The sequence below is a fragment of the Xenopus tropicalis genome, chromosome 4, assembly GCF_000004195.4.
Source record: "Xenopus tropicalis strain Nigerian chromosome 4, UCB_Xtro_10.0, whole genome shotgun sequence".
Classification (NCBI taxonomy): domain Eukaryota; kingdom Metazoa; phylum Chordata; class Amphibia; order Anura; family Pipidae; genus Xenopus; species Xenopus tropicalis.
This window is the reverse complement of record NC_030680.2, coordinates 6813911-6874858: the sequence shown is the minus strand read 5'-3', so window position 1 is coordinate 6874858 and position 60948 is coordinate 6813911. Positions and strand designations below refer to the sequence as shown.

The following is a 60948-nucleotide window of genomic DNA, read 5'->3' as shown; positions in this document are numbered from 1 at the left end:
CAGTCACTCTCTTCTCTTCATCATTTTACTCACAGTACCCACGATAATGAACCATCAAGTCTTTACAACATTCTTTACTCGCAGGCTATACAACAATTTATAATAGACCCCCTTCTACTGAGATCCAGGCCTTGAATTCTTTTACCTGACCTCCATCATTAGAGTGCCCCATTTGTCTTCTATTTCCAAATGGCCTGTCTCTCCCTTCCCTTTGCTGAGATCCATCCCTCCCCTCCTTCCAGCTGAGCTTTGTCTTTTCCATCCTTTCAACTCTACTCATGAAGCCTTTTCCATCTACAGAGTTCAATATGTGACTTAACTTATAATTAGTTTTGTCCCCTCACATCAACGTACATTCACATTTCCCCTCGTTTCAGCTATGCTGTATCACTCCCTATCATCCCTACTCAATCTCTTCCTCTGAGCCCCTACCTTGTGCTAAAATAAACCCCTCTCGTTAGACAGTCCATCTAAGCAAAATGCTCATCAATGGTATACATGAAGTACAGCGCCATCTAGTGACTAGATACCATCAAACAAAGTCAATAAATACCTGATTGGATCCTATGGCGCCAATTCACTAAAATCACGGTTAGGAAAAAATTCGGAGTAACTGCGATAATTTCTGATGTTCTAAAATGTAACAAAAATGCTTTTATCGGTTGTACAAAAATATCGTAATTGCCTTCCGAAAATCACGAAATCTTCAGATCCGAACGTTTGTAAACAACACGAAGGCCTTTCTGGCTTTAAAACCTTCAATGCACGATTTTGGAAGCCTCCCATAGGACTCAATGGCACTTCGACAGATCCAACCTGGCAAAAAGAGAGCCACAATACCAAAGCTTGAATGAATTCCGAAATGGTCCTAGTCATTGCGAAAAGTTCGACTTTTTGTGGAAGTCAATGAAAGGCACGAAATAGTTGCGGAATTTTAACAAAATTATCATGGACTTTAGGAAATGTTCGATAAGTTAAGCTGGCCATACACGCACCGATAATATTGTACGAAACCTCGTTTCGTACAATATTCGGTGCGTGTATGGAAAGTCGGTGAGGCGATATCGGTCGAGTCGCTGATCGGGCGGGTTAGAAGATTTTGATTGGGCACCATTGAAGGCACCCGAGCAAAATCTATGTTCAGGGCTGAATCGGCAGAAGGAGGTAGAAATCCTATTGCTTCTACCTCCATATCTGACGATTCAGCCCTGAATGTCAGTGGAGGGTTGGAAAGATCTTTCGAGGGTCCGATGGTCGCACAAAAGATCGAAAATCACCACGTGTGTAGCCAGCTTTAGAAAAAATACGATTTTATCTCATAAATACTTAACCCAGACCTCTTTTTCTTCAGCACCAAAATGGAGCTCAACTCTAAATTTTTCACTCTTGAGTAATCAGTCCAAATTATTTAATTTATTTATTAAATATAATATTGCATTACAGTTGTTTTGGGTTCTTTTTGTGTCTGGAAGGGTAAAAAGTGAAGGTGAAACAGTAGGCATGATTTGGGTGTAATTAGATATGGCCTGGTTATGAATGGGCATTTTGGCCAAAAAATATCATGTGAGCAACCCTGCTCCAGGAAACCAGCCACAGATGTAGCTCGGTTATATTTACTGGCCACCACCTTGGTGACTACTGAGTAGGTATGAAGCTTATTGGGCCTATGAAGCTAAATTGACCACCCCCCCAATTATTATGTTATCAGGGCTCATACACCAATCAGTAGGATTTCAGCAGGACTCAGACAAATTCATGCTCCTGTCCGAACCAAATCCCAATCTCTTTTCCTTTTCCTGATTTACAAATCCAAAATAATGGATTTGGTGCATCCCTAGCCACCACTGAACCAGACTTGGCTGCACCATAAAACTAAACGTAAAACCAAACCCACAAGGTAATTTGATCAACACTGTAGTAAATTATAGAGAAACTGTGGAAAATAACGAGAAAAAAAAAAACATTCTCAGCCAAACACATTTTTCTTACAAAAATATTCGAAGAAAAGTTTTTACTCAAATTCTCGCCTAAACACTAGTAAATTAGTGGCAGGGTTGCCAGTTTTTTTCCTGTCAGGTTTCCAAAGTACAAACCCACCGGGGTAGTTTTTGGGGCCTTGTAGTTTGTAGTCTGGAAACTAGCCAAAGTTTTTCCCCCCTAGTGTGCCTGTTCCACTGCATGCTGGGTAATGTAGTTTGTATCTAACAATTAGCCTACAGCTAGGATTAATATAAAACTACAATACCCAGCATGCAATTGGGCAGTATAGACAGGGGCTTTATTTTGTATTCCTATTTGCTCTTTCAGGCTCAACCTGTCTGCCTTACAACCAGCTCCCTGCTCTATAGGGTATGTGGTACTTCTTTAGTGACTTCCCAGCTGGACTGGGCACAGAGGGAATTATCAGCCATCCCAGTAACTGAAGAGGGGGCACAGGGCATGGGAAGTGATTACACACTTTAAAAAGGCAGGTTTTCCCATGTATACTGGTTTTAGAACTGACTTGGCTAATTTGGACACAAGTTAGTTCTAATCACCTGTATGGGATGGAAAGGGAAAAGCTACAGGGCCACCTATACCCCTCACACAGAAGGCTAGCTGGGGTAATGGGCAAGTTCCTGTCACAACAAGTTGTACTACAGACTGTCACACTGCAAGACGTCCGGCCAGCTCTCGCGAGATTTGCAATTTGCGAAGCGGGAAGTCCCGCGAGATTAGCGCAGTGTGAGGGGCCGGAGCGGCAGTTCTCGCGAGAGTTGGATAATACTCGGAACTGGGGAGGAGGCCGAGGTACGGGAGCTGCTGGCCCCATGGTGCTGTGAGGCCGAGTGCAGGTAAGGATGGTTCGTGGTCTAATGATCGGAACTAGCGGGGAAATGGGATGAGAAGTGGCGGAATGTTGGGGGTGGCATGGCGGCTCCGGGTTGTGTCAGTGAGGGGAGACGGGGAGAGATGACAGGGCTATTACGCTGGGTTGGGGGGCAGAACTGTGCGATGTTGTGTCTGTGCGGCAGGGCTTGGGCAGCTGCTGGGGTAGGGCGGTGTTTGAGGGGTACACAGGGATGGGGGTGCTGGGTGTCACACAGGGGCGGTTGTTGTGTGAGGAGGTAGCAATTATATCTGTGTGTGAGGGGACTGTATCTGGGCCTGTGTGTGAGGGGACTGTATCTGGGCCTGTGTGTGAGGGGACTGTATCTGGGCCTGTGTGTGAGGGGACTGTATCTGGGCCTGTGTGTGAGGGGACTGTATCTGGGCCTGTGTGTGAGGGGACTGTATCTGGGCCTGTGTGTGAGGGGACTGTATCTGGGCCTGTGTGTGAGGGGACTGTATCTGGGCCTGTGTGTGAGGGGACTGTATCTGGGCCTGTGTGTGAGGGGACTGTATCTGGGCCTGTGTGTGAGGGGACTGTATCTGGGCCTGTGTGTGAGGGGACTGTATCTGGGCCTGTGTGTGAGGGGACTGTATCTGGGCCTGTGTGTGAGGGGACTGTATCTGGGCCTGTGTGTGACTGTATCTGGGCCTGTGTGTGAGGGGACTGTATCTGGGGAGAGGGGGCAGGACTAGGGGTGCTGTGTGAGGAAAACTAGTTCAGTGGGGACTATATGAGGCAGTGTGTGGGTAACAGTACTACTGGGGGGGCAGGGCTAGGGGTGCGCGGGTAACAGTACTACTGGGGGGCAGGGCTAGGGGTGCGCGGGTAACAGTACTACTGGGGGGGGCAGGGCTAGGGGTGCGCGGGTAACAGTACTACTGGGGGGGGCAGGGCTAGGGGTGCGCGGGTAACAGTACTACTGGGGGGGCAGGGCTAGGGGTGCGCGGGTAACAGTACTACTGGGGGGGCAGGGCTAGGGGTGCGCGGGTAAGTACTACTCTAGGGGTGCGCGGGTAACAGTACTACTGGGGGGCAGGGCTAGGGGTGCGCGGGTAACAGTACTACTGGGGGGCAGGGCTAGGGGTGCGCGGGTAACAGTACTACTGGGGGGGCAGGGCTAGGGGTGCGCGGGTAACAGTAACTACTGGGGGGGCAGGGCTAGGGGTGCGCGGGTAACAGTACTACTGGGGGGCAGGGCTAGGGGTGCGCGGGTAACAGTACTACTGGGGGGCAGGGCTAGGGGTGCGCGGGTAACAGTACTACTGGGGGGCAGGGCTAGGGGTGCGCGGGTAACAGTACTACTGGGGGGCAGGGCTAGGGGTGCGCGGGTAACGGTACTACTGGGGGGCAGGGCTAGGGGTGCGCGGGTAACAGTACTACTGGGGGGCAGGGCTAGGGGTGCGCGGGTAACAGTACTACTGGGGGGCAGGGCTAGGGGTTCTCTGTGCCAGGAACATGACTGGGCATATTGCTGTAAGGGGTGTGATTAGAACTGTCAGAGACAGACTTATGGGCAATTGTGTAAAGTTGTAGAACTAAAAAAGAGAGTTTTTGTGTGTCTGTAATATTCCAATATCCATTGTCTGCAATACTCACTATATTATCTTCTGTGAATTATGTCTGTGCCGGAGGTGCCATGGGTTCCTGGTTCCTTTTTATTTTACTCCTTACTTGCTTCAGCCAGGGATGAATATTTCATATATAAGTGAAGTATTATTTTGTACTTAACACCCAAAATATGTTTCTGTGAGTCGCAGCTGGAAGTTTGTGGTGTTTATAACACAATTGGAGGAAGTAGGTACTAAACCTTTAGTACTTAATGGATATTACTGGTCTATGCAGCATTTCAGTTGCACCGTAATATTTCTATGATATTAGAATTATTACCTTTCTTGTTCTTTAACTCTTTGTAATCACTAATCCCTGAAATCCAAAAGCAGATTGTGTGGTTTTTATTTTTATATTGCTTGTATGTCACTACTGTTCATGGGACATTCTGACTTCCTAACTGTTGCCCGGTTGCTATGGTAGTTAAATGAGAAGTAACACTTAATTTCTGGGCCTGGTTGGGATTAGAAAATACTTATTTAGATGCTCCTGTTGTACCCAAGGATGTCCCTAAAGTCCCAGCATGCCTTTCTTTCTCATTACTGGCAGGCCAATTACATTCTTCCGTCAAGGTCAGTTTTTATTTAAACACCATAAAAAAGGCTTTAACAGTCTGTTTGGCATTTTTTAGGCATTTAAGGAAATGTTAAGAACTCAAACAGTGGCATCAGGAAGAGGAAAATATGGGGGCTATTGTTTCGCTTGAACGACTTTTACTGAAAGAGGCATTTTTATTGTTATGTTTCACTGGAAAGGTCAGCACTTTTGTGCCACCCACTGGGAAAACAGGAATTTATGCCTATTTGTGCTAGGCCGGAGCCATGTTTTTTAAAGGGGACCTGTCACCCTAAGAAATAATTCCAAATCTTTGTGTGTCATGTTAGTAGAGCAAAATAAACTTTACTTACACTTTATGAATTATTGAATTTTTCTCCTTCAGTCTTAGAATTTACAGTCAAAGCCAGCAGGCCAGCGCCATTTTGAGTACACTTATTAAGGCAAAGCTTTGTTTCACCCAAAATCTTATGCATTTGCCATCTAGGAAGTGCTGAATGGGAAGTTGAAGTAATTGTAATTAAAAATTGGAGCTGTCAATCATATATTGCCTGCCCCGCCTCTATGCCGGAGGCATAGAGGCGGGGCAGGCAATATATGATTGACAGCTCCGATTTTTAAATGCATACAGGTATATGACCCGTTATCCAGAAAGCTCAGGACCAAGGGTATTTCGGATAAGGGGTCTTTCCGTAATTTGGATCTCCATACCTTAAGTCTATTGAAAAATCAATAAAACATTAATTGAACCCAATAGGATCCAATAAGGGGTAATTATATCTTAGTTGGGATCAAGTACAGGTACTGTTTTATTATTACAGAGAAAAGGGAATCATTTAACCATTAAATAAACCCAATAGGGCTGTTTTGCCCCAATAAAGGGTAATTATATCTTAGTTGGGATCAAGTACAGGTACTGTTTTATTATTACAGAGAAAAGGGAATCATTTAACCATTAAATAAACCCAATAGGGCTGTTCTGCCCCAATAAGGGGTAATTATATCTTAGTTGGGATCAAGTACAGGTACTGTTTTATTATTACAGAGAAAAGGGAATCATTTAACCATGAAATAAACCCAATAGGGCTGTTCTGCCCCCAATAAGGGGTAATTATATCTTAGTTGGGATCAAGTACAGGTACTGTTTTATTATTACAGAGAAAAGGGAATCATTTAACCATTAAATAAACCCAATAGGGCTGTTCTGCCCCCAATAAGGGGTAATTATATCTTAGTTGGGATCAAGTACAGGTACTGTTTTATTATTACAGAGAAAAGGGAATCATTTAACCATGAAATAAACCCAATAGGGTTGTTCTGCCCCCAATAAGGGGTAATTATATCTTAGTTGGGATCAAGTACAGGTACTGTTTTATTATTACAGAGAAAAGGGAATCATTTAACCATGAAATAAACCCAATAGGGTTGTTCTGCCCCCAATAAGGGGTAATTATATCTTAGTTGGGATCAAGTACAGGTACTGTTTTATTATTACAGAGAAAAGGGAATCATTTAACCATGAAATAAACCCAATAGGGCTATTCTGCCCCCAATAAGGAGTAATTATATCTTAGTTGGGATCAAGTACAGGTACTGTTTTATTACTACAGAGAAAATGGAAATCAGTTTTAAAATTTGGAATTATTTGATTAAAATGGAGTCTATGGGAGACAGGCTTTCCGTAATTCAGTACTTTCTGCATAACGGGTTTCCGGTTAAGGGATCCCATACCTGTACTACCAAATGGAATACATTAATGGTCATTTCTACACTATGCACAGTTTTACCCTTACTAATCTGGTCACTAGTGGGTCATTAGGGTCTGTGGATGAGATCAAGGCTGCTTCTACTGCCCCCTGTGCAGAATAACCTTGGCCCATTTGTTTACAGCACATCTGCCCTACTGGGTAATATGGTATAATGCACTGAGCACCCCTGGTATACATATTTTATATATAAAATGTTCCATAGCTGCAGTCTGTATTAACTCCTTATCAACCTCTTGCTCCGGTTATAAACACACAGAGGGATGGGCAGACATTAGAGGCAGCTAATTAGGTTTCTGTTTCAAAAATATCTCCGTATTGTGTTAAGCTATATATGAAAAAAAATATATATTGATTTTTTATTCTGTTCCAAAAGGCTATTATGGCTTATTCCTTATCTGTTACCCTGGGGAGCTATAAGCACATCCAGAGCAGGTAAGGTCAGAAGCTGATTACTGAGATGTCTGCGTTGTTTCTAATTCTCTAAAGGATCCGTCTCAGCCAGGTTCAGACTGGTGTCTGTGCCATAAAGTAAGCTGGAAAGTGTTGTGACCTACATGCGGTGCCAAGGGATGCCAAGTCAAAGAAATGTTGCTTTTGATTTAAGGTGGCCATACACAGCTACCTTAATAACCTAGGGCCAAACAATCAAATTATCCTCTTGTCGCCCACCTAAGGTGAACATAACAAGAGATTATCCACTCATTAGGCCATATTAAGACCAGGGTTTTTCACTTCATGGTAATTGAGGAAAGGCATCCTTTTTAGTCTCTGCTCAATAAGTACAGGTATAGGACCCATTATCCAGAATGCTCGGGACTTGGGGTTTTCCGGATAAGGGATCTTTCCGTCAGATCTCCTACCGTAAGTCTACTAAAATTATTTAAACAGTAATTAAACCCAATAGGTTTGTTTTGCCTCCAATAAGGGGTAATTATTTCTTAGTTGGGATCAAGTACAGGTACTGTTTTATTATTACAGAGAAAAGGGAATCATTTAACCATTAAATAAACCCAATAGGGCTGTTCTGCCCCAATAAGGGGTAATTATATCTTAGTTGGGATCAAGTACAGGTACTGTTTTATTATTACAGAGAAAAGGGAATCATTTAACCATGAAATAAACCCAATAGGGCTGTTCTGCCCCCAATAAGGGGTAATTATATCTTAGTTGGGATCAAGTACAGGTACTGTTTTATTATTACAGAGAAAAAGGGATTACATAATTCTGAACTTTCTGAATAATGGGTTTCCGGATAAGGGGTCCGATACCTGTACACACTAGCTAGTAATGAAAAGGTAGATAAGACAACAGTACAGGTATCGGACCCCTTATCCGGAAACCCGTTATCCAGAAAGCTCCGAATTACGGAAAGCCCGTCTCCCATAGACTCCATTATAAGCAAATAATTCAGAATTTTAAAACTGATTTCCTTTTTTTTATGTAGAAATAAAACAGTACCTGTAATTGATCCCAACTAAGATATAAATAATCTTTATTGGATGCAAAACAATCCTATTGGGTTTAATTAATGTTTTATTAATTTTTTAGTAAACTTAAGGTATGGAGATCCAAATTATGGAAAGACCCCTTATCCGGAATACCCTTGGTCCCGAGCATTCTGGATAATGGGTCCTATACCTGTACCTTTATTTAAATGGATATAATGGCAGCTATGGGAATTTGTACATTCTCCCCATGCTTATGTAGGTTTCCTCCCACATTCCAAAAAGGTTAATTGATAATTAAAAGAGGTTAATAGATAATAGGGAAATACCTGCCGGGTGATTTTAATTTCCACCCTAAAATTAACTCTTCTTTTAATGTAGATTGTTACAACTCCTTTTTGTTTTGCAAATCTTCTGCCTGTAGTTCAGCTAGCTATTGCAATAAATATCTCACAGGCAACCTTATGGTGTCCAGGGATACTGAATTTAGCACTCAAATTATACTTTAATCATCAGTTTGGAAGAAGGCAGAAAAGTAAGGCAAATAATTCATATACCCAGAGGCCTTTCCATTTGGCAGTGTTGCAAACAATAGAAACACTGTTGTGTTACAGGACAATAACAGGGCTAACAGGCAGTTGCACGTCTGCCAGCAAATAAATCACCATGGGAGTAAATTATTTTTTTAATGCAAAAATATTATACAGGTATCGGATCACTTATCCGGAAACCCGTTATCTAGAAAGCTCTGAATTACGGAAAGCCCGTCTCCCATAGACTCCATTATAAGCAAATAATTCTAATTTTAAAAAATTTAATGGTTAAATGATTCCCTTTTCTCTGTTATAATAAAACAGTACCTGTACTTGATCCCAACTAAGATATAATTACCCCTTATTGGGGCAGAACAGCCCTATTGGGTTTATTTCATGGTTAAATGATTCCCTTTTCTCTGTAATAATAAAACAGTACCTGTACTTGATCCCAACTAAGATATAATTACCCCTTATTGGGGGCAGAACAGCCCTATTGGGTTTATTTCATGGTTAAATGATTCCCTTTTCTCTGTAATAATAAAACAGTATCTGTACTTGATCCCAACTAAGATATAATTACCCCTTATTGGGGGCAGAACAGCCCTATTGGGTTTATTTCATGGTTAAATGATTCCCTTTTCTCTGTAATAATAAAACAGTACATGTACTTGATCCCAACTAAGATATAATTACCCCTTATTGGGGCAGAACAGCCCTATTGGGTTTATTTAATGGTTAAATGATTCCCTTTTCTCTGTAATAATAAAACAGTACCTGTACTTGATCCCAACTAAGATATAAATAATCCTTATTGGATGCAAAACAATCCTATTGGGTTTAATTTATGTTTTATTGATTTTTTTAGTAGAATTAAGGTATGGAGATCCAAATTACGGAACACCTTTGGTCCCGAGCATTCTGGATAACAGGTCCTACCTTCAACATTATCCAGCCATAGAAAGCTGCTGTGTGTAATATTGTATCACTCCCAACAGCTGTTGTGTATTTGTTATATAACTGCACCTCCTGTTCAGTAGTTGAAGGGCTTTAGTTGATGGAAATGATCTGTACCTCAAGGAGATTCTGGATGCAGTCCACGACGATTAAAAATAGATATTTTTTACATCTGTATATTTTTCTTTGTACACTTCCTGACATTATTTTACTCTATGGTTATGGTCAACCTCACTTGGCATGCTTGAGTCCGTCCCGTGTTTACACCCTCGCTAGACCGGTTGTTAAATGAATCGCTTCCCTCGTCCGACTTGTAATTGCAGTTCCACCGCTATTTCCTAAACAGGAGTTTCCATTTTTTGGTGCTTACATTTGCATGATGCATTGTATCTGTGATACTAAGGAATTTTAATTACATCCGACTGGGGAATTAAAGCTCGGTTGAACATATCTGCTTATTTAGTATTCACGAGGCAGCTTTATAATGTCTCTCATGGGACAAGCCATGGCAACCTACATGTTTGTCTCTCTAGCCAGCATATTACTGTTCATAAAGAGACGTGTCACATTTTATAGACACAATTAAACCCAAGACTTGTGCATTTTAAAGGTCCTGGGTTCTGTTCCTGCTTAGTACAGCTATCAGCAAACAAAGGGATACTGTCATGCTGTTTATGGGGTACTTTTTATTTCTAAAGGACATTGTTACACAGCAAATAATTCCCTCTGCCATTTAACATTATTAACATTTATTCTTGAACCAACAAATGTATTTGTAGCTGTAATATTGGTGTGTAGGCGCCATCTCAGTGCATCGTGCCTGAGTCTGAGCTTTCAGCCAGCGCTACACATTAGAACTGCTTTCAGCTAACCTATTGTTTCTCCTACTCCCATGTAACTGGAGGAGTCCCAAGCCGGACTTGGATTTCTTACTATTGAGTGCTATTCTGATACCTACTGGGAGCTGCTATCTTGCTCCCTTCCCATTGTTCTGCTGATCGGCTGCTGGGGGGGGGATATCACTCCAACTTGCAGCGCAGCAGTAAAGTGTGCCTGAGTCTGAGCTTTCAGCCAGCGCTACACATTAGAACTGCTTTCAGCTAACCTATTGTTTCTCCTGCTCCCATGTAACTGGAGGGGTCCCAAGCTGGACTTGGATTTCTTACTATTTAGTGCTATTCTGATACCTACTGGGAGCTGCTATCTTGCTCCCTTCCCATTGTTCTGCTGATTGGCTGCTCGGGGTGAGGGGGGGGGGATATCACTCCAACTTGCAGCGCAGCAGTAAAGTGTGCCTGAGTCTGAGCTTTCAGCCAGCGCTACACATTAGAACTGCTTTCTGCTAACCTATTGTTTCTCCTACTCCCAAGTAACTGGAGGAGTCCCAAGCCGGACTTGGATTTCTTACTATTGAGTGCTATTCTGATAACAATGTGAGATGATAGGAACATACTTGGGAATATTTTAGGATTTAGAAGGGAAATGTCAAGAATTACCATAACGCCTTATCCACTTATGTTAAGCAATCTGTAGATAGATCTACATGTTTGGGTATTTTATAATGTAGATTAATAGGAGCTGGAACCAATGAAAGCCTACCTTCTATTTAAAAGCATGCAACAACTGTTTTTTATTTCTCTTTCTATGCAAATTGTATACTTATTGCAGTACAATTTACTAATTCCTGCTTCATTCACTTCTTTTAATCCAATGCTTTTGTTTTTCTGTGTTTTCATAGCTGGCTGTTGGTCATACTTTTTCTTTAAATCCCTCCAAACACCGCTATAGAAGTCTGCTAGGTAACCAGTGTTCTACAGCAGAGGTGCAGATTATTTCATGAAAATATTTCTGTTTGGTTCAGGTGGGTTCAGTAAGAGACTATAATTAATTTCAGTGTGAAAGGTCATGTTGTCAAATAGTCATATTTGTATGGCATTAAAGGAACAGTCACACCAAAAAGTAAAAGTGTTCAGAATATAATGTACAGGTATCGGACCCCTTATCCGGAAACCCGTTATCCAGAAAGCTCCGAATTACGGAAAGCCTGTCTCCCATAGACTCCATTTTAATCAAATAATTCAGAATTTTAAAACTGATTTCCTTTTTCTATGTGGAAATAAAACTGTACCTTGTAATTGATCCCAACTAAGATATAAATAATCCTTATTGGATGCAAAACAATCCTATTGGGGTTAATTAATGTTTTATTGATTTTTTAGTAGACTTAAGGTATTGAGATCCAAATTACGGAAAGATCCCTTATCCGGAATACCCTTGGTCCCAAGCATTCTGGATAATGGGTCCTATACCTGTACTGCGGCCCTGCACTGGTACAACTGGCGTTTTTACCCCATAAATTGATATAAACTAAGGTGCTGTGTAGCTATGGGGGCAGCCATTCAAAGGAAAAAAGGCAGATAGCAGATAACAGCGAAAACACCATTGTATTCTGCAGAGTAGGGAATCCACTTTTTTCGCCTTGCAAGGAAATGTGTATGCATCCCATCGGTGGTTTACATTCTTGCGGGTGGGATGGCATTTAAAGGAGATTAGTCACCCGCAATAGCGAAGATTTATTGCAGACGACTAATCTCCACGTGTGCCACTGGCCTTAAGGAGGAAGACACACAGAGCTACTAGTAGCAGCTACTAACTGCTGATCAGTTACGAATATTTGTCTCTACGTTTGTTTTACCAGAGGCTATTCTCCGTATTGTCTATGGCAGGGGATTTTCTGGCGTTTAGTAGCCGTGAAAAAGTAGCTGCTACTATGTAGCTTAGTGTGTCTTCGTAGCTTTCAAATGGGGGTCACTGACCCCGGCAGCCAAAAAACATGTTCATTGTTATTGTTAATTTTTGTAATTTTCCTTTCTATTGAAGTCCCAATAAACCCAATAGGACTGTTCTGCCCCAATAAGGGGTAATTATATCTTAGTTGGGATCAAGTACAGGTACTGTTTTATTATTACAGAGAAAAGGGGAATCATTTAACCATTAAATAAACCCAATAGGGCTGTTCTGCCCCAATAAGGGGTAATTATATCTTAGTTGGGATCAAGTACAGGTACTGTTTTATTATTACAGAGAAAAGGGAATCATTTAACCATGAAATAAACCCAATAGGGCTGTTCTGCCCCAATAAGGGGTAATTATATCTTAGTTGGGATCAAGTACAGGTACTGTTTTATTATTACAGAGAAAAGGGAATCATTTAACCATTAAATAAACCCAATAGGGCTGTTCTGCCCCCAATAAGGGGTAATTATATCTTAGTTGGGATCAAGTACAGGTACTGTTTTATTATTACAGAGAAAAGGGAATCATTTAACCATTAAATAAACCCAATAGGGCTGTTCTGCCCCCAATAAGAGGTAATTATATCTTAGTTGGGATCAAGTACAGGTACTGTTTTATTATTACAGAGAAAAGGGAATCATTTAACCATTAAATAAACCCAATAGGGCTGTTCTGCCCCCAATAAGGGGTAATTATATCTTAGTTGGGATCAAGTACAGGTACTGTTTTATTATTACAGAGAAAAGGGAATCATTTAACCATGAAATAAACCCAATAGGGCTGTTCTGCCCCCAATAAGGGGTAATTATATCTTAGTTGGGATCAAGTACAGGTACTGTTTTATTATTACAGAGAAAAGGGAATCATTTAACCATTAAATAAACCCAATAGGGCTGTTCTGCCCCAATAAGGGGTAATTATATCTTAGTTGGGATCAAGTACAGGTACTGTTTTATTACTACAGAGAAAACGGAAATATTTTTCCAAAATTTGAATTATTTGATTAAAGTGCAGTCCTTTTTATAATTCGGTGCTTTCTTGATTATGGGTTTCCGGATAACGAATATGACCTTTCACATTACAGAAATATTAGGGCCAAATTCCTGTTCGTTAACGTTCCATAGGGGCCACACACCCTGCAGTACAACACTGGGTAACTAGTTTTTTTTTTTTGTTTTCACTTTCACGGTACATTTGCCCTTCATTCTGCATGGCATTCTCTTTTATTTGTTCTGATCAATACTGCTATGTTATGTGGGTCATGTGTGCTTTCAGAGGATAGTGTGAGCAATCTGGGAGTGGCATGGCAGGACGGCCCCATCCTTATGACAGTAACTCCAGCGATCCAGAGAACTGGGATCGGAAATTGTATAATAGACCCCGTAAGCTCTATAAGCATTCAAGGTAGGTACTGTGCCAGCGTTGCACCTCTCTCCTTGTCAACCTCAGCACTTCCATTTCACCTGAAATATTTATGTTGAGTGCTTGCCCCATGTTTACGGGCGTAGTGGTGCCGTAATGTAAAGCTTTTCTTTTTTGTACCTGTTTATTTCCTTGTGTGATGTGCCTGCATGGCTTCACTAATGCTCTGCAAGTAATTGTCATTTCATATATGCCTTCATCCTTTGGGGAAAAATGTCTCCTGTGTGCATTTTTTTTTTTTTATATTGAAAAAGCAGTGTTATGTGCTCAGGGCTGTCCTTAGCGATGGCGGGGACACTATTTATGAATGGAGCAAATCCAAGCTGTTGTGTTTCTGATAACTACAGGTATTGGACCCCTTATCCAGAAACCCATTATACAGAAAGTTCTGAATTACAGAAAGGCCATCTCCCATAGGCTCCATTTTAATCAATAATAAACAGAACCTGTACTTGATTCCAACTAAGATATAATTACCCCTTATTGGGGGCAGAACAGCCCTATTGGGTTTTTTAATGGTTAAATGATTCCCTTTTCTCTGTAATAATAAAACAGTACCTGTACTTGATCCCAACTAAGATATAATTACCCCTTATTGGGGGCAGAACAGCCCTATTGGGTTTATTTAATGGTTAAATGATTCCCTTTTCTCTGTAATAATAAAACAGTACCTGTACTTGATCCCAACTAAGATATAATTACCCCTTATTGGGGCAGAACAGCCCTATTGGGTTTATTTAATGGTTAAATGATTCCCTTTTCTCTGTAATAATAAAACAGTACCTGTACTTGATCCCAACTAAGATATAATTACCCCTTATTGGGGCAAAACAGCCCTATTGGGTTTATAAAACAGTAATTAAACCCAATAGGATTATTTTGCATCCAGTAAGGATTAATTATATCTCAATTGGGATTAAATACATGGTACTGTTTTATTTTTACAGAGAAAAAGGAAATACATTTTTAAAATCTGAATTATTTGATTAAAATGGAGTCTATGGGAGACAGGCTTACCGTAATTCGGAGCTTCCTGGATATTGGGTTTCCGTATAAGGGATCCCTAAACTGTAATAGTCTAAAAATATATATACGTTGCCAAAAAAGCTGCCCCTTTAGATCTAGTTGGCAGCTTATTGGCCTGTCTGAAAATGGACCAGATATCTATCTGGCATGTTTAAAGGGATAGTTCACCTTAAATTAACTTATGATGCAGGAATTGATATTTTGAGACTATTTGCAATTGGTCTTTGTTTTGTTATTTTTGATGGTTATTGGTCAGCAGGTCTCCATTTGGTATTTTAGCAGCTATCTAGTTGCTAAGGTCTTGTTTACCCTAGCAACCAGGCAGTGGTTGAAACAAGAGATGGGAATATGAATAGTGGAGGGCCTTCGCAGAAGGAAAAGTTATAAAATAATAATAAAACTGGAGCCTCACAGAGCAATCGTTTCTGGCTACTGGGGTCAGCGACCCCCATTTGAAAGCTGGAAAGAGTCAGAAGATAAATGCAAATAATTAATAAACTATAAAACAACAATAAACAATGGAAACCAATTGCAAAGTTTCTAGGAATAGGGGATTCTATAACATACTAAAAGTTAACGGTGAACCTACCCCTTTAAAAGTCCTGTTGAGTGACCATGTCGGCACATTGGGGGTCTCCCTAGGCGCCCATTATCTCTTATTCACTAGATTTACCAACTAGCCATATTCCCAGTATGAAGTAGGTGTATAACTGGGCAGCTGTATAAGCCGTCCCCATGGATATTACGCGAAAAGAGCTCTATATATAATTTTAGCACAGAAGCAAAAAAGATCAATAATAATCCATTACACACTTTAACACCAAACTAATTCCCTAATTACAGATGTAAAATATTTAACACCCAATCTAATGTGTGGGATTTATGTACTTCTCTTTGACCGATGGGATGTGAAAGTGGTAGGGAATGTACCGGCTCTATGGCGCGCCTGTTGCAAAGATTGATTTGTGCTCGGTACAACGGCCTCTATGATTCCAGATTGGATTAAATATTCATTTATGATCCCGGTTTCGCCAGCGACTGATCTAATGGAGTTCTGCATTATTAATTCAGTGGGTTTAACATCGGCGGCATAAATATCACAGGAGGCCAACGGCGTCTTTGCCGTGAAGCAGAAATGGCCTGTTTTTATATAGCGCTATATATGTTCCAAAAGATCCCCCTCCTCGTCTGCAATAAAGTAAGGTACGGGTGCATTTATGTAAACAGTAAATACATTTGTATATAAAGGTATGGGACCTGTTATCCAGAATGCTCGGGACCTAGGGTTTTCTGGATAATTTAACCATGAAATAAACCCAATAGGGCTGTTCTGCCCCAATAAGGGGTAATTATATCTTAGTTGGGATCAAGTACAGGTACTGTTTTATTATTACAGAGAAAAGGGAATCATTTAACCATGAAATAAACCCAATAGGGCTGTTCTGCCCCAATAAGGGGTAATTATATCTTAGTTGGGATCAAGTACAGGTACTGTTTTATTATTACAGAGAAAAGGGAATCATTTAACCATTAAATAAACCCAATAGGGCTCTTCTGCCCCCAACAAGGGGTAATTATATCTTAGTTGGGATCAAATACAGGTACTGTTTTATTATTACAGAGAAAAAGAACATTTTTAAAAATTTTAATTATTTTCTTATAATGGAGTCTATGGGAGATGGCCTTTCCGCAATTCAGAACTTACTGGATAATGGTTTTCCGGATAAGGGATCCCATACCTGTGTTTTGCTTCAGTCCAGGCCCCCTGATTTGCCCTAAAGGGCAAGAAATGAAACATTGCACAGTAGAAAATTATTGCTGAGGATATGTGAGCTTAATAGAGATATTGCTCGGAGCAACATACATTTTAAAGATACTGTTACAAGTAAGGGGGCTTAGACAGGATAAGCACAGTCACAACAAGAGGTCCCCCCACCTTTCATGATCTACTTTATACAGTGTAAATTGTTCTGACAACCAGATGGATTAAAGGAATCAAAGTGGTGCACTAATGCTGGCCTTACAGGGGCAGATTTAAGCTGCCGAGCCGTCAGCTTCTCAGCCCGCGTGTGGAGCTTTCCCAACTACCTCCTTGGCCCGAAACTCAGACAGATACCGGGCGGGTTTGAAAAATCCCATCAGGCAAAGACTGCTTTGTTGTGGTAACATAGTAACATAGTAAGTTAGGTTGAAAAAAGACACACGTCCATCACGTTCAACCATAATGTCTATATATAACCTGCCTAACTGCTAGTTGATCCAGAGGAAGGCAGAAAACTTCCCCTCTCCTGACAGGCCTGTGTAGGTCTCTGTTAGGATGCAGATCAGCCCAATTTGACGTTCTATATAGAGGGACAAAATGGGTAAAGCTCTGCTTGTGTAAACCCCCTTTTTTTTTTATTTTTAATCTGAGAAACACCGGAAGCCAAATTTGGAACCTCCACATAGACCTGTAAGCCACTGACTTGTGTTAAGGGGGTTGTTCAGCGCAAAATTAAATTTAGTATGTTGTAGAGAGTGCTATTCTGGAACAACTTGCATTGAATTTTGTAGCTTTTTATGCACCAACTCTCCAGTTTGGAATTGTAGCGGTTATATGGTTGCTAGGGGCCAAATTACTCTAGCAACTGAGCAGTGGCTGAAATGAGAAGCTAGAATATGAATAGGAGTGGGTGTGATTAGAAAGATAAGTAATAAAAAGTAACCGTAACAATGACACAGAAATAGTTGCTGCCGGGGACAGTGACCCCTATTTAAAAGCTGGAAAGCAAATAATTCAAAAAGGATAAAAAATGAAGATCAGTATAAACGTTGCTCAGGACTGGCCATTCTATAACATACTAAAAGCTGAACTACCCCTTTAAATAACTTATAAAAACACAAATAATATAAAAATGAAGACCAGTCACAAATTGTCTTATACTAAAAGATAATAAAAAGGTGAACAACCCCTTTAAAGGGGGGGGGGGTCACCTTTAAGTTAACTTTTAGTATTTTATAGACTGGCCAATTCTAAGCAACTTTTCAGTTAGTCTTTATTATTTATTGTTCTTCTGACTCTTTGCAGCTTCCAAATGCGGGTCACTGACCCCGGCAGCCAAACCCTATTGCTCTATGAGGCTCCAGTTTTATTGTTATTGTTACTTTTATACCTTATTATTCAACTTAAGCCCTCTTCTGTTCATATACCAGTCTCACATTCTGGTCGCTAAGGTCATTTGGTTCCTAGCAACTAGATAGCTGCCGCAACTACAAACTGGAGAGTTGCCGAACACAAACAACTACGACACATAATAAAAAATGAAGACCAATTGCAGATTGGTTACGTTACTAACATAAACCCGGCAGAGTCGGGCCCACGTAGCACTGATTAACTCATCTCTGCACAGTGGGAGTCATCTTATAACTCAGTCTGGAATCTCTCGAACAGTCCCCACGAGACATTAGACAGCAGGAGATAACAGAGCCGGTTGGAGGATGAAGGATCTGTCTGGGAAAGTGCCCACGTGGTTTCTAAAATTGCCTGAAATATGATTTACCCCAGCAGGTTTTCTCTCAATTGATTTCAATCCGAAGGCAAACAGCTTCCCATGAAGCAGCTGGCAGCGCCCCCCCCCCCTCCCTCCCTTATCTCCATATCCTGCCTACCACTCCGGGATGTCCAATAGCTTCTCTCTGATAGGGGCCGATAGCACAAAGGAGAGGCGGCGGGGCTGCCGACGTCAGGCAAAAGCCCGTCTGAGTCAGTGATTGTGTGAAAATCATTTGGATTAATATCTGGGAGGTGGTGTCTGAATCGCTGCCATTGAAGCACGAGGGGCAGAGGACAATGTGGGATTTTTTGATTTTTCCTTTCCCTTTACTACTGCTGCAGTAGCGCTCCATTAACATGATCGGAATAGGAGATATGGTGAAGTTTGCAAGGAATGCCCTGGCATCCTGAGCTGTCTTTCAAAGAGTCTTTGTTACACAGGACTTATTTCCTTTGTGCATTTATACCCAAGCTGTTCCCATGCCTGGCCGCTGCTTGGGTAAGGTTAGTATCCTACGAATAAGGGCTCTGGCACACGGGGAGATTAATCGCCCGCGACAAGGGAGATTTGTCGCGGGCGACTAATCTCCCCGTGTGCCAGAGCCCTAACTGTGCAAGCTGACACACGGAGCTACTTAGTTGCAGCTACTTTCATTGTCAAGGGCTAGAGGGATGATAATATAGTGCTGTTATCCATTGTTTTGCTTTACTGTGTTTTAATTCAAGCAGTGTTTACTGAATACAATATCAGGCACCTTATTCCCTCCTTACTTTGTGTGGAGATTTTTTATAAATAGTTATTAACCTGTGCCTTTTTCCAGCTTGAATGGGGCTACACAGCAGGGTATTTATATAAACTATAGTAGGGTTTCTGTAGCAAACACCCCAGCTGTACCAGTGCAGGAATGGCTGCCCCCGGGGCTACACAGCGGGGTATTTATATAAACTATAGTAGGGTTTCTGTAGCAAACACCCCAGCTGTACCGGTGCAGGAATGGCTGCCCCCGGGGCTACACAGCGGGGTATTTATATAAACTATAGTAGGGTTTCTGTAGCAAACACCCCAGCTGTACCAGTGCAGGAATGGCTGCCCCCGGGGCTACACAGCGGGGTATTTATATAAACTATAGTAGGGTTTCTGTAGCAAACACCCCAGCTGTACCAGTGCAGGAATGGCTGCCCCCGGGGCTACACAGCGGGGTATTTATATAAACTATAGTAGGGTTTCTGTAGCAAACACCCCAGCTGTACCGGTGCAGGAATGGCTGCCCCCGGGGCTACACAGCGGGGTATTTATATAAACTATAGTAGGGTTTCTGTAGCAAACACCCCAGCTGTACCAGTGCAGGAATGGCTGTCCCCGGGGCTACACAGCAGGGTATTTATATAAACTATAGTAGGGTTTCTGTAGCAAACACCCCAGCTGTAACAGTGCAGGAACGGCTGCCCCCGGGGCTACACAGCGGGGTATTTATATAAACTATAGTAGGGTTTCTGTAGCAAACACCCCAGCTTTACCAGTGCGGGAACGGCTGCCCCCGGGGCTACACAGCAGGGTATTTATATAAACTATAGTAGGGTTTCTGTAGCAAACACCCCAGCTGTACCAGTGCAGGAATGGCTGCCCCCGGGGCTACACAGTGGGGTATTTATATAAACTATAGTAGGGTTTCTGTAGCAAACACCCCAGCTGTACCAGTGCGGGAACGGCTGCCCCCGGGGCTACACAGCAGGGTATTTATATAAACTATAGTAGGGTTTCTGTAGCAAACACACCAGGTGTTACTGTTCCTTTAAGATTGTCACTGTTTGTATGGCTTGAACTGGGTTGACATTCATATTTTTGTATCATGAAGTTTCCCTTCTTTCTCCGTTACAGTACTCCATCACGAGGTGCTAGAGTAGGAGTAAGTAGCGCCAGAATGAGTCTCCATGGTGCCAACGGTGGACACGAGCGTTCGCGAGACAGACGCCGCTCTAGCGACAGGTCCAGGGATTCGTCACACGAAAGAGGAGAGAGTCAGCTCACTCCCTGTATCCGGAATGTAACATCACCCACAAGACAACATCAGAGCGGTAAGCTAATACAGAACCAGGCAAGAGATGTCATGGGGACTGAAGGCAATAAGGCTCAGTAACTAACCGTAATCCATAGCAACCTGATGATGAAATAATGATGCTGATGTGAGTTACTGTACTGTTAATAATTTACCAACATAGGTGCAAATATGGTAAGTCTTTAACATTGGGCTACTCAAATGTATGTCTGCCTGAGACGAGTTCATTAGAAATTCAGATGAACCAGCCCTTTGTTTTGTTTTGTTTGAATATGCTCATTTATTAGTCCAGATAAAATCGAATATTACAGTGTTTGGCTTCTGTCAATATATAACCGACCAGTACAGAACTATTTTATCCAGATAACCGTTACTGCTCCCTTGTGCATCGGGCAAAACTCTAGTTGGGATGATGTTCCTCGACTACATGCAGAAATGTGTTTTTCCTAATGGGGAATAACTGTTACCTCGTTGCTGAATGATTCCTAACAACCACGGTTATTGCTATATTGCACCTTTTCACATTGTTTCCTTATATTTGATCTCTGTTGAATACAAAGGCAAATGTCTGCCTCTTTTCAAGTGATAACCAGTCTGTTTCCTTTGTATTTGATCTTGAATACAAAGTCAAATGATCGGCGTTGATTCTCATTGTTTTGTAACTGAAACTTTCAGGGGCAATTCAGGTTATATGCCTAGTCGAGCAATAGACACAAGCAGTGTTCTGTAAGGGCAGAGATCGTCCAACCTTTTATACACGTGACCCTCATTCAAATGGAAAATTTTCAGAGAGCTCCAATGGGGTTTTTGATAGCCCCTATGTTTACCGGAAAGCTATTTCGGAGGAGTTACTTGCCCATGATAGCAGAGATCTATTGCGTGCGAATAACTCGGTTCATGGGTTCTTACCCTAAGGGCCATGGCAGACGGGGAGATTTGTCGCTGTGCTACAAATCTCCCTTGTCGCGGGCGACTAATCTCCCCGAAATGCCATCCCACCAGCGGGAATGTAAATTGCCGGTGGGATGGCATATGCGGCACCTTGATCACCCAAGTTGCCTCTCGAGACAACTTCTCCGATTTCGGCAAATCGCCAGGTAATGCCATCCCACCGGTGATTTACATTCTCGCTGGTGGGATGCCATTACGGGGAGATTAGTTGCGGGCGACTAATCTCCCCGTCTGCCGTGGCCCTAAAGGTGAAGACTCACAGAGCTACTAGTAGCAACTACATGTCAGGACTACTAAGAGCTTTGGCACATGGGGAGATTAGTCGCCCACGACAAATCTCCCTTGTTGCGGGCGACTTATTTCCCCGATATGACATTCCACCGGTGAACATGTAAATCGCCAGTGGGATGGTATACACGGCGGCGCGATCGCCGAAGTTGCCTCTCAAGGCAACTTTGGGGATTTCCGCAAATCGCGCTGCCGCGTATGCCACAGGCGATTTACATGTTCGCCGGTGGGATGTCATATCGGGGAGATTAGTCGCCCGCAACAAGGGAGATTTGTCGCGACAACTAATCTGTCTAACTAAACTAATCTGTCTCTACGTGTGTTTTAGCAGAGGCAATTCTCAGTATTGGCTATGCCAGCAAATTTTCTGGTGTTTAGTAGCCGTGACAAGTAGCTGCTACTAAGTAGCTCCGTGTGTCTTCATCCTAAGAATAATGGTAAAATTGTTGATTTTCCACTTTTTACATTTATAACACAGTAGCATGAAAGTAAATCAACAGAACACAGGGAAGGTGCAGTGTATTTAATATGTCTGTGCATAAATATCGTATCATGACATCATGTTACTGCTGATTCAAAATAGTTTTATTAACCCATTATGAACCTGGATTAGTATTACCCATGTTATTTTGGCAATGCGTATGGTGTTTGGTGTAGCTGAAAGGATAGTGTCAGTCCTCAGGAATTCATTTCAACACACATATAGATTGTAAGCTCTACGGGGCAGGGACCTCCATCCTCTTGTGTCTTTGACTCTTATCTTATTGCAACTGTAACTGTATCTTGTATTTATTGTTGTACTTTGTATTTATCTATTATCTTATTAACCCCCTGTTTGTATTAATGTATTCTACTGAACAGCGCTGCGTACATAAGTAGCACTTTATAAATAAAGATATACATACATACATACATACATACATACATACATACATACATACAAAGTGTAGAGGAGCCACAACTTCTCTTGACTTTGCTTTTCCAATCATAGCAGAACAGTAGTAAGGCATATTATGCCCCATAGAGCTTACAGTCTCAAAGTATCATAGTATCTATCTGTTCAATGGGGCCAAATTGGTCAGCTAGAGTGCAGGTTCTGTCTGTTTATGGGACAGCAGTAAGTGTTAATTCTCCGGAATAATGATTTTTTTTTATAAACGGGTGGCACGTTCCTCAAAATGGACTCTTACCCAGAGATCACTGCTGCTTACTAGATACACACTAAATTTGGCTTGTTTGAATAGCTGCCTACTGGATTATTTCTTGGAAGTTTCTATCCACCCTACCCAAAACTCTCTTCCTAGTGATTTGAAGTTGTAATAAGCTGTAATATGGTTTGATGTACAGGAATGGAGCCCTGTTATCCGGAAACTCGTTATCCAAAAAGTTCTAAATTATGGAAAGGCCATCTCCCATACACTCAATTTTAATCATATAATTCACATTTTTTTTTTTTTAGTATTTCCTTTTTCCCTGTAATATTAAAACAGTACTTTGTACTTGATCCCAACTAAGATATAATTACCCCTTATTGGGGCAGAACAGCCCTATTGGGTTTATTTAATGGTTAAATGATTCCCTTTTCTCTGTAATAATAAAACAGTACCTGTACTTGATCCCAACTAAGATATAATTACCCCTTATTGGGGGCAGAACAGCCCTATTGGGTTTATTTAATGGTTAAATGATTCCCTTTTCTCTGTAATAATAAAACAGTACCTGTACTTGATCCCAACTAAGATATAATGACCCCTTATTGGGGCAGAACAGTCCTATTGTGTTTAATTACTGTTTAAATCATTTTTTTAGTAGATTTAAGGTAGGGGATCCAAATTACGGAAAGACCCCAGGTCCCGAGCATTCTGGATAATGGGTCCCATACCTGTACTTGATTACAACTACATATAATGAATCCTTATTGGACGTAATACAATCCTATAGGGAAAGACCCCTTATCCGGAAAATCCCAGTTCCCGAGGCCGTCTGGATAACAGGTCCCATACCTGTAAATGCTTGTTCCCCTTACACCAGACTGAATTTTTCCAGCCCTTGGAAAGCTGCCATTAACAGAGCAGTGTCATCCAAAAATGAAATTACATCTATTTAATTTTAATACTAGTATTTCTACTTCACTTGTCCTTTTGCCGTATTTTACTTTGCCTTCAGTGAATGCTGCAGATATGAGAGATATAATTCACTGTAACATGGGGTTTATTTATCTATTGTCATCGCATTTTCATGTGATAATTACATCGGACAAGTAAGCAATAGGAGCCAGGGCACCTGAGAATGCAGCTTAAATAAATAGAGAATTTCCCTCATACCCAGCAGCAACTTCAGCCCCCTCGCTTCTTCATTACCTGCCTGCCCGTGACTCACCAGGCAATATTTAGAAATGTATTATAGTCAGAGATTAAAGGGCAAGCAACATCTACTTTAATGAGAAAAGAAATGCTGTAAAGCTCTGCCGGCTGATTATAGCTTATTATCGGCCATTTCAGGCATAAGTCTTATTAGAATCTATTAAACAAACAGAAATAAGAAATTTTCTATCTGCAGTTTCCCCAACCTGCGAATCACAAAAGACTGTAAAAACACTGTACATTTATTCTATGTCAATGTGCGTGTGTATATATATGTGTGTGTGTTCTCCCTAATCAGCCAATCATAACTTCTGGCATTGGCCTTGACCCTTAATTAACCAGATAAGTCAATTTAATATCAGTGATGTGATGGGGCGAAAGATTTGAAAAGCATAATATCATCCAGCCTTCTTAACCCAGTTCATAAATGAACCAAAAGTATATAAAAGATTTTATATATATATATATATATATATATATATATATATATATATATATATATATATATATATATATATATATATATATATATATATATATATATATATATAGGATGGCACACCGCTACATGACATACCTCGGGTGCTCGGTAAAGGGTTCCAATAGTATAAAAAAGACCAGCAACTCCGGGATTTCTTGTGAAAAATCAAAACATATATTCAAAGTAGCATAAACAGCCGACGTAACGTTTCGGTCCCCATCACCCTGAGAAAGGTGCCGATGGGGACCGAAACGTTACGTCGGCTGTTTATGCTACGACTCGACGATTGGCCAGGTTAAAAGATTTTGATCGGGCGCCATTGAAGGAGGTAGAATTTCTATTGTTTCTACCTCCATATGTGACAATTCAGCCCTGAACGTCAGTCAATGGTCGCACAAAACATCGAAAATTGCTACGTGTATGGCCACCTTGAGGGCTCTGGCACACGGGGAGATTAGTCGCCCGCGACAAAACTCCCTGTTCGCGGGCGACTAATCTCCCCAGATTGCCATCCCACCGCCGAAAATGTAAATCGCCGGTGGGATGGCACACGCTGAAATCGCGCAAGTTGCCTCGAGAGGAAACTTGCGTGATTTCACTGAAATCGTGCCGCCGCATATGCCATCCCACTGGCGTTTTACATTTTCGCTGGTGGGATGGCATTTAGGGGAGATTAGTCGCCCGAGACACAGGAGATTTGTCACGGGCGACTAATCTCCCCGTGTGCCAGAGCCCTAAGGCTGAAGACACATTGGGCTACTAGTAGCAGCTACCTGGCTACTAAACTCCAGAAAATCCCCTGCCATAGACAATACTGAGAATTGCCTCTGCTAAAACACACGTAGAGACAATTATCTGTAAATGATCAGCACTGTCTTTTTTAGTAGCCACAACAAATAGCTGCTACTAGTAGCCCCGTGTGTCTTCATTCTAAGGGTGAAGACACTTGGAGCTACTTAGTAGCAGCTTCTTGTCACGGCTACTAAATGCCAGAAAATCCCCTGCCATAAACAATAGTGAGAATTGCCTCTGCTAAAACACACACAGAGACAATTATCCATAAATGATCAGCATTGTCTGTTTTAGTAGCCACAACAAGTAGCTGCTACTAGTGGCTCTGGGTGTCTTCACCCTTATGGTGCACACAGAAATTTGTGCCGATACAGTGAATTTATTGGGTGGGAGGATAAGGCTCTATCTCTGTATTTAGATGTTGTTTATATTGGTATGGGATCTTTTTGTCTGGAAACATAAGCAAACCAATCCTTTTGTTTTTTAAATGTCTAAATATTTGTTACAACTGTGCTCCAAAATGATGGGAAGGTTCCTTATAAGCAACACCCCAGCATTCCAGATAATAGATCCCATTCCTGTTAACCACGTTTCACTTTCTTGTGTACAGTATTAAGTATAATTCTTCCGGGAATAAGTTCAAATGTGCGGTATTGAATTCAATTATGTTACTGCTGTTAGCACTTTGCACCTTCAAATTCCCGGCAAAGCGTCTGCTTGAGGCATTCACTGGTTTCTCTAATTCACTTTGCAGCACCGGAAATTGAAACAAACCCTTGATTCTCTTTTGTAGATCGAGAGAAGGAATACAGTTCATCCCGGCCAAGCAGTCCCCGCCCACAGAAAACTTCCCCGAATGGTTCCAGTAGTAGCAGGAACAGTAGCCAGTCCAGTTCAGATGGCATTTGTAAGGCGGCTGGGGAGATGGTATTTGTGTACGAGAATGTGAAAGAAGGAGCTCGGAGTTTGCGCACGTCTGAACGGGTCACACTAATAGTGGACAATACCAGATTTGTTGTAGATCCATCTATATTCACTGCGCAGCCAAACACAATGTTGGGCAGGTTTGTCCTTATTCTTTATTTTATTTGGCTTCCTTCTCTTTAAGATACTGACACATATCCATGACGTTATTGCCAGACTACTGGGAAAACCGTGAGGCGAAAGGTGGCCATACACAAGCAGGTTTCGGCTGCCAATTTTGGTCCTTCAGATCGATTCGGCAGCTTATCTGCCTGTGTATGGGCACCCCCGACAGGCCTACTCAACTAAAATTGGCCAGACAGGTTTGATTTTCCGTCGGTTTGGGGACCACATCAGCTCATTTGTTTGGTCCTTGACGGTTCCTGCTGTTGTAAATCCAATTAGCCCGATATCACCCACCCCTTAGGTGGGCACTTTGGGAAGGTCCGAGCGGATCTTACCATGTATGGCCACCTTAACTTCATTTAAAGATTTCATGGGGCAGACCTGTCATAGTGTGAGAGCTCATCACAGAAAAATGTACTCACTCTATTTATTCCTAAGGGCAGTGCTGTCCAACTGGCGACCCCCCTCTGTGTGGCCCCCCACCTGTCTGGCTGCTTTGATGGCTTACTCTTGTGTAAGCTTTAAATGGTATCAGTACTGTGATTAACTTCCCCCCCTGCATGGTTCTCACCTCAGATTCAGGCTGTAATCCTCCTGTATTGTTTAAATATGTAATCCCCTGTGTTTTTCACACCTTTTAGTTTCTGCATTGTTCACCCCCTGCAGTGTTCACACCTCAGGCTCAGGCTGTAATCACCCCCATTGTTCCCCTGTTCACACCTCAGGAGCAGTAGAAACCCACAAATAATCCCTGCACACTACAAAAAGAACATATACTGAGGTGGTACTGCAATTAAAAAGTTTTTTTAATATATAGTTATTGTGCAGACTGTAGGAGCAGTGCCATCATTGTGTCACTGTAGGCTGCCTGTGTGTGCCATACACACAGGCATCATAGGGCAAGCAGAGTATGGCACACACAGGCAGGGTCGGGAAGGCAGAGTATGGCACACACAGGCAGGGTAGGGAAGGCAGAGTATGGCACACACAGGCAGGGTAGGGAAGGCAGAGTATGGCACACACAGGCAGGGTAGGGAAGGCAGAGTATGGCACACACAGGCAGAGTATGGCACACAGGCAGGGTAGGGAAGGCAGAGTATGGCACACACAGGCAGAGTATAGCACACACAGGCCAAGTATGGCACAAACCAGCCAAGAATGGCAAACACAGTGAAAGTATGGCACACTCAGGCAGGGTAGGGAAGGCAGAGTATGGCACACACAGGCAGGGTAGGGAAGGCAGAGTATGGCACACACAGGCAGAGTATGGCACACACAGGCAGGGTAGGGAAGGCAGAGAATGGCACACACAGGCAGAGTATGGCACACACAGGCAGAGTATGGCATAAACCAGCCAAGAATGGCAAACACAGTGAAAGTATGGCACACGCAGGCAGGGTAGGGAAGGCAGAGTATGGAACACACAGGCAGGGTAGGGCAGGCAGAGTATGGCACACACAGGCCAAGTATGGCACAAACCAGCCAAGTATGGCACACAGGCAGGCAGAGTATGGCAGGTTTTTGCTGTTCTACAACCATTAATATGGGTATGGTCATGTGATAACATGGGTGTGGTTTCAAGTTTGTGCGGTTTCAAAAAGGGGAGTGGTCAAAACTGGCTTCCATTATCGGCCCTCCACCACGCAGGTCGAAAAAATTCCGGCCCTCGGTACAACAGAAGTTGGACAGCACTGCCTAAGGGTATTAATGAATAGGTGAAAGTTAGAGTTCACCATCTGATGAATACTCTTCTAAAAACCACATAGGAATGGAGAGTGAGTGAATATTTCTGTGGTGAGCTTGAATGGGCAACACCGAAGGACCTCCCCGATCAACATCTGATGTCGATTGGGCAGGTTCGATTTCTCTGTCTGGTCTGGGTCTGCATCGGCTCGTTGATGTGGCCCCCAATCCAACGGCGCCCACACCCGCCATTTTAATTTAATCTTTTGGTTTTGGGGCTAAAAGATAGAATAAGCCCAATATCGTCCACCCATAGCTGGGCATATCGGGAGAAGATCCACTCGCTTGGCAACCTCACCCAAGGAACGGATCTTACAGCGTATGGCCACGTTACACAGGGCATTTTGTCCTGTTACCTACAGTTATGTGGGCACATGGCAGCATATTTGGGCAGCAGTTAATGTTTGCCCATGCCTCTGCCCAAAACAAGCACTTTCCAAGGACATAATCAATCTTCCTGATGGCCTTGATATTTTCAGTGGCCTTTCATTCTTACAAAGATTAATAAATGAATTTACAGGTCAGAAGGGAGTGGAGTATTGCTGTTCTGCAAAATAAAATTCCAGGCTCAGCGTTATTTTCAGTCAAGGGATCCAGTCAAGTTCTTATTTGTGCTTGAAATCAATGCATTTCATAGAAAAAAATGCATAGACTGTCTTGTAAAAAGGATATGGTGGCTTTCTCCCTGGTTTTTACATCCCAGTGGTTGGGTCAAAAACCTGCAGTCAGTGTATCCTGAATGCTAACACTTGTTGGTTACTCTGAAAGCACTGTGTTTTATATAACACTCGCCTGAATCAGATCTGTGTATCATCATACAGATGAGTGGTTATAATGCATTACACTTCTTGGTTAAGTCTGCTAACCATAGCTAACTACCTATGTAGAGACAATTGTCTCTCACAGAGTGGTCCATGTGGATTCCTCATCCACGGACTACATACTACATACCACCTCCATGGTGCTTGTTTGATGGGATTTTCCTCCCAGCCCTATCAATATCTGACCCGATATACACTAATTTGGGCTCAGACAATTAGGCTGCCGACATAATCAGGAGTGGCCAAGTTGATAACCTAAACTTACCCAAGATCTCTGCAAAGTTGTTAAAAATAAGCCACAGTGACTTACAATTCTCCTTCATCATGCTTTATTGGCACGCAAGCAAATTACAGTATTAGTGAGCTGCCTTGCAGCGGGGTTTGTGCCTGTTCTGTCACCTAGAATTATTGACCACTGAATGAAAAGGGCATCCGTGCGTAGCTGTGATTGGTCTCCGAATGTGGCCCCCCTAATGATTACCTTGCAGTGTCGCCGAGCATACTTTATAGCCAAGTCACTGAAGGAAGAATAAAAAGCTGCGATAGCTGTGGGGGCTGCTTTATTTCCTTCTCATTTGCACTGAATCTTATAATGGTTTTGTCACACAGGATGTTTGGATCAGGCAGAGAACATAATTTCACACGTCCCAATGACAAGGGGGAATACGAGGTGGCAGAAGGAATCAGTTCCACAGTGTTTCGGGCAATTTTGGTGAGCATTTGTGTGTGCTGTTTTTGTCCTGTGAGCAGATCAACAGAGTATGTTTAACTGCAGGGATTTCTATATTCAGAACATTCTGACACTGATAGGGTTCCATTGATTGGTTAGTCGGAGCTGTTTAGTTGTAATAATCTTTTACAGTGGTCTTAGGGAGAACATATGCCAAATTTCTTATTATTACAGAAAGGGAATACATGGGATATTACTTGAACATTCAGATACATAAAATGAATTAACTTGAGTTTAGGAAGGGAATGTTCGATGGCTAGAGCGTGGCAGATGTTGGAGGAAATTAAAAAAATAAATTTCCTGCAGATTTGGTGGTGGTTAATCCAGTAAATAAACTCATCGTGTGTGGGAGCAGGACAAAGCAATTTTAAGAACTAAATAAAGCATCTCATTGTCTAGCTAGATGAACGGGAATTATAAATATATATAAATATAATACACAAGATGAATATCCTGTACGTTATGCCCTTATAAACAATGCTCAGAGATGTCCTGAGTTAGTTGGTGCTCAGTGATATCATAATATCTCTCTATTTTACAATAGGAGTACATTATACTATATACATACTATTCCACTTATCATGGAGCTATTTTTATTTCCACAATAATACCATAGTCCCTTCAAAAATACTGCGTTATACACTACTAATAGATCAGAAGCATGTCGCGGAACATTAAAATCACCCACCGTAAAATGCATTAAACCCAGCATAACAGCAGCTATTAATGTCATCTCTGCCCTTAAATCTCTGATGCTGTCGAGCAGCCTTGTGCGTAGCTGAGTCACTCGCTGCATGCTTTCTACGTAACGTATTGCGAGCAGATCTGCAGCGGTGACTAATGTATCGATCAATACTCCCAGGGCGCAGTTAGAGAGAGAAAAAAGCAAAAGCGTTCACTTTTGCCCCATTGGACATATTTGCCATAAGCTGTCCTTCAGATATGATTGCAGTTTATGGCAACTATCGAACAAATCTTTAATTCCGTTTCCAAGAAAACGGAACTAGCAGTGTACCAGGAATTGCACCCCTGTCTCTTTTAGCTTCAGCAGTCATTAGTATTGACATTATAATTCCCATACACAGGCAGTTTTAAGCTGCTTATTCAGGTTCTTCAGGCTAAATTGGCACCTTATCTGCCCCTGTATGGGCTCCTCTGATGGGCCTACCCTACTAATATCTGGCCAGTTGGGCAGTTTTGACTTTACCGTCCGATCGAGAACCATATTGTTGATGCGCTTCTCGCTCCAATGGCTTGTAGTCCCATCCTTGTAATTCAATCGTTTTGCCCTAAGAATTGAATTAGTGACCAAATTATCCCGATATCGCCCACCTTAGGTAGGAATATCAGGAGAAAGATCTGCTCATTTGGCAACCTCACCAACCAAGTATTGGCCACCATTATCCATGGACCAGTACTGAATGGGCTCATGTGTTCTTCATTTAGTTTAGCCAAGTAGAGTCTTATAGACCAATGAACTTCTGGAAAGTAGTGAACCTTTTTAGTAAGTTTTTAATTTGCTCATGGATGTAACAAAGGCAGTTTAGAAACCTCGTTTTCAGTCAAGGTTTCTGATTGGTCTCTGGTCTGTGAAGTGTTTGCATAGATGGTTGATATATAATCCATTATAGACGTCGGTTACCTCCATATTCTCACCCTCAAGACGCAGTGTCATTGTCTGTCTTAAATTCTGCTGGGCGCGTTGTTACCTCAAATTCATTTTTATTTGTATTTTTTATAATTTTTTATAAGGATTACTACAAGACTGGAATAATCCGTTGCCCTGATGGAATATCAATTCCTGAGCTAAGGGAGGCTTGTGACTATCTGTGTATCTCATTTGACTATAGCACTATCAAATGCAGAGACCTCAGTAAGTATGACGGCGGGAGATCCCTTTCCCAAAACAAGGTGCCGGGCATCTCTCTCTCTCTCTTCTGTACCCTGTTATTAATCGGTTCTGATCATCTAATTTCTAACATTCTGAAGCCTTGTGCCTTGCCTTCTCGCCCTGTATTGCTTTCCTTCCAACTTCATCTTTTATTTCCCCTTTAATATTCGCCACCTGTACTTCACAGAAACAGTGAATGCATTCATTTAGCGATCTGTTACCGTGTCCTTATTTGCCATTTGTACTTCTGATTTCCAAAAGAAACGTCGTAAACACCTGAACAAGCAAAAGAGGCTTTTTCTATCCGTGACCCTATGCCTAATTACCACTGTATAGACTTTAGGCTTTAGTCCTTTGGTTTTACTTTTCTTTATTAAAGAATGAGAAACACAAAGGGGCAGATTTATAAAAATGTAAGACTAGAGCTCACTACCAATTTATTTGCCTACTTTCTATTCATTCCTATGGGATTTGTAGAAATGTATTTATCGCTGGGTGAAAGTTAGGGGTCACCATTTGATAAATACGCTTTTAAAAATCCCATAGGAATAAATAGAAAGTGAGTGAATTTTTTGTGGTGAGCCCTAATCTCACATTTCAATAAATCTGCCCCCAAAGTGTAGATATTTTCTTTGAGTCCTTGATTTTAAGTTTAATGTCCCATTGAATGAGTAAAGGTGGCCATACACGGGCCAATTCTAGCTGCCGATATCGGTCCCTTAGACTGACTCGGCAGCTTATCAGCCCGTGTATGGGCACTAACGACAGGCGTGCCGGACCGATATCTGGCCTGAAATTGGCCAGATATCAATTGGGCAGGTTTAAAAATTTAGTCTGATGCGGTCCCCGAACCAACTGCGCCTATACCCGTCGTTCTAATTCGATCGCTTGGCCCCAGGGCCAAACAACCAAATTAGCCTTAATTAGCTCGATATTGCCCTCCCGTAGGTGGGGATATCGGGAGAAGATCCGCTCACTTGGCGACCTCTCCAAGCGAGCGGATCTCTGCGTGTATGGCCACCTTTAGTTGCCCATGATAGATCTCTGCTACCACAGGCTAAATATTTAACTCTGGTAATTTGCACAGTTACCGGTTTATCAGGTTTTTAAACCCAATCAGACCAACTCATGCCTTGAACTTCCATCTATACTCATATGTTTGGACTGGAGAGCAAATGTCTATTAGTTTGTGAGTGAGTGAGTGAGTGTGTGTGCACCCTATTTTTCTTTTTCCTTCTATCACACATAGTTTTGTCTGTGATAAATCTGACCTCGAGCAAAGCATTTCTGTGACCTTCAGCTGTTCTGCATGTAAAAGCCCTATCTGCTATTCCCACACACACACAGAAGACTTACAAAAGACCCATATTTGTGCTGTATAACTGGGTAGAATTGGTCGGGGACTGAATATTATAAATTGTAAATTTTAACACCAGTGAGTGTTGCGGGGGACAGCAGTTTTCTTATGCATGCCTTTGTGCTTTGGAAAGTGACCCCCAGGGCCATGTAGCACAGTCTCGGCATTTATAGAGAAATGAAATGCTGTCGGCTGAGATCTTCAAATATACATAGGAGTCTCATTAGCCCCCAATTAAAGTGATGTCTCAGCCATTTGAATCCTGTTAAGGTCCTTTGGGGAGGGTAAATGTGGACTGCATTTGTCTTGGTGTTCCCAAGCAGCAGTTGTGTTAGATTGTACATCTTCTGCCCCATTCCTGTTTTCCTATGAGACTACTTGGTGCTTAACACTTGGGAAGGTGGCATAATGATGCTTTTACTTTCCCAGCAGTTTGGGGACACATATTAGTCTGCACTAGGCAATAGCTGGCTAATTACTGTGTTTGCTTCAACAGAGAGTAACTCATTTTACAGTGTAGCAGGCTTACAGAACTGTCATTACTTTATTTTTCTCTTCCCCCCCCCCCAGGTGCCCTTATGCATGAATTATCAAACGATGGAGCCCGTCGGCAATTCGAGTTTTACCTAGAGGAGATGATCCTCCCCTTGATGGTAGCCAGCGCTCAGAGTGGGGAACGCGAATGTCACATTGTCGTCCTGACTGATGATGATGTTGTGGATTGGGATGAAGAGTACCCTCCGCAGATGGGGGAGGAATATTCCCAAAGTATGTGCTTTCAGATGTTTGTGAGATGTGATAGAATGGGCTATACTTACTAGGTACGCACCGAATACACTGTTTTGGAATCCTTCGTAAAAGGCTGAATATTGAATTTAATGTGTATCAAGCTACGGTGCAGGGGGGTTAAAAAGAACTACTTAAACTTCTGTGTTTATGTGATGAAAAGCCACAGTTGCTTTCTGAGGCTACAGTTTTATTGTTATTAGTTATGCTTTCTATGCAGGCCTTTTCCTGTTCATCTTTCAGTCTCTGGTTCAGACCACTGTCTGGTTGCTAAGGCAGTTTGCACCCTAGCAACCACATAGTTGCTGAAATTCCAAACTGGAGAACTGCTTAAGAAATGACTAAAAAAAATTTGAAGACCAATTGCATTGTCTATATCATAGTAAAAGCTCATTGAAAGGTAAACTGCTCCTAAAACTGCTTTAAAACATCTCAATATTACTGTTACATGTAAGAACCACATTGGCCCATTGATGTGGTCCTGACAGCCTGCATTTACCTTTGTTATGAGCTAATTGGCCTGAGGGCCATCTCAAGGTGGTCAAATCTGGGAAACGACTGGATGTTTAGGTGTATGCTCAGGTTTAGAAGGAGATAAAAGGAGAAATTCTGTGGGAAGGCTTGCCCAAACTCCTAGACTTTATGTAAAATGTGTTTCTTTATTTTAGAGTATTCATATTTCGGAATGCATGGTGCAAATGTAGAAACCATTTTACATATGGCAGATTCATGGTCCGAAAGCATTAACCTTTGAGTTAAACTGAAGGCCAAGCTAAAAAAAAAAAAAAAATTAATTTGCCCTTTGGTCCAGCTGTATCTATATTGATGTTTGTTTTCTCTCTCCTAGTTATTTACAGCACCAAACTGTACAGATTTTTCAAGTACATAGAAAACAGAGACGTGGCCAAATCAGTTCTGAAGGAGAGAGGTCTTAAAAAGATCCGTCTTGGTATTGAAGGTAAGGTTAAAGGGGAACTAAAATAAAAATGTGATTAAAATCAATTTATAAAAATGAATTGTTTCTGCCTGTAAATGAAGCCTTGATAGTCGTGTTGAGATCTGATGAGATGGATAGTTATAACGTGGAAGGGAATGGGCACCGGGTGGATCTCAAGGCTAAGGAAGGATTTATTCTTATTTTCCATTTATAGGTTACCCAACATACAAGGAGAAGGTGAAGAAGCGGCCAGGTGGGAGGCCCGAGGTCATATACAACTATGTGCAGAGACCCTTTATCAGGATGTCATGGGAGAAAGAGGAAGGCAAAAGCCGCCATGTGGACTTTCAGTGCGTGAAGAGCAAGTCGATCACTAACCTCGCCGCCGCCGCTGCCGACATCCCACAGGACCAGCTGGTAGTCATGCACCCAACACCCCAGGTGGACGAGCTGGATATCTTACCCAATCACCCTCCGCCTTGCAACAACGACATGGACCCTGACGGCCCAAACTCCACTTCCTAACTGTTACCTTTTTCCAATATGGGAACAATATGGTGGAAGGCCTTGTAAGCTCCAAGTCCTTTAAAATCAGACGACCCATGGCAGTTTGCCATCAGGAGATAAGCGGCCACTGGGTCAAGCCGACTGCAACACGTGGCCAATGCAGGCAGCACAGCTCACCGTTTCCTACAATCATTACGAACAGTCGGGAGCGCAACCCCCGAACCGGTCAAGTCGCACAGCAGCAGTGTCTCGTGTTTGTACAATGCCTATGAACTGTCTTGGTTTTGCGGTGTGGAGACTTTTTTTTTTTTACTTTTAAGACCAAAGGAACACGTGGAAAGCAATTCATCTGTTCTCTTTGTTCAAATGTATTGATTCTCTTTAGTGGGTTTGTAAAAGCTGGTGGTCTCTAGGCAGGGCATAATCCCCCCTCACCCACCTTTTCTGTTTTTTTCAGGAGCCCTTCTAAACCAACAGGAGCATCCAAACCTCCCTGATATGGGCCGAGCCCCATAAGCATCATACATAGTGGCACTTTAATGGTTTCCAATTGGTGTTTGTCATATTTTATAGTCCTATTGTATAATACTAATTTGCAAAAAAAAGTATAATCTATCCAAAAAAAAAAAACCCTTTCTTTTGGCTTTATAAATATATATATTCACAATCCCTTTAAATGTATTAATTTTGATTGAGCACATATTGCTTTATTTAAACCACTGGAATATTTAGTATAAGCAGATTTTGTTTCCACCTATGACTGTTTGACTAGTGTGCATATGGGTATGTATGTGTGTGTGTGCACATATCTATCTCTATATTTATCTATAGATATCTATATAGATTATATATCTATCTATCTATCTATGTATCTATAGATATATATAGATATATATTTAGATAGATATAAAAATAAATAAATATATATTTAGATATATAGATATATATATAGGCAGCAGCACTCTTAAAGGGGTTGTTCACCTTTTGGGTTAAAGTTGAGTTTACTTTTAGTATGATGTAGAGAGTAATATTTTGAGACAATTTGCAATTGGCCTTCCTTTGTTTATTTTTAGGTTTTTTTAAGTTATTTTGTTTTTTGCTCAGCAGCTCTGCAGTTTGGAGTTTCAGCAGCTGTCTGGTTGCTAGGGTCCAAATTACCTTAGCAACCAGGGAGCAGTTTGAATGAGAGGCTGGTATATGAATAGGAGAGGGACTGAATAGAAACACAAGTTATAAAAAGTAACAAAAATAAAACTGGAGCCTCACAGAGCAATAGCTTTTTGGCTGCCGGGGTCAGTGACCCCCATTTGAAAGCTGGGAAGAGTTAGAAGGAAAAGGCAAATGGATCAAAAAATCAGAAATGAATAATGAAGACCAATTGAAAAATTGCGAATACGCAATTCTATATCATACTAAAAGGTGAACTACCCCTTTAAGGTGGCCATACACGGGCAAATTTTATCTGCCGATTTGGGCCCTTCAAACCGATTTGGCAGCTTATCCACCTGACCGATATCTGGCCTAAAATTGGGCAGATCTCAGTCGGGCAGGTTTGATTTTCCCTTGGATCAGGGACACGGTCCTCGGCCCGAAAGCTCCTATGCCTGCCATTTTAATTTAATCATTTGCCCCAGGGATGAACGACCGAATTAGCCCAATATTGACCCCATTGGGTTGGGATATCGGGAGAAGATCCGCTCGTTTGGTCACCTCGCCAGACAAGCAGCTCTTACTGTGTATGGGAACCTTTACATGTTATCTACCCCCCCCCCCCCCCCCCCCGAGTGTCTGCTAGAGATGGATATCCCTGTATATATATATATATATATGTATATATATATGTATATACATGTGTATACATATACACACACACATACCCTTCATTACTCTCAGTATCCCTCGGTGCTGACGAACATCCCTACTCCCACCGGGCTCTCTGCTCAGCAATGCCTTACATCTTTTCACAGAATATTTCTCGTGACAGGTTTACAGAAATAAGAATCGTTTGTTTATTAAAATGATTGTATGTTTTGCATTCAATAAAAAAATGTAATTATTTTAATTCTTACAGCAATCGCTTTTACATCAGATCTGTTCCATGCATAGGGATCCAGGTGCTGGAGTTGGTGTGGGAAAGCTATCCTGCGCGTGTAAAGATTAAAGGAACAGTAACACCAAAAAATGGCACAGATAAAAGTCTGGTAAAACACCATTGCATTTTGTAGGGGTTAATCTGTTATCTGCTATGTAATCTGGGCCTTTTCTCTTTTTTCAGCCTGAGTCACTGCCTCCGGGGCTACACAGCAGCTTATTCATATAAAACTATAGTAGTCTATCTAAAGCAAACACACAGCTTTTACCAGTGCAGGCAGCAGGACATTGTTTGGTGTTACTGTTCCTTTAAGCCTTGTCTGAATGCCTTCCATGCTGGTCACTGTATGAGAGCCATTATATAAGGATTCTGCATTTGTCTGTACTGATTAATCACAAGGGTCTGAATCATTGCCTTCTTTTATTATTTAATTGACTAGACGTTTGCATGGAAACTGCTAATATGACGGTAGGCTCTCACCTCATCCTGTATCTGTGATGTTTTATCAGGTTAATTGGGCTTCGTATCCCATCATCAGTGCCAGCAGGTTGGATCCATACTGAAAGGGGATGTATATTCCTTCCCATGTAAAATCGCTCAGAGAGCACTTTTGCCGTTTATATTTTGTAAAGAGATACTGTCATGATGTTTATGGGGCACTTTTTATTTCTAAATGACACTGTTACACAGCAAATAATTCTCTCTGCCATTTAACCTTTTATTCTTGAACCAACAAATGTATTTGTAGCTGTAATATTGGTGTGTAGGCGCCATCTCAGTGCCTTGTGCCTGAGTCTGAGCTTTCAGCCAGCGCTACCCATTAGAACTGCTTTCAGCTAACTTATTGTTTCTCCTACTCCCATGTAACTGGAGGAGTCCCAAGCCGGACTTGGATTTCTTACTATTGAGTGCTATTCTGATACCTACTGGGAGCTGCTATCTTGCTCCCTTCCCATTGTTCTGCTGATCGGCTGCTGGGGGTGAGGGGGGGGGATATCACTCCAACTTGCAGCGCAGCAGTAAAGTGTGCCTGAGTCTGAGCTTTCAGAAGGAGCCAGCGCTACACATTAGAACTGCTTTCAGCTAACCTATTGTTTCTCCTACTCCCATGTAACTGGAGGAGTCCCAAGCCGGACTTGGATTTCTTACTATTGAGTGCTATTCTGATGCCTACTGGGAGCTGCTATCTTGCTCCCTTCCCATTGCTCCCTTCTCAGTAAATTGCTGTACTGTCTGTGATGAACACCAGGGGGCGCTTAGTTTACCCATTTGTGATGCTGGCAGTGTAAAAACTACTAATAGAAAATCAATATGTAAGTTTCAAAAGAATGAGCAATTTACATTGTTATATGCAAGGGATATGTCCCCTATAATAGTCTGTTTAGAAGCAGGGAATGGATGGATAAAAGCATAATAATTAAGGCATGGTGCCAGGGAATGTGCATTTATTAATTAACTTTCTTTATGTTTGACTGCAGGACATTACCAGAGACCTAGAGAATACCCAGCATCCTCTGTAGCCTTCTTAAGCTAAAAAGATTTGCAGGCTGTACAGAATTAAACAGATATTGCTGCTTTTCACTGTAAATATCAGAGAGGTAAAGGTAAGTGTAGGGGGGCTACCAACTCCTCTCACTAATGATAATTATGACGTACCGGTATGGGACCTGTTATCCGGAATGCTTGGGACCTGGGGTTTTCTGGATAAGGGATCTTTCCGTAATTTGGATCTCCAAAACTTAAGTTTGTTAAAAATCATTTAAATATAGAATAAACCCAATAGGGCTGTTCTGCCCCAATAAGGGGTAATTATATCTTAGTTGGGATCAAGTACAGGTACTGTTTTATTATTACAGAGAAAAGGGAATCATTTAACCATTAAATAAACCCAATAGGGCTGTTCTGCCCCCAATAAGGGGTAATTATATCTTAGTTGGGATCAAGTACAGGTACTGTTTTATTATTACAGAGAAAAGGAAATAATTTAACCATTAAATAAACCCAATAGGGCTGTTCTGCCCCAATAAGGGGTAATTATATCTTAGTTGGGATCAAGTACAGGTACTGTTTTATTATTACAGAGAAAAGGGAATCATTTAACCATTAAATAAACCCAATAGGACTGTTCTGCCCCAATAAGGGGTAATTATATCTTAGTTGGGATCAAGAACAGGTACTGTTTTATTATTACAGAGAAAAGGGAATCATTTAACCATTTCATAAACCCAATAGGACTGTTCTGCCCCAATAAGGGGTAATTATATCTTAGTTGGGATCAAGTACAGGTACTGTTTTATTATTACAGAGAAAAGGGAATCATTTAACCATTAAATAAACCCAATAGGGCTGTTCTGCCCCAATAAGGGGTAATTATATCTTAGTTGGGATCAAGTACAGGTACTGTTTTATTATTACAGAGAAAAGGGAATCATTTAACCATTAAATAAACCCAATAGGGCTGTTCTGCCCCAATAAGGGGTAATTATATCTTAGTTGGGATCAAGTACAGGTACTGTTTTATTATTACAGAGAAAAGGGAATCATTTAACCATTAAATAAACCCAATAGGGCTGTTCTGCCCCAATAAGGGGTAATTATATCTTAGTTGGGATCAAGTACAGGTACTGTTTTTATTACAGAGAAAAGGGAATCATTTTTAAAATTACAATTATTTGCTTATAATGGAGTCTATGGGAGATGGCCTTTCCGTAATTTGGAACTTTCTGGATAACGAGTTTCCGGATAAGGGATCCCATACCTGTATAACTGTTTCTAATGAAACTATAAAAGGTTGCTGTAGTAGAACTGGCAGGGGCTCCCCTGCATCATCGCCATAATGGTACGGCCCTGACTTGCACAGCAGAAGCAGCGGTTGGAATAACGGTAAAATCACAACTGCAGGAGCTACAGGAGGAGTTGCAGGCAGCAGTGTGTCACTAGGCCAATATTGTGACTTTTTCTCAGATCGGCTTTAGGCAAGAGTGGGATTTGCCCCCCCCCCCCCGCAGCGGGCACCGCGATGACATCTCGTATGTCCAAATCTACAAAGCGGAAAAATCAGAATGCAGAGGGACCCCAAAGTAAAACCCCTGCGCCCAGAAACAACGAGGTGATTATGAATGCCGGGGACACCAATCATAACAATATGCAGCATCAGGGGAGGGAGACACTTCCATCCAGTCATGTTCCTGCTGTGGCTGCTCCTCACCCCAGGCCAGTCCTTCCATCTCTGCATGTTTGCCAGGGCCCTTACCCAGCACCTGGCTTCTTCCGCTACCATCCTTACGCACCATTTGGCTATTCATATGGCCCGGCTGCATTTTCCAGAGGCTTTAGGATTTATAATGAGCTGTGTGTGCAGTTTTATGTATTACCCGAAGGCCTGGAGTCTTATGAACCACCTTGTCTACAGCGTAACCCGTCACCTAATGGTCTTAGGTTCTGTGACTCCACACGCAGAGGCCATAGGTTGGCAGCTCAGCCTCCCTTGCAGCACAACCATTTACATGGAGGCCATAGGTTGGAAACTCAGCCTCCCTTGCAGCGCAACCATGTACCCCAAGGCCTTACATTGCCTGCTCAGCCTCCCTTGCAGTGCAACAATTTACATGGAGGCCATAGGTTGGCAGCTAAGCCTCTCTTTCAGATCAACAATGTACCTGAAGGCCTTATGTTTGTTACCCAGCCTTCCTTGCCGGTCAACAATGTACCTGAAGGCCTTACGTTTGCTACCCAGCCTCCCTTGCCGGTCAACAATGTACCTGAAGGCCTTACGTTTGCTACCCAGCCTCCCTTGCAGATCAACAATGTACCTGAAGGCCTTGGGCCTTCTGCTCAGCTTTATGTGCATGATAGCTCATTACCTGAAGGCTCTGGAGCACATCTGGATCAGCCCTGCCTACAGCATGACCCAATGATCTCGGGGCTGAGCGGGAATGTTACATGCCCACAGCCAGATGGCGACGGAGAGCTCTTGGAGTTTCTCACCCAGTATAGCCAGGAATTGGCAATGACGGAAATAAAAATGGAGGAGATGGAAATGATCCAGCAGCAGAACCCTTGTTCCTAGGGATGCGCCGGACTCTATAGGAGTGAAGAACATGGCAACCGTGTTAAAATAAAATCTTTTATTAAAGTCAATGTGATCAGTGTCTGAGCTCATCTATAAGCATAGGGTGCTAGGATCTATGTGTGTGAGAGTTAACCTGAAAGGAACACATTTCTTTAACCCTTTTGCCACTGACTGCTTGACTTACTGCACCACACATTGCTAGGTAATGTAGAATCTACAGAGCGGGCAGTCAGCCGTGGCAGGTAAGCAGTTAAACTTGTATAACACCAACATTACCTTTTAGTATGATGTAGACATTCATATTCTAAGACTGCAATTGGACTTCATTTTAAATTGCTCCTGGGTTTTGAGTTACTTGGCGTTTTGTTCAGCCGCTATCTGGTTGCTAGGGTTGTTTACCCCAGCAACCAGGCAGTGCTTGGAACAAGAGACTGTAGGATGAATAGGGAAAGCCTGGAATAACAATATAAGTAATTATATATATATATATATATATATATATATATATATATATATATATATATATAATTTTGCTCTGTAAAGCTATAATAATATAATAGCTTTACAGAGCAAAATTTATATATATATATATATTTATTTATATAATTTTGCTCTGTAAAGCTATAATAAATAAATATATATATATATATATATATATATATATATATATATAGAGCTCTGTAAAGCTATAATTGCTATTGTTACTATATATATATATATATATATATATATACAGGCTCGGATGACGGCACACACAGGGTTTGCATATGAAAGTCACTGGGTCAAATGAAAATTAATTGCATCAGAGGTTTATTAGTTCCAACGTTTCAGCTCCACACAGGAGCTTTCGTCAGGGGTACAACACCATGTGGGGAACAAACAATTATAGGCAAAAAGGGCGCCAATGCTGTTGCTAGGCGACCCAAAACATTTGCATAAAGGTTCACAAAAATTAAGGAGAGGGAAAAACAAAGACTTGACATCAATCAAAAAAATAACAGACGAAAGTGTACATCTTATAAACTTATAGTGCTAAAGGGAAATAAGTGTTTGTGCACGGACCCCTGGGCAGGCCCCTCCCCATACCAGGTAACCCGACCGAATATGCCCCAGATAGTGGAAACAGCTATGCTGTAGTTTGGACGAGTCGTACCTTTAGTGTGCGGCAACGTTGCCCTGTGCCTGGGCAGCCTCCGGCGTTTGAGAATGAGCGGCGCGTCCTGCTCGCCGTTGCTAGGCAACCGGCAGTGGTGAGCGGGCGTGTGTGCCCGAATGCCCTGGCAGGCAGAGGGATTTTCAATTATTATTGTTGGGACCATATAGAAACAGCAGGGTCCCTGGCTGTGCCATGCACGGCACTAAGTCGGTACCCAATTGCTCGTATTTCGGGCTGGTCTTACCATGCCACTGCACGCCAGAGACACTTACTCACATACCGGTACCTCCGCCGGCTAGCGCCCTTGCCCATTTAGGAGAGACCAACGCCACAATCAGGATGGGGGGCCGTGTCCCCTCAGCATGCTCATGCCACCAGGTGGACGTGGGTATGTCGCACGTAGGGTTAAAGTTCAGCAAGCTTGATACAGTATGCGCATACTGTCTTTCGAGGGCTGGATCTTTGTGGGGCTGGTAATAGGAGTAAGGTACCACCAGGGGTCATAAGTGCACCCTAATCGTTGTTCACAGAACCAGGGGGGAGGAATTGCAACATGGTAACCAAGACTATTGTACATAGTAACAGGTGAAGGGGAAGCAATGTAGCAAAACAAGACATACTCCAGGATGCTATGCATAGGGAACAGTCCGAGAGACATGCAACCTAATACCAATGGGATAAAATAACCAGCATATTATAATTAGAAAGAATATGTAGAAGAAGACATAATATATAAGGGTGGGACTAAAAAAGCAAAATGTCAGTATATCATTAAATAAAGCATCCAAATGGTAGGGTTTCATTCAACCCTCGTGGAGCCACACAGTCTAGTTTAAAGATCCAACGGGACTCCCTCTGTAGTAGAGCCAAGTCCCTGTTCCCCCCGCGGGCCAGCGGGGGTTGGAAATCAATCGCCATACATCTGAAGGTCGGTAAGGAGTGCCGCATGTTGACGAAGTGTCTTGCTACTGGCTGCTTGGAATCTCCCTCCTTTAGTGCTTTACTGATGGCCGAGCGGTGATTGCTGATGCGTTCACGTAATGTGGTGATTGTTTTCCCAACATAATATAGTCCGCAGGGGCAAGTGATGATGTATACGACGTATGTTGACAAACATCCCAGTCTATGAAAAATCTTAAGTCTCTTGCCGGTATGTGGGTGTGGGAAATCATGACCCGTAAGTAGGCACCTACATGTTACGCAATCTGGGCACCTAAAGCATCCAGGTTTTTTGATATTAGATAGCCAGTTCAATGGATTGCTATTAGGGTCCTTGAAGTCTGTTTTTACCAACAGATTTCTCAAGCTCCTTCCCTTCTTGTAGCCCATCATAGGTTTATGGGCTTGATACAGGGCCAATGACTCATCTTGGCTAATCATAGCCCAATTTTTAGTCACGCTTTCTGCTAGAGCCTTAGACGTGGAGGAAAAAGTAGTGGTAAATATCAAGGGGGTTGGTTGTTCATTCACCTTGTGCTTATTGGCCAACAGTGTACCCTGAGTGTGGCAAAGGGCCCTCTGGAGTTGCGTCTGCAACACTTCCTCTTTATATCCACGTTCCAAGAATCTCTCGTACATTTCTTGTAATTGTAATTTGGCAGTGCTGCTTGAGCTGTTATTCCTAATAGTTCTAAGGAACTGGGAGTACGGAATCCCTTTGATAGTGGCTGGTGGATGTTTGCTGGAAGCATGTAGGATGGAGTTCCTATCTGTTGGTTTCCGAAATAGCCTGGTGCCTAATCCGTCCCCATCTCTAAATATATTCAAATCCAAAAAGTCAATGTTGTCCTTGTGGTAGTTTAATGTGAGTTTAATGGGGCAGTCAAGTTGATTAAGGTGCTGATGGAAGGAGAGGAGGGCTTCCTCTCCTTCAGTCCAAATCATAAACAGGTCATCTATATAGCGAAAATAGACTGAAATTGATTTCTGAAGCAGTGGTAAAAGATGGGCTCTTTCAAATTCGGCCATGTACAGATTCGCATAGGACGGTGCCAGGGCACTGCCCATTGCGGTACCAGCCAGTTGCAGGTAAAATTTATTTTCAAATCTAAAAAAATTTCTAGTCAGTGTGAGTTCCAAAAGATATGTAAGAAACTCAGTCGGTGTATTAGAGGTAAGACTTGTGGAGAGTGCCCTCTGAACAGCTCTGATACCCTGTTCGTGTGGAATGATTGTGTAGAGACTAGTCACATCCATTGTCACCAGGAGGCAATTGTCAGGTACACCACCCAGGTCCCTCAACTTCCTAATAACATGCGTGGAGTCCTGAGTATATGACTCCATGGTTTTAACTAGGGGTTGTAGGAATGAATCAATAAAGGTTGATACCGGTTGAAACAGGGAACCTACTGCCGAAATAATGGGTCTACCTGGGGGTGCTGAAAGTGATTTGTGGATCTTAGGTAGAGTATATATGATGGGTGTACGTGGGTACTCTGTGACAAGAAAATCATAGATGTCGCTAGTGATCCAGCCTGCATTCAGGGCTAAGGATATATAATTATCCAATTCAGATTTAAATTTCCTAGTGGGATCCATGGGTAACTCCCTGTATGTCCCAACGTCAGATAGTTGTGACAAGATTTCCTCCCTATAATACGAGTAATCCAATAAGACTATGGACCCACCCTTGTCTGCTGGCCTAATGACCAGATTCTTGTCCTCCTGGAGTGTACGAATAGCCATTCGTTCTGCAGGGGATAGGTTAGGATGTGAAGCACGGGAACTACCTGTTTGTTTAGCTTCTAGCATTAGGACCTTTCCGAAGGTTCTTACTGCAGGTGGTATGTTAGGGGGTTCATAGGTGCTTTTACCTTTAAATACGGGTTTTTCTTGGTTTTCTTGTCCAAGGGAATCCCTAAAATGCTCCCTAAGTTTCAGTTTTCGTTGGAACCTGTAAATATCAACCATGGTGTCAAAGGTGTCCGGTGGGGTACAGGGGACAAAGGATAGACCCTTAGAGAGTAGGGATATCTCCCCTTCAGACATACTGTGCTTACTGAGGTTAAAGATTATGCTTTCTTTGGCTTTGGGGGCTTGCCTCTTATGATGCCTCCCCCCTCGCCGAGTGTATCGTCGTTTCCTCTGTCTTTCCTGGACCGGGTAGTGACCCCTAAAAAAGGTTTGTCAGTGGTAGTATTGTCTGAGTCTGTTGATTGGTCTGAACTGTCTACTGTAAGAAGTGATTTGGGTAGTCTCTTTTTCCTCAATGGTCTGAAGCTACGTGTGTCGGATCTGATTCCTAGTAGCCAACCATATACTCGTTTGTTTTTATAGTCGTCCGATACTTTCTTAAGTTTGTTTTGCTTAAAGCTAGTCAGTTCTTGTCTGTATTTGTCCACATTAGATTGTAGCTTGTTTAACCAGTCTGTATTGGTGTCAGTTTTTAGTGAATCCAAGTACTGTGTTTCTAGGTGTTGTAGGTCATTTCTAACTGTCGCAAGTTCCTTGCCCACCTGTTCCACTACTAGTAATAGCAAGTCAAAAGAGCAATGATTTAGAATGCCACACCATTTACCACAAAACGCTGGGTCATTCCTGCCAATGGTGGGAATGTTATTGATCCTGAAGCCTCTTGGAATTAGTCTTTGTCTATGGTAGTTGGACAAAAATATCCCATGTAGTTGTAGGTCTACTTCCCTCTTTCTCAAATTCAAAATTTCATGATAAGTATCAGTAGAAGATTTACTCACAGAGATGTCCAATGGTGTTTCTGAAAACAAAATCCTGTCCACATCAGCTGGATTAAAGGTAAAGTCTTGATTGGTGTCCACTGCGTAGGTGAATTGTGAGCCCCCTTCCTCCATTCCTTTTCTTGAAAAAGAAAAGGATATTCAAACAACCCCCCTGGGTTGTGTGTTGTATAGGCAGAACCTCTTGAATTGTCACAAAGATAGGGAAAAACCAAATGGTAGGGTCTATTGGCCCAAAAAAAATGTGAAACATGGCTGGGTGCTGCTACAGAGGTATACAGAAAAAAAGCTAGTAAGCAGCACACCATTAGTTAAAAGTTGATACCTGGGTGCCTGTGCTCAAAAACAATATACAGGCTCGGATGACGGCACACACAGGGTTTGCATATGAAAGTCACTGGGTCAAATGAAAATTAATTGCATCAGAGGTTTATTAGTTCCAACGTTTCAGCTCCACACAGGAGCTTTCGTCAGGGGTACAACACCATGTGGGGAACAAACAATTATAGGCAAAAAGGGCGCCAATGCTGTTGCTAGGCGACCCAAAACATTTGCATAAAGGTTCACAAAAATTAAGGAGAGGGAAAAACAAAGACTTGACATCAATCAAAAAAATAACAGACGAAAGTGTACATCTTATAAACTTATAGTGCTAAAGGGAAATAAGTGTTTGTGCACGGACCCCTGGGCAGGCCCCTCCCCATACCAGGTAACCCGACCGAATATGCCCCAGATAGTGGAAACAGCTATGCTGTAGTTTGGACGAGTCGTACCTTTAGTGTGCGGCAACGTTGCCCTGTGCCTGGGCAGCCTCCGGCGTTTGAGAATGAGCGGCGCGTCCTGCTCGCCGTTGCTAGGCAACCGGCAGTGGTGAGCGGGCGTGTGTGCCCGAATGCCCTGGCAGGCAGAGGGATTTTCAATTATTATTGTTGGGACCATATAGAAACAGCAGGGTCCCTGGCTGTGCCATGCACGGCACTAAGTCGGTACCCAATTGCTCGTATTTCGGGCTGGTCTTACCATGCCACTATCAAAGGGATTCCGTACTCCCAGTTCCTTAGAACTATTAGGAATAACAGCTCAAGCAGCACTGCCAAATTACAATTACAAGAAATGTACGAGAGATTCTTGGAACGTGGATATAAAGAGGAAGTGTTGCAGACGCAACTCCAGAGGGCCCTTTGCCACACTCAGGGTACACTGTTGGCCAATAAGCACAAGGTGAATGAACAACCAACCCCCTTGATATTTACCACTACTTTTTCCTCCACGTCTAAGGCTCTAGCAGAAAGCGTGACTAAAAATTGGGCTATGATTAGCCAAGATGAGTCATTGGCCCTGTATCAAGCCCATAAACCTATGATGGGCTACAAGAAGGGAAGGAGCTTGAGAAATCTGTTGGTAAAAACAGACTTCAAGGACCCTAATAGCAATCCATTGAACTGGCTATCTAATATCAAAAAACCTGGATGCTTTAGGTGCCCAGATTGCGTAACATGTAGGTGCCTACTTACGGGTCATGATTTCCCACACCCACATACCGGCAAGAGACTTAAGATTTTTCATAGACTGGGATGTTTGTCAACATACGTCGTATACATCATCACTTGCCCCTGCGGACTATATTATGTTGGGAAAACAATCACCACATTACGTGAACGCATCAGCAATCACCGCTCGGCCATCAGTAAAGCACTAAAGGAGGGAGATTCAAAGCAGCCAGTAGCAAGACACTTCGTCAACATGCGGCACTCCTTACCGACCTTCAGATGTATGGCGATTGATTTCCAACCCCCGCTGGCCCGCGGGGGGAACAGGGACTTGGCTCTACTACAGAGGGAGTCCCGTTGGATCTTTAAACTAGACTGTGTGGCTCCACGAGGGTTGAATGAAACCCTACCATTTGGATGCTTTATTTAATGATATACTGACATTTTGCTTTTTTAGTCCCACCCTTATATATTATGTCTTCTTCTACATATTCTTTCTAATTATAATATGCTGGTTATTTTATCCCATTGGTATTAGGTTGCATGTCTCTCGGACTGTTCCCTATGCATAGCATCCTGGAGTATGTCTTGTTTTGCTACATTGCTTCCCCTTCACCTGTTACTATGTACAATAGTCTTGGTTACCATGTTGCAATTCCTCCCCCCTGGTTCTGTGAACAACGATTAGGGTGCACTTATGACCCCTGGTGGTACCTTACTCCTATTACCAGCCCCACAAAGATCCAGCCCTCGAAAGACAGTATGCGCATACTGTATCAAGCTTGCTGAACTTTAACCCTACGTGCGACATACCCACGTCCACCTGGTGGCATGAGCATGCTGAGGGGACACGGCCCCCCATCCTGATTGTGGCGTTGGTCTCTCCTAAATGGGCAAGGGCGCTAGCCGGCGGAGGTACCGGTATGTGAGTAAGTGTCTCTGGCGTGCAGTGGCATGGTAAGACCAGCCCGAAATACGAGCAATTGGGTACCGACTTAGTGCCGTGCATGGCACAGCCAGGGACCCTGCTGTTTCTATATGGTCCCAACAATAATAATTGAAAATCCCTCTGCCTGCCAGGGCATTCGGGCACACACGCCCGCTCACCACTGCCGGTTGCCTAGCAACGGCGAGCAGGACGCGCCGCTCATTCTCAAACGCCGGAGGCTGCCCAGGCACAGGGCAACGTTGCCGCACACTAAAGGTACGACTCGTCCAAACTACAGCATAGCTGTTTCCACTATCTGGGGCATATTCGGTCGGGTTACCTGGTATGGGGAGGGGCCTGCCCAGGGGTCCGTGCACAAACACTTATTTCCCTTTAGCACTATAAGTTTATAAGATGTACACTTTCGTCTGTTATTTTTTTGATTGATGTCAAGTCTTTGTTTTTCCCTCTCCTTAATTTTTGTGAACCTTTATGCAAATGTTTTGGGTCGCCTAGCAACAGCATTGGCGCCCTTTTTGCCTATAATTGTTTGTTCCCCACATGGTGTTGTACCCCTGACGAAAGCTCCTGTGTGGAGCTGAAACGTTGGAACTAATAAACCTCTGATGCAATTAATTTTCATTTGACCCAGTGACTTTCATATGCAAACCCTGTGTGTGCCGTCATCCGAGCCTGTATATTGTTTTTGAGCACAGGCACCCAGGTATCAACTTTTAACTAATGGTGTGCTGCTTACTAGCTTTTTTTTTTTATATATATATATATATATATATATATATAAGACATAAATCCCTCGTCTCCATAACACAGTACTGAAGTGCGGCAGGAGTCATTCAAAGGAATCCAGGTTTATAGAACAATTTTATTTAAAAAACTATGACACTGTACCATTTATAGCATAAAGGATTCTTACAATAGAACAACTTTATACAATTATTAGTATAAGAAATAACCACATGGGGGCGCCTCTGCAGTGTAAAAACATGATTTGAAATCTGAAATGCATATAAAAAGCTACCGCTGACACCAGTGCAGGTTTTATACACCATGATTTAGAAATCGGAAACACGGATGATGTTCCAATGATACAGTTAATGCTATACACCGTGGGTGGGCGGCCTGGGCCCCTCCGGATGTAGCGCCCGTGTCTGTAGGGGCCCAGGTCGGCCACGCCTGCTATACACATCTAAAGCTGCTTGTACATAGAAAGATCCGCAGACTTGGCCGCCAAATGAGAGGATTGTAGCCTGATCTCCAACGTAGTCCGTTCTGTCCCGTCGGGTTAGGGCCACAATGTGCCAGTCTTTGGGCCCTAAACAATCCCATTGAAACTGTCTGCTTGTGCGAGGGATACTGGTGATCTGATATGGCTTCCATGATTGTGTCCATAAAAGCAATTGTGAGCCCCCACTGGCGCCACTGCCGGCCCCCCCCCTATGTTTGACTGCAGAGCAAGGTTGTGCTGGCCCCTTTGGTAGCGAAACGGTTAAGCTTCAATAATGCACTTTGATACTGCAGGTTGTTCTCCCATCACAAAGGCCAAGGTAAGTCACTGAAATCCACAGGGCCCCCCAGACCCGCGTCCGCCTCCAAAAGGCTCATGATGACCGCCATGGCCGCCTCGTCGTTACTTGGGCTACTGGACCCGTGGTCCGTTTCCGTCATATAGGTGTCCATGTGAGAGTTGTCGCCTACGGAGAGAGAAATGCAAGATGCAGAAAAAGGGTAAGTACACCCTAATCATTACAAATACATGTATGTAAGGGGGGTTCTGCTCGGGGGTTCAGCTGAGGTTTATTATTTATACTTTCTCATCTCTGCATCACTAATTACTAAAAATAAAAATCATTCGTTGCATTTTCCCTGAAGGTTTATGAATCATCGCGTTGTAATTTGGCTCCGGAAATGGCAGATTCCACGGCTGATTCACAATAAACCAATGATTTATACTGGGGTTTCTGTACTGCAGCAGTCGGGGGTGTACTGGGGGCTCCGGGCAAGGCAGGAATGTTCCGGCACCCCTTAAATTGGGGGTGGAACTACAGTAATTGGGCAATGGGACACGGTCAACATTGGGCCTGGCCAATCACAAAGACCCTAATAAATGGTCATGGGCTGTCACTTGGCCGGGTCATTGGGACTTTATTGCCAGTAATACTTACCGGGTATTGATGAGCTGTCTGAGTATGGGAAACCTGAACTGTCCATTCCAGGCACTAATGTGGACATTGGATCCATCCCGCCGCCATTGGACATCTGGACAAATCACACGTACAGTATAAGGGCAATGGGTCAGACTGGGGCAGCGGCTAAGCACTTTACAGGGGCAATCGGGTAACTCTAGTAACAGATAAAAAAAATAATACCTTTTTGCCCCCTGGAGAAGATGCATCTGGAGGTGGGGTGCTGTTGAAATTGAGAGGACTAGATCCGCAGCTGGATGGGGAGGAGCCCCTTGTCCTGTGTAAGGGAAGCAGGTCATACGTGAGGCAGGTACAGACACAGCGAGGTACGGCCCTGTCCCCTATCCAACCCCCCCTACCTGTGGAACTCCAGGATCTCATCTGCAATCATCCTGCCAATCTTGCCAGCACCCGCCCTTGTTCCTCCCGGAATGCCTGGAACTGTAGGGTGGTTCCTCTTTGTGACCCCTGCGTAAACAACAAGTACTGATGTAAGAGAGAATAGGGGCTGTGGGATAGCAGGTATAGTAGGGAGAGATGGTGCCTATAGTAGCAGTGGGGGGATAATAGCCTCTGGGAAGGGACTGGGGCTGTGGGATAGCAGGTATAGTAGGGAGAGATGGTGCCTATAGTAGCAGTGGGGGGATAATAGCCTCTGGGAAGGGACTGTGGGATAGCAGGTATAGTAGGGGGAGATGGTGCCTATAGTAGCAGTGGGGGGATAATAGCCTCTGGGAAGGGACTGGGGCTGTGGGATAGCAGGTATAGTAGGGAGAGATGGTGCCTATAGTAGCAGTGGGGGGATAATAGCCTCTGGGAAGGGACTGGGGCTGTGGGATAGCAGGTATAGTAGGGGGAGATGGTGCCTATAGTAGCAGTGGGGGGATAATAGCCTCTGGGAAGGGACTGGGGCTGTGGGATAGCAGGTATAGTAGGGAGAGATGGTGCCTATAGTAGCAGTGGGGGGATAATAGCCTCTGGGAAGGGACTGGGGCTGTGGGATAGCAGGTATAGTAGGGAGAGATGGTGCCTATAGTAGCAGTGGGGGGATAATAGCCTCTGGGAAGGGACTGGGGCTGTGGGATAGCAGGTATAGTAGGGAGAGATGGTGCCTATAGTAGCAGTGGGGGGATAATAGCCTCTGGGAAGGGACTGGGGCTGTGGGATAGCAGGTATAGTAGGGAGAGATGGTGCCTATAGTAGCAGTGGGGGGATAATAGCCTCTGGGAAGGGACTGGGGCTGTGGGATAGCAGGTATAGTAGGGAGAGATGGTGCCTATAGTAGCAGTGGGGGGATAATAGCCTCTGGGAAGGGACTGGGGCTGTGGGATAGCAGGTATAGTAGGGAGAGATGGTGCCTATAGTAGCAGTGGGGGGATAATAGCCTCTGGGAAGGGACTGGGGCTGTGGGATAGCAGGTATAGTAGGGAGAGAAGGTGCCTATAGTAGCAGGAATAGTAGGAAATAGTACATACCCTCCCCAGACTGTAGAACACTGTCCATACTTGGGGGAGATGTGGACAAATGTGAGAATGTCGAGTCTCCAGCATCAAGAATGTTGGCTCTGAGATGACACAAAATCAGTAGAGATATAATGGGGCCAGTAGTAGCCGATTGCCGGCCCTGGGGAGACTATGGGGGAGCAGTTACTCGGGATAAGGAGAGAGGGAGATCTCTATATAAAAGACTTACGAGACGACGGTGTTGGTGGAGACAATATATTCTACTTCTTTGGTCCACGGATTCATGAAACTGAACCAGCGACTTTTCAGGGTGATGAAGGAACCGTCCTTGATCTTGAACTTGTAACAATTGGTGGTGATTTTCTCTCTGGTCTGTAGGACTGGGGGGGGCACAAGGGGAGAGGGAATTAGCGGCTTTCAATACAGAACATTAAAGGGGAGGTTCACCTTCAGATTAACTTTTAGTATAGCTAATTCTAAGCAACTTTTCAATTGGTCTTTATTATTTATAGTTGTTTAATTATTTGCCTTTTTTTTTTTTTTGCAGCTTTTAAATGGGGGTCACTGACCCCGGCAGCCAAAACCTATTGCTCTGTGAGGCTCCAGTTTTATTGTTACTTTTTATACTTTATTTTTCAACTTAGGTCTATCTCCTGTTCATATATCAGTCTCTCATTCAAACCACTCCCTGGTTACTAAGGTAATTTGGACCCTAGCAACCAGATAACTGCTGAAACCCCAAACTGGAAAGAAGACCAATTGCAAATTGTCCCAGAATATTACTCTCTACATCATCTGGGGCCCAATGGCGTTACCTTGTTTGTGGCAGTCGGCGAGGTGCCCGATATCGTCATGGTGGAAATATTCATAGCAAGATGTGCCCAGGAGCTCCTGCGGCAAATACCCTAGGATTGCAGTTGCCCTGTGGTGGGGGCAGGACAGAGACAGCGAGGGGTAAGTTATAACATCAAATAATGCTTCCATAGAAACCTCAAGGGCTAAAATGTCATTCAAAGATCTCTCCAGGCAGCAGTGCTGTAAGGGCTATGGTTGTAGAAACCCCAGAGACTGCACCCCTAAGTGGCGGGAATTATTATAAAGTTATAATAAAATCCCTTGGAAGATAAATATAACCCCCAGTTAGACAGCCCTGCCCTCTAGTCCAAGCAAAATCAGCCACATGTGTTTAGTTGCCCTTTAACGACTAGTCCTTACCTCTGATCTACGAAAACAAACTTGCCGTCGATGGCGTGCCGCGACACGTACTCTGTGGATTTGACACGAATCTCCCCGTTGGCGGGCTGCGGTACTATGTGGGGGTGCAACCGGCCAATCGCCACCAAGCAGCTCAGATTGCACCCTTCGTTGTCTGGTTCGTTATCTTCGTCCAGCCCCATCTTTGTCGGGGGCCAGCTCTTGAGATAGCCGGTGCTGTGTATAGTGCAGAAGCTCTTCCGGTCGGCTGCGGGCCAAATGGGGCGATATCAAAATGGGGGGGTTAATTATATTATAGGCGCCTTGTAATCACTTGCTGCACGTTACGACTCCAAGCGAAATATAGAAGTTAACTTTCAGTATAAAGTACAGTGATATTCTGATACAATTTGCAATTGGTCTTCATTTTATATTATTTGTAATTTTTTTTAGTTATGTCATTTTCAGTTCAGGGGCTCTCTGGTTTGGAGTTTAAGCAGCTATCTGGTTGCTAGGGTCCAAGTTACCTTAGCAACCAGGGAGTGGTTTGGATGAGACTGATTATATATATAGATAGATACATATGATAGACGATAGATGAATGATAGATACATATGATATTATAGACAATAGATAGATGATAGATAGATAGACGATAGATATACAGATGATAGATGGATGATAGATAGATAGATGGATGAATGGTTAGATATGATGGATGGATGGACAAATATGATAGATAGACAATAGACAGAAGATGGGTAGATAGATGATAGATAAGATAGACGATAGATGGATGGATGGATGGATATGATAGATAGATAGATGTTAGATATGATAGATAGACAATAGATAGATAGATATAGGAGAGGGACTGAATAGGAAATAAAGTTCCAAAATTTAACAATAAAACTGGAGCCTCACAGAGCAATAGGGTTTGGCTGCCGGGGTCAGTGACCCCCATTTGAAAGCTGCAAAGAGTCAGAAAAAGAAGGCAAATAACTCAAAAACTATAAAAAAAATTACATGAAGACCAATTGAAAAGTTGCTTAGAATAGGCCATTCTATAACATACTAAAAGTTAGCTTAAAGGGGAACTTAAACCCCCCCCAATCCCATTACCTTTCTTTTTGGAGCAATTGGACGGGAAGTCTTTGTCCTCTACTTTCACTGAAGGTCGGTTGCATTTCATGCGACAAAAGAACGAGCGTCGGGCCCCGGAGCAGAGACGGGAGGGCCCCGGGGTGATGTCGGTTTTTACTGGGAGGCCGGCTGCATGGGAACAGGGAGAGATGTGAGTGGGACGCTGCTCTATTTGCCCCAGGGGTACAGCAGCCCCGCCCATAACACTCTGGCACTAAGTGCCCAACGCAAACTGCCACGTACTTTTTGCATCAATGAGTCTCTCCCGGGGGGCGGTGTCCGACGACGAGAGCTGCTCCTTAACTTTGGCAATATCTTTAGGGTGCAGGTAGTCAAACAGGCTCTGGCCAATCAGATCATTCTGGGAAGAACAGAACAGTTGGGTCAGAACTGCTGGAGCTAAAGGGACAGACGGACATTATAGTAATAACAGCGCGGGGCTGTGGGGTTACTCAGAGAGGCACCAATTAGTATGGGGGTACCTTCACTCCCCATCATGTGACCCCCAACAGCTATCATCAGATTGGCTCATATAAACTATGGCACATAGGGATTCCCCTGTACTAAGCACAATTCAGCAGGAACAGCCCCCTAAGTTTGCTCATAGCCTGTACAGAGAGATACCATAAAACTATGGCACATAGGGATTCCCCTGTACTAAGCACAATTCAGCAGGAACAGCCCCCTAAGTTTGCTTAATATGGTTCATTGGTAACTGTATATTCTGACACAGGCTTGGGAGTGTGGGACACAAGTACTTTGAGGGAAGTTCATTCCCAGCCATGTTTTACCCTTAAACCCAAGGTGCTTCACTGTTGCATTATGGGTAGGGCTGTCTATACTTGGCCTGTAGGACCCAATCAGAAGGCTGTTACCTGGCTGTAATTGAGGATCTTGAAAACCGATTCCGACACAAAAAGGATTTTCCCCCTGTCACAGCCGACCACGAAAAGGAACCCGTCTGCTGCCTGTGGGGAATGGGGAATCGTTAGCTTTCCCTCGGCTCTACGGCGCCACCTAACTCACGGGGTTAAAAGAAGGCGGAGACACAAGGACCTACCCTGAGTATCAGCTGCTTGAGCTCGTCGTCCGACAGAAACGCTGGTTTGTAGTTTGCCTCCGTGTAGGGGTTGGCAGCACCTGTAATGGGGGGGGGGGGCGATGGAATCATTATCCCTATGGCACAGGCTCCGCCCATGCTCCTCTCACATCTCAGCACTTACTGACATTACAATGGAGGTTAGGTTGCCATGGCCGCCATCAGGGGGGCACAGGGGGGACAGTTGTCCCTGCCCTGGACGATATCGTAGCATTAAGGGGGGCCCGGCCGTGCTACAGCCGGAGGATGCTGGGGGGAGCTGGAGGATAGAGGAAAGGACACTGGGGGGGAGCTGGAGGATAGAGGAAAGGACACTGGGAGGGAGCTGGAGGATAGTGGAAAGGACACTGGGGGGGAGCTGGAGGATAGAGGAAAGGACACTGGGGGGGAGCTGGAGGATAGAGGAAAGGACACTGGGAGGGAGCTGGAGGATAGTGGAAAGGACACTGGGGGGGAGCTGGAGGATAGAGGAAAGGACACTGGGGGGAGCTGGAGGATAGAGGAAAGGACACTGGGAGGGAGCTGGAGGATAGTGGAAAGGACACTGGGGGGAGCTGGAGGATAGAGGAAAGGACACTGGGGGGGAGCTGGAGGATAGTGGAAAGGACACTGGAAAGGACACTGGGGGGGAGCTGGAGGATAGTGGAAAGGACACTGGGGGGGAAGCTGGAGGATAGAGGAAAGGACACTGGGGGGGAGCTGGAGGATAGTGGAAAGGACACTGGGGGGGAGCTGGAGGATAGTGGAAAGGACACTGGGGGGGAAGCTGGAGGATAGTGGAAAGGACGCTGGGGGGAGCTGCAGGATAGTGGAAAGGACGCTGGGGGGGAGCTGGAGGATAGTGGAAAGGACACTGGGGGGGGGGATGGAGGATAGTGGAAAGGACACTGGGGGGAGCTGGAGGATAGTGGAAAGGACACTTGGGGGAGCTGGAGGATAGAGGAAAGGACACTGGGGGGGAGCTGGAGGATAGAGGAAAGGACACTGGGGGGGAGCTGGAGGATAGTGGAAAGGACACTGGGGGGGGGAGCTGGAGGATAGTGGAAAGGACACTGGGGGGGAGCTGGAGGATAGTGGAAAGGACGCTGGGGGGGAGCTGGAGGATGCTGGGGGGCCCTGGCTACCAATGTCTGTGTGTCCTTTGTACTGATGGGAGGGGCCATAGGGGGGCCCAGAAAATTATGTTGTGAGGGGCCCCGTGATTTCTGATGGCGGCTAGTGGGTGCTAGGTGGTAGTTTAGGGGGAAACTCACCTCGCAGTGTTTTCATGTGTTGCACGGCCATACGCAGCACGGTGAGCTTGTCCAGCTTCCGCGACATGGCGTTGCACGTGGGCACCAGGGACGCCAGCTCATCGATGAAGCTGTTCATTTTGTCTCTCCGCCTCTTCTCGATCTGACTGTGAGCTTCCCTGTAACAGATGGGTCGGCCATGGTAAATATTAATCTCTCAAAGTCCGGGGGCCCCCCCCCCCCAGTGTCTCCCCTATACCCTGTATAACCCGAATATGGGGTAATGGAGCAGACTGCACTGGATTCTGTGCTGCCAAGCAACGAACAGCCTGGATTTAAAGGGGTTGTTCACCTTTGAGTTAACTTTAGTATGATGCAGGGAGTTATATTTGTTGCAATTGGTCTTCAGTATTTATTTGAAGTTTTTTTTTTTGGTTATTTCATTTTCACCTCAGGAGCTCTACTCTGGAGTTTCAGCACTTTTATTTGGTTGCTAGGGTCCAAGTTTCCTTAGCAACCAGGGGTTTTGGGATTTGGGCCGAATCCAGGCTTTTTTTTTTTTTGAAGGATTCGATCAGAATCAATCGGGGGGGGGGGGGGGGGGTTTGGTGCATCCCTACTGAATAGGAGAGGAACGGAATAGAAAAGAAAGAAATAAAACTGGAAAGAGTCAGAAGAAGGCAAATAATTAAAAAACTATAACAAATAAATAATGAAGACCAATTGAAAAGTTGCTTAGAATTGGCCATTCTATAACATACTGACAGTTAACGTAAAGGTGACCCCCCCCTGTTACTCTGACGGTACTCTGTGTATGACACTGGCACTGAGTAACTGGATCTGATGGTGCGGGGAGGAATCCCCTTCAGGCTTCTCCCAGCTGCTTCCCACCAACTCCCAGTCAGACCAGAATATACTGTCTCTGGTTTCACTGACAGCACTGCTGCACGGCCCAATGAGGGGCTCAATCCATTGGCTTAGGGAATGGGTTTGCACATGTTCTAGCGCTCTCACTCTCTCTCTGTGTCAGTAACGGCATAAAGGTTCTCACCGTGCATTTCTGAGTCGCCCCTCAGTAAAATCCAACCTGAAATACAACAATATTCAGTATTATTAGTATCATTCAGCTTATTGTGTGCCCAGAACATTCCTTCTCTGTATATTTGTATTTATACATATGGGTAGGGGGTGCCATAGTGTTTCCCTTAGACAGTACAGTATGGGGGTACAGCTTATTGTGTGCCCAGAACATTCCTTCTCTGTATATTTGTATTTATACATATGGGTAGGGGGTGCCATAGTGTTTCCCTTAGACAGTACAGTATGGGGGTACAGCTTATTGTGTGCCCAGAACATTCCTTCTCTGTATATTTGTATTTATACATATGGGTAGGAGGTGCCATAGTGTTTCCCTTAGACAGTACAGTATGGGGGTACAGCTTATTGTGTGCCCAGAACATTCCTTCTCTGTATATTTGTATTTATACATATGGGTAGGAGGTGCCATAGTGTTTCCCTTAAACAGTACAGTATGGGGGTACAGCTTATTGTGTGCCCAGAACATTCCTTCTCTGTATATTTGTATTTATACATATGGGGAGGGGGTGCCATAGTGTTTCCGTTAGACAGTACAGTATGGGGGTACAGCTTATTGTGTGCCCAGAACATTCCTTCTCTGTATATTTGTATTTATACATATGGGTAGGGGGTGCCATAGTGTTTCCCTTAGACAGTACAGTATGGGGGTACAGCTTATTGTGTGCCCAGAACATTCCTTCTCTGTATATTTGTATTTATACATATGGGTAGGAGGTGCCATAGTGTTTCCCTTAGACAGTACAGTATGGGGGTACAGCTTATTGTGTGCCCAGAACATTCCTTCGCTGTATATTTGTATTTATACATATGGGTAGGAGGTGCCATAGTGTTTCCCTTAGACAGTACAGTATGGGGGTACAGCTTATTGTGTGCCCAGAACATTCCTTCTCTGTATATTTGTATTTATACATATGGGTAGGAGGTGCCATAGTGTTTCCCTTAGACAGTACAGTATGGGGGTACAGCTTATTGTGTGCCCAGAACATTCCTTCTCTGTATATTTGTATTTATACATATGGGTAGGAGGTGCCATAGTGTTTCCCTTAGACAGTACAGTATGGGGGTACTCACAATTCGTGGGGGTCGTCCTTCTCTGTATCCATCCCCTCACTGTGGAGAAAGAGAGAGAGAAAATAAAAATGGTGGAATAATGACTAGTGGGACAAGCTCAGCCCTACACACTGTACCCGCCATGCACTGGGGAGAGGGGCAGTTGGGCCGCAGTAGGGGTAACTACACCAGGCCCTGGGTATCTGGATAGGGAATTGCAGGGGATCAGGATATAATGATACAGCAGCCGGCTCTAATGATAATTATGCCTGGGCTTGTGTCCTGCACTCTATAGGCCAGCTGGACCAGCAGCAGAAATATTAATACTCACTCGAATGGGAAGCCATCGGTCCTAAAGGGAGGAAAGAAAAGAGAGTGAGTGGGGAACAATAACAATGCAGTCGGAGCCATTTCTAGCTGCCGGGGTCAGTGACCCCCATTTAAAAAGCTGCAGAATAAAATGAAGACCAACTGAAAAGCTGCTAAAAACAAGATGTGGCACCATGTGACAGCACAGTGACCCAGTTCTGTTGGTTCCTGGAGCGAAGGGAGGATCGGGGTCACATGGGCTTATATAAGCGCCCGGGGCGGGGCAGAGGGGAAGGGGCGGGGCCTGCCATACTCACTGGTAATCCGTCAGGCTCCCTTTCCGTTTGCGGTTGCAGTCGATCCCTCCCATTCCCAGGGAGCTGGATATGAGGTTGGTGGAGCCGGGGGACATGAAATCGTTCATTGTGGAGGAGATATCCATTCTTTGGTCGGCCATTGGTTCATCTGCCGCAGCCAATGGGAGGCAAAGTCAGATTTATTCACATGCATATTGAAACCTCTTTTGATTGGGTAATAGAAGCAGCCAATTACTGCAGGGATTGCGGGTGTCGGGTAACGGCTTTGGGTATTTAATTACACAGGTGATCTTATCTGCGTGACGCTATGTATGTAAGGGGATACGGGGCTTGTTACACGCCATTGTGCCCTGCGGAGCTCACAATCTAAACCTGCCTGTCTGTATCTGGGGTGCGGGAGGAAACCCAATCAGCTTGTGTATATATAAATATATAAGCGCTGTGTTGTATATCTACCAAGTTATAAACTCCATTAAAGGGGAAGTTCACCTTTAAAGAGCAAGGAAATAGGGCGGTACCAACTTTAGGCCCCGCCCAGTGACACTTCCTATTTACTCCTTAGAAAAGAAATGGTTCCAGCCTGAGGTATTTCTGTGAGTAGTTATGGAGCCCCCCGGGGAAGCCTAATAATCAGCCCATTGGTTACCTGGGAGTTGGGCCCTGGCAACGAGTAAAATAAGGCCTCCATTTTAAACAAATGCTGTTTTGTTCAGCAGCTCTCCAGTTTGCTGTTTAAGTCGGGATCTGGTTGCTAAGGTCCACTTTACCCTAGCAACCAAGCAAACATTCTGCCTGCCTACCGCCCCCCCCCCCCCCCCCCATAATATTCCCAGGGGGAACGGGGCATCTCCTCACCTGAATGACTGTGTCTAAGAGAAGCGAGAGTGTTGTGAGTCGGTGGGGCCCCCGGGAGCCATGGGAAGTCAGTCACCTACAGGCGCTCATTCCTCTCATTCTGCAAAACAAGGATTTCAGTTACTGTCACATTTATACAGAGCTCGGTCTCTATAGTACATACGGGTTCCTGTGTGTAACCCCCTCCCCCGTTAGCCAAGGATTTGACTCTTCTATTGCCAATAAGTACCATAAGCCTTTCCATTA

At 43.6% G+C, this 60948-nt stretch overlaps 2 protein-coding genes across 8 annotated transcripts in view; one reads left to right on the top strand and one right to left on the bottom strand.

Annotated features, from left to right (window-relative positions):
- The first annotated feature begins 2726 nt into the window (after nt 1-2726).
- On the top strand, nt 2727-35989 carry btbd10 (BTB (POZ) domain containing 10). 5 transcript variants are annotated; one of them, XM_004913340.4, is made up of 10 exons: nt 2747-2834; nt 11478-11600; nt 13811-13939; nt 20395-20591; nt 26241-26511; nt 29710-29812; nt 31583-31703; nt 33649-33846; nt 34712-34822; nt 35016-35989. In XM_004913340.4, the coding sequence occupies exons 3-10, from the start codon at nt 13839-13841 to the stop codon at nt 35324-35326; spliced, it is 1413 nt and encodes a 470-aa protein (XP_004913397.1). In that variant the 5' UTR covers nt 2747-2834; nt 11478-11600; nt 13811-13838; the 3' UTR covers nt 35327-35989. The 5 variants fall into 5 exon arrangements, with proteins under 5 accessions (XP_002936786.1, XP_012817540.1, XP_004913397.1 ...); XM_002936740.4 differs by lacking the exon at nt 11478-11600 and having other exon boundaries at nt 2727-2834; XM_031900420.1 differs by lacking the exon at nt 13811-13939 and having other exon boundaries at nt 2748-2834.
- Nucleotides 35990-49601: 13612 nt separating this feature from the next.
- Nucleotides 49602-60948, bottom strand: part of arntl (aryl hydrocarbon receptor nuclear translocator like) — a 27616-nt gene continuing 16269 nt past the window's right edge. For all 3 annotated transcript variants that reach the window (XM_031900418.1, XM_031900417.1, XM_031900419.1), the window contains exons 3-20: nt 60703-60802; nt 59848-59995; nt 59553-59573; nt 59243-59281; nt 58125-58160; nt 57095-57252; nt 55803-55882; nt 55618-55710; nt 54986-55103; nt 54722-54871; nt 53621-53867; nt 53221-53327; nt 52635-52785; nt 52418-52506; nt 51302-51410; nt 51126-51219; nt 50922-51015; nt 49602-50450 (exon numbers count right to left, since the gene is read on the bottom strand). In XM_031900418.1, coding sequence (XP_031756278.1) covers nt 50290-50450; nt 50922-51015; nt 51126-51219; nt 51302-51410; nt 52418-52506; nt 52635-52785; nt 53221-53327; nt 53621-53867; nt 54722-54871; nt 54986-55103; nt 55618-55710; nt 55803-55882; nt 57095-57252; nt 58125-58160; nt 59243-59281; nt 59553-59573; nt 59848-59987 — 1887 coding nt within the window. In that variant the 5' untranslated portion in view covers nt 59988-59995; nt 60703-60802 and the 3' untranslated portion in view covers nt 49602-50289. The remainder of the gene's footprint in view (nt 50451-50921; nt 51016-51125; nt 51220-51301; nt 51411-52417; nt 52507-52634; nt 52786-53220; nt 53328-53620; nt 53868-54721; nt 54872-54985; nt 55104-55617; nt 55711-55802; nt 55883-57094; nt 57253-58124; nt 58161-59242; nt 59282-59552; nt 59574-59847; nt 59996-60702; nt 60803-60948) is intronic.

Coding starts and splice junctions, on each gene's coding strand:
- btbd10 (XM_004913339.4), top strand. CDS start 18,910: ATGCCCTGGCATCCTGAGCTGTCTTTCAAAGAGTCTTTGTTACACAGG. Junction 29,813..31,582: donor CAGTGTTTCGGGCAATTTTG/GTGAGCATTTGT, acceptor ATTTTTTATAAG/GATTACTACAAGACTGGAAT. Junction 34,823..35,015: donor GATCCGTCTTGGTATTGAAG/GTAAGGTTAAAG, acceptor TTCCATTTATAG/GTTACCCAACATACAAGGAG.